Consider the following 72089-nt stretch of genomic DNA (forward strand, 5'->3'; position numbering starts at 1 on the left):
CAAATTGGCTTCAGAGAGAAATGTTCAGCATTAGTTAACATCTGTGATGCAGAGCATCAGAAAGAAATGAATCAATTTTTTTCCTGAAAATTATATCTTTGCAATTCAGAAATTTCAAGAGGAATCAAAGCAAAAACTGCTTCATCCAAAATACATTATGTGGTTATGGCAAAACAATTTGTATCTCTAACCATGAGAAAACACATCCTTTAAATACAATATGGGATTCTGCTTGATCCAATACCTCTTCTTAGGAAAGAACTTTGAGAGAAAAAACTTATTTATATATGTCTGTGGGCGTATGTATGTAGTTTTGACAGGAAATGGGCTATGTATCGTATCTATGATGAAACAGCTGTCATTTTTGTTTATGCTGCAGCAATTCGAATTACTGCATTTACTGAGAAAATTCCCTATCATGTTTCAGGCTGTCCCTGTAACAACTCTTAGCACTTTCCCACTTGTTTTAGTGAGTTACAAAGGAATGTGGCCAACGCTTACTTAGGATCACAACGTTCTTCAGATCTATTGACAATGTAAATACTTTACTGATATAGAAACCCCAATACTATCCATCAGTGAATTGCATCCAGTGAAAATGAAATTATGCTAGCAGAGCTCTGCTTGCTAATAAGATAATCCCACAAGTTACACGGTCCTACAAATAGAATAACTAGCTACTTCTACATTCTTTTTTCTAAGACACTAGCACTAATATCAGCATTAATCCAGGATTGCCTAATCTTAAAAGGCCTCACTCTAGCGCAAGAGACTCCTTTTTCTTGCTTCAGAAGCATGAAATATTTAAGGTTTCAGAGAATCATTGAGCTAAGGACATGAATGCTGTTGAGAAGAATTACACTGAAAAATAATGTGAAAAGGAAATGCAAGAAAGTGCATGCAGCAGACTGAGAAAGGGACCAGATTGCAGAGGAATATGTACTGGAGAGTAGGCAGAGAGAGAAAAAATAAAACATGTAAATTTGGATTGTGAAATAAGGAATAGCAAGGCAGCTGCTATCAAAGGGAAATCGTACTGTGACCAAAATCAGTTAAATACAATTAAGCATGGATTAAAATATTTAGTCTTTTCTAGCATTTATTCTCCTGTGTGAACAGTTGCTGGAGCACTAAAAATAGCACATACTTAATGTGACATATAATTAATGTTTATTATAAATAACTATAAATATTATATATATTATATATATAAATTATAAATAATGACACATAATTAATGTCTAAAATTAAAATTAATTGACCTTATAATAATGATGATGAAAATTAGTGACTATGAACTGTTTTTTCAGTGTTCAAAACCAGATATATTTTAATTCCCAAAAGGACTTGATATAACACACAGTCTAGTAAACAGACTTTAAGTACTCGAATCCTGTTTCTGGAAAAGAATGGCCACATACAAAGAAAATGGTATGACACTTTCGAATTCTGCTTGATGGAGAAGCCAGGTCCCTGTGGTCAGTGCTGTGTTCCTTCTAGATTACAGCTTCTGAAAGGAAGTCCTAGCTGAAGTAGGAGTTACAAATGGAAGCAAATGTAGGTCATAGCCATGACTCATATTTGTACTGCAAACTACGAAGATGCAAAGTAGATATCTTGTTGAGTAGATCTAAAGCCCAGTGCTGCAAAGATTGGGATTTCACATATTCCTGAGATGACTGTGAAAGAGGTGGACTGACTTCTGCTCTCATACCTGCAGACTTGTGTTGCTTCCTATACCCTGGTTAAGGCAGTCAGGTCTCTATACTGAGTGGGTTCCATACACCGAACCAGAAGAAAGCCCATCAAAAATTATCAGCTTTCACCTTGTAGCCATGTTACCGCTTAGACATGATGCAAAGGTAGCAGCAGAAACCTGCAGCAAGGATGTCCTGGGAAAAGTTGGACCATCCCAAACAGCAATGTGCAAAGCTGATGAGGAGTTTCACCCTTAACACAGAAATATATATATCACTGAAATAAGTTATGCACCATTTCTGTGTACAGCCTACACCTGAAAGGGGAAAAAAAAAAAAGGACTTTTCTGCAACATTTAGTTTTTAGCAAACAATACATCATAAGCAGTCATTGGGATTTTTTCCTGATTATTTTACTTTATAAGAGTGTAGAACAGACTTTTGTTTATTGTTGTGTTCTGTCAAAACACTGTTTTCTTGAAAAATGAAGCAAAAATAATTTTCTTCATAGATAATAACTGTAAGGTACCTATTACATGCAAGCCCATCAAAGTCTGTGTACTTCTCCTCCATCTTATTCCCCACTCTAACAGCAATATTGTGAGATAGTCCTAACCAGGTCAATCAACAAACATGTCCCTTTCTCAGAAGAAAACAGCTACCGCTCATTAATTAAAATAACATTTAAACAATTGATGTACTGCCATCTAGTGCTTCCTGAATGCACGACACGACAGAGAGACGGACTCGTTTAGGTAGTCCTGGGTATCCAGGATTGGCCTATTGCAAACCAGCAGTTAAAATCATCCATTTCCTCTAGTCATGCTCCTTTTGAGCTTGACTATGTCACTGTGAAAAGCGACATAGTATGCTAAAGTAATTTATCTGAATATTTACTGTTTCATATGCATATAAACAAGACAAGAGGAACAGTATTTGCAGAGTCTACATCACTTGAAGGGACATCCAGTGAAAATGAAAAATACTGAGAAAATGAAAATAGACTGGGAAAAAGCAAGTGGGATATACCCCACATATTGTACAGATTATTTTATTGTACAAAGAAGCAATGAAGTCAAAGACATTAAAATGTTAAAATGTTATATTTAGGGAAGCATAGCAATAACAATCACATAGGTCTAGTTACTGCCCATAATTTTGCAGAGAGGTTGTTCATAGAACATGAAAAGCATATCATGCTGGTGCTACAGAAATTGAGTTAATCTTCATTTGGAATAACCTTTTCTGTGTGTGTAAGAAAGACTAGAAGTATTGCAAACTCATTGTTTAATAAAATAGGTCAGGATCAGTACTTGTAGCTATGCAGAGTGTCTATTAAAACTGGAAAAAAAAGGAAAAGGAAATTTAAACCAAAGATAAAGGTGTGAAAAGGTTTAGTCTGAAAAATCTGGTACAAGCAGGTGCTTACATAATGAGTAGTTTATTATGGTGTTCCTAGAGTGGAATTTTAACTGGCATCAAGGAAAATCCCTTTCCACTATTTCTATGCAAAAGAACATTGATATCTGGACTAATATACTGAGGTTTAAAAAAAAGGTAATTTCAGAATTTAAAATATTCAGAAGAATATTTGTTGGAATGTTAATATTTAACCATACAGAGTAAAAAGTTAGTTTATGCAAACTAGTTCTTGACAAGTTCATTTTAAGATTTTCAGACAAACTATTCAGAAAACTGAGAGGGGAAAAAAATCAATTAATTTTTCCTTGAAATTTAATCTTCTGTCTCTATTTCAATTTTATCAGTAGTTTTCCCAAGATAATTATCTCAAACATTCCTCTTTTTTAGAAAATCACCCTAGAAAGTATGTAATCAAAACTCAAATACTTTCAGAAAAAGCTCTGCGTTTCCCTTTATATAGTTCAAATAAATGCTTGTCATATTGTGACAGCTTTACGACAGAATGTAAACACAAATGTGATTTTGAAAAATCAGAAGTGAAAAAAATTACTCTGAGAGGGAGTACTTTTCACCCTGCAAATTAGGCATTTGCTTAAGTGCTAAACCATTTAAAACATCTTTAGCACAAAGTAAGATACATTGTTACCCTTAATTCTAAACTTTTATACTTCTAGTGTATATTTTTAAAACTAGATATGAAATTGAAAAGTTGCATCCTTTCTTTAACCTCAATTTATTTACTTTTTAATATATCTAGGTAATCAGTAAAATTTTTTAAAGTAATCAAGAGCACACATTCTGTTTTTCACGTTTTTTCTCTTTGCTATTATTTTGCCCTTTGTCTCATCTGCATAAAGCAGTCCAAATTCTCTCTCTACAGCCATATTATCAGCCCTATATCTGGACTTCATTATGGACATGTAAGACATTTTGCCAAATGATTTGTACTAATAGATTAGCTGAAGTAACCCATGGCCACACTAAGCCTCCAGCATTCAAATTTGTATATTAACTGGTGAAAGACTGAAAGAGATTTTAGCAATACCAGTGTAATGCTCTTCTATTTTCAATAGCTTGCATTTAAAGGCCACAGAATTTTTAATGGGCATTTTACCTAGGAAGCAAAATCTGCATAGCGAGTGGCAGTTTTTGATGATTACCATGCATAAATAGTCACATGCTGCTCAACATAAAAAGTTGACACGTGATGTGAAAAATCTGAAACTATTCATGGAGTGAAAGGTTCCTTTGTATTAAACATATTCAGCAGTGAACTGTTTAACCTTTTAAACGTTAACCTTGTAAACTTTTTAACCTCCACAGGATTTTAAAAATTTACAGAAGCTTGAAATAAAATTAGTACTTCTGAAGTGTCTGTAATATGAGGCTAGAGCATAGACTGCACTTACTACACTATGGCTTTCAGGATTATTACAACCAATTCATGCAAATAAAATTTTCTACTGTTATTTTTACCTTTTCACTTCACATTTGTATTTTAAGTAATGCTAGGATCTGTCACAACCTCATATTCTCAGAGCAGAGACTGTATTCCTTACATAGAGCTGAATACAGTTTAAGTACTAATTGTACTTGTAGTATGAAAAAGAAACAGTAATTATAATTATATCTTATAGCTGAATGTGAAAAAGTTTGTGAGCCCAATCCTGTTTCCATTCATGCCAAATTTTAAATGAAACTGAGAGGAGGAAAAGTAGATATTACGCCTCTTTGTGAGGATACAGTTGTGATAGCTAGTCCCCAAATATTGTAATTATTACTGATATGGCAAAGGTAATGCCTAAGTACAGATTTACTCCTGTGTATCTAATGTCTAGATACACTCTACTCTATAGTAGAGCTTTCCTTAAGGGCAGCATAGCATTGTTGGGTCATACATCTTTTTATCTTACCCTTACCATATATACCTTCATCGTTACAGGAGTTGCAGTGGAAATAATTTAAGAACAGGCCATATCTGTTTAGACTTTGTCTGTTTTAGACTGCTCAGCATTAGATCATCCTTCAGGAGCCAGGCTTTCAAGTTTGTGTACACTAAAATGACAATGTCTGCAAAATTTAATGGAAGATGGAACAGGAATTGAGCAGAAGAGAATGTTACTTTATTAAAACCCACCTACATCACTAAAATCTCTCGCTATAAAATATACTGTGAATCTAGCATATATCAAAACCAAAACAAAGATTGAGTGATCCAGTAAGAACAAGAGTGGACTACTACTATAATGAATACATGCATGGTTTACATAAACCAGTTGAAACTGGCAATCACATACTTCTAAATATATTGACTGGTGTTATATGCAGTAAGTGTTTATGCACTTCAAATATTTAAACTTGTAATTTTTTCCCTAACTGCGCTCTTTAATAATCCATTGAGAACTCTTCATCTTCCATTCAGTAGAAACAAGGTTTACAATGATATATAATAAAATTATAGCTATTCAAATGAGTGCTAATAAATGTAAATTTACTGGGACTTCAGGATTTTAAAATTACCGTTAGAGGAACTTGTTCTTTTGATTTTATCTTAAACACTTGTCTAACGGCATGTCTCACACACACTGCATATACATATGCAAATTGTGGCCTTGCTTTACTGTCACTGAAAACTTTTGCCATCTGCTTGCTAATCAGAAGGATCTGTGTTCTTGTCAGAAATGAAAATAAAAAAGGAAGCACAATAAGGAGGAGGGAAAAGGAACATTTAGGCTGAGAAACTGGAAGAGAGCATGCTCTTATCACAGGAGCTGGACTTTTATCTGAGTCAAACCAGCAGGTTTAAGTCTTCTTTTTAATTTAAGATAGTTGTCCAGTTCATTAAATGTGTGTATCTGCATTAAACAAGAGCAAATGAATGCAAGTGATGAATGCAAATGCTCTGGGTGGGAGGTTTCAGCTGAGTATTTTTTTTCTAGAAAAAGATAGCCAGGAAAAGTCACAAAAACTGAGATAAAAAACTTGGAACTTCTCTGAAGAAGCTCATACCTCAAGAGCAGTTTTCACCCCTTGGCACTTCAAGATGTTTTCAAGAGAGACAGAGTCACTGCAACCGTTCAGGGTGACAGTCCTGGCTTCTCTTAAACAGTACACGTAGAACAATTACAATCTGGAGAGGATATCTTACTTGTCTTTCAGACCTCACAGCTTTGATCCTCTTCAGAGCCCTCACTAGCATTACCTGAAGGTTAAGGGATGTTCATATAGAACAAACAGAAGGTTAAGAAACATTAGCAGTTGAACAGAGCACTTAACAGATAATAAATATGATGCTTTGGAAATTGATACTGTGCACATGCTTGAACAGTGTGTCATTCTGATCCTTCTCATTTCAGAGACGTTATAGCTGAAAAATGTCAGAGAGGCTAACAAAAATTACCAAATAATAACTAAGCACAACTAAGTGGTTGAGAACTTTCCAGAATACACAGGCTGACAATATCAATAAGACAGAGATCCATAAGGGAGTGGTCTGGACACTGTGACTGGCCACAGTCTGTCTCAGTGTGATCACAAAGGCTTAGACAATGAAATCACCAAGCACACATTTTAAAGAAAACGTGTTTCTTCCCAAAATATACAACAGGGCCAGAAATATCTTAGCAAATTTATAAAGTGCCTCATGAATGCTAAAACTTTTCGTGATCTGAAGGGGCAACCAGATCCACTGGAAACAGTAACTAGCTGCATAGACTCCATCCTTTCCTAAAGAAGTCCCTGCAAGACCAATTGGAGGTGAGAAAATACCCTGCACTGTAGGCTGACACCAGCACTAGGCTGCCTTTACCCCACACTTTGGCCAGCCATCTGCTGCTGTGCTATTTTCCCCTCGCAGCGCTGCCTCCCGAGCCACCAGCCCGAAGCCTGCTGTAAGTGGTCTCCGTTTTGAATTCAGTCGCGGGCTGCGGAGAGAACTGCACCGAGCACGGCCACGGCACAGCGCGGTCCCCCAGGACAGGCTGGAGACATGGACCCGCGCACGGAGTCTGCGGGACGGGAGCTCCGCCTCAGCTCCAGACCCGGCCCCGGCCCCGGCCCCGGCCGAGGCGCCTCCACGGGCAGGGCCGCGGGCAGGGCCGCGCCCCGGGGCGGTGCTGGGGCGGCGCGGGCCCAATGGCGGCCGGGGGCGCTGCTGGCGGGGCGGGGCGGCGGCGCTGCCCGTGGCCAGCCCGTGGCGGCAGGGCCGCGCCAGGGGTACTCATTAAACGCCGCCGGGGCGGCTGTGGCGGGAGGCGGCGATGGCGCTGACGGCGGGGAGGCAGCGGCAGGACCTGGACAACGTGAGAGCGGCGGGCGGGAGCGGGGCCGTGGCCGCGGGGACCCCGCCCGGGTGAGCGGCCGGACTGCCGCTGAGGGCGGGCGCCGCCGGGCGAGCGCCTCGTGTTCCGTGCCGTCCCTTCCGCCTCTTCCTGGCTGTTTTCCGTCCCGGGCGCCCGAGGCCTTATCTTCTTCTTCCAGGGGGACCCGCCGGCTCCAGCGCCTCCCCAATGGCCCTCTCCGGAGCGGGGAGGCCGCCGCGGCCCCTCTCTCCCCGCGCTGCCCTTCCCCAGCCGGGATTGAAATGTCACCGAGGCATTTGGGCCTGGGCTTGTTTTTAATCGAGATTATTAGTGTCTAATCGGGGCTGCTCGTGTGGCTTCTTCAGGTTTTCTGGGTTATTTTTCCACAGGCGGGTCCTGTCTTTGCCATCTCTGGTTAGCACGGGGTTTTTGTGTTTGTTTGAATGTTTCTCCCAGCCCCAGCTGGAAGCCTGCGTGGGCGAGGCTTGCTGGCTACGGCTTGTTCGTGCTTGCTCTCCTCCTTCTGCTGGCGCTGGGCTGCTGTGGAAGCGGTCACATGCTGGAAGTGGATCAGGGAACCAAGAGGCTAAAGCTTTAACCTGTGCTCAGCAGCAGTGCCAAACAAATCTGGATTTAAGGCATTTTGGCTTTTGACAGCTGTGGTTATGGCTCATCTTAATGAAATTAAACCAGTGTTTGCTCCAGTTAGGACACTTACTGGATTTTTCTTATGTCAGATTGACTGCATGGGATCACCGTATCCCATGCTTTAATTCCCATCCTCTCCATGTTGTCTGTCATAAAATCTATCTGAAGTGATGATGTCACCTAGTGCTTCCTAATACTAGCTGTATTTTAGGATGCAAAGATGGACTGTAGCCAGTCTTGTGAGAAAGTAGAATGGTCAAAGTTCTGATAAGGCTTTGTCTGTGAGGGAGTGCCCTGATCTCTCATGGTATTGCAGAAATGGTGAATCATTTGTTCCCATGAGACAAAGGATATTTTCCTAAGGAGAATTGCTGTGTTTGTGGGAGATGTGAGCTGTTAACCTGTTATTGATTCTGTGATCATAGAATGGTTTGGGTTAAAAGTTCTTTAAAGATCTATTTCCAATCCCCCCACCATGGGCAGGAACACTTTCCATTAGACCAGCTTGCTCAAAACCCCACCCAGCCTGGCCTTGAACACTTCCAGGAATGGGACATCTGTAGCTTCATCGGGCAACCTGTTCCAGTGTCTCTTCACCCTCATAATAATGAATGTTTTACTGAGGTGTAATCTAAAGAATGCCTTGGCTGCTGGAGTGTTGGTCCTTGCTTTCAGAGCTTAAAGTTATACCTGGCCTGTGAAAACGGGCAAACAAGGGAGAGAAGGCATCTTTGCTCTCCAGGTTCTAAATTTTGTATCAGTGACATAAGAGGAGTGCCATTTATAAACATGTAGGTGTGCAGTAAAAGGTAGTCTTACCAGGCAGGTATTTCAGTAAGGATCATTTACAGTCAAAGACTGGGCTAATTAAAAGATGTCAAACAGCTGAGGTGGTCTGTTCACAGACCTTTTGTGCTAGTGTAGTGTTCACAGTTCTAAAATAAAACTGGTCGTTGACTGAAATAACCCTTGATGACTATTTCCTTTGCTGTAGGCCGTTGTCTGCAGGTGAAATAACACTGGGGAGACAATCTACATTGTCCTCATTGGCATGAAGTATAAACCTAGGTCTAATCCCTCTCTTCCTGTGCTAGTGTCTAGAATGGCATGCCTCATACGTCTTGAGTCTTATGCTGATTGCTCTCGTGGCAAAGAGGAGTCCTCAGTTTATAAAACAGTAAATAGCCCTGATATGTCTGAATAATCAGAAGTCTGGAGTGGGATGGAGTCTGCCCTTGTCTTCTTGTTTTGGGCTTTGGTTGGTATCACGAAGTCAAAACTTGAGTGGAAATCTTGAGCTGTTTTGTCTTCTGAGGCAAGGGATGTAACAGGATGCTAAGAGAGAAACTGTAGCAGTTTTGGCCATCATAGTGCCTGTGTATGTTCCACTTAATATGTATTGAATGACCTTGTCCTGGCCTGGAAGGAGCAGGGATGCATAACTGTGGGGCCAGTTCCTTGTCCAAGGCTTTTCCTTCCATCCACACTTAAGTTTTACCTCCTACTTAACAAAAGACACTACATTTGAGCTGAATGTGAAGTCAAAGACCTAATACTTGGTTCCAACGCAACAAGGGCAGGCTGCTTTCTCTCTAGTGTAGGCAGAGAATGTCTTGCTCAGTACTTGATAGCATCTTCTCTGTGAACTCTGCTTCTTTCCTGCCTGAGTTCCGCTCTAGTTACTGCTGCAGGTGTTTTGACTTGTCAGTAGTATCAGAGGCTGAATACTCAGAACTGTTACTGTTACACCGCAGCTTTGTTGTTGTCTCCAACTATAGTTGGACAAAAGAATAACCAAGAGTTTTGCAGTACCTGTATAAAGCATGAGAGAGATAATTTGTCACTTTTCCTCATAAATACACTGATGCTTCTGACATCTCTCAGGGTTGAAGCTCAGATACTTGTAATACATTTTAAAGACTGAAGTTCCTGAAGGCTCAGTGTGATACTGGGAAGTAGATTAGTGTTGGATTCCTCAGGGACTGGGTTCTTACATAAAGATGTGACGAGAATTTACCTAAAATTTAAGAGCTTTCTCAAGATATTAACCTAGTAGGGTCCTGGTTTAGGGCAAATTTGGATAGAAACGTCTGAATGGGGTCCCTTTAGGAAACAGATTCAAGCAGTCCCTTCTCCAACTGATTCGGGAAAATATTTCTTCAGAGAAGTGGAAAAAAAACCCTGTTTATTTAACAGGCAGAGCACTCCCTAGCACAAAAATGAACAGTACTAAACGACAAAACCTCTCACTGCTCTGAAGAGATGACAAATTCAGAAGAGTCCCTTTCATGGGTTGCAGCCTGGCTCACTCAGTCTGTTTTCAGTCCCTCCGGTGCTGGGAAATGTCGCGGCCCAGGCCAGGCCCCAGTAGACCACAGGTGTGGGCTCCCGGTGCTCCTCTGGGTTTTTAGTCCAGAGCAGGTTCAAACAATTCCAATAAAAAGGGAAGAAAATCCCCACAATCTAGGGAACTTCTCTGCCTCAGCTAGCCAAAAACTAACTAAGAGGAAAGGAGAGCTCTTTCCACTGTCCACTGCAGACAACACAGTGTCTTTTCTGTATGAAAGATGTGGGGGAGCAAGTGCAAAACTCTGCACCTCTTCTCTCCCCCTTCACTCCTGGAACCAGTCTTAAAGCTACAGAACTTAATATCCAACACAAACAGAACAGATGATTGGGAAAACAAATATCATCAAGTCACCCCAGGACATCCCCCCTCGAGTCTTGATTTGCTAACAGAAAATTCCTAAACCTTTGTACTTTTCTTTTAGAGCTTACCTGTTGCTATTTGCCTCTCCTTCTGTTCCAGGGTTCCTTGGAAATAACACAGAGTTTGGAAGATGATCCTCTGCTGGATGCACCACTCATTTCTTCTCATACATTGCATTCCCAGCTGAGGCCAAGATTTCATGCTATCCCAGCAGTTCTCCTTGCCAATTTCCTGTTGCTAATACATGTAAGTTTAAGAAGTATGATTTCCCTAAGAAAACTTGCTATCTCTCTTCTGACTCGTTCAGAATCCACTGTTCACACTACAGGATTCTGATGATATGACAGTGAATTGCATGCACTGGCTGCTCTTCTGAACCAGTGAGTCCCCTTTGCCAAAAAATTTTGATAGTGTATATGCTGTCAGATACTTGCTGCCTTCTCATTCTGGTTGTTGGCACTGTGATACGTCTTGTTAGATGGAAGAGCAAGCATTGTAAATAGTAGTTCTTCTATGCTGTTGGACATGTACCTTAAAAATAATATTATTGCCATAGAAGTGCTATACTAGTTTTAGAGGGCTGAGATAATTTTGATGCTGTGCCTTCTGACTTCAGAGAGCAGGTAACTAAACAAGTAAAGCTGGATGTGCTATGGGGCTGTTGCATGGTAGTAGACAGAGAGAGAAATTAATCCAGAAGTTACTTCCTGCTCTCACTTCTGGAAGTTAAGAGCAAAAAGCACAAATACTGAACAGTATCTAGGCATTTATGGGGGCTGGTAGACAGAAGCAGAGAGAGTCCTGCCTAGTAGTGAGTTTTTCCTTGATAAGCTGAATAGGCTTGTTGTTGCTTGTGAGTATGTGACAACCAGATATGAAGTAGGAAGGCTGAAGAGCTCCAAGCCTAAGATCTGTCTGAAATGGCACTTTCATGTCTTTTAGGGATGTGGGTTAGTGGTGGGCATGGTAGTGTTAAGTATAGGGTGGATTTGGTGATCTTAAGGGTCTTTTCCAACCTAGATTCTATGATTCTATAGTACCAGTGACACGAGCTGTTTTAGAGCTTCATTTGATCTCAAACAAAAAATGCAGTGCCCAGTGCTCTTTAAAACATGCTCTCTGCCAGGACTTTAAAAGCACATACCAGCCACTAAAGTCTCTATTTGAGCAGCTGCATAAATGTTCTTTAATGTACTTTAGCCGTCTAATTTTAGGAGTAGGTGTTTTGTGGGCCTTATAGTAGTATCAAGAAATGCCCCTCTGGCTGTCAAGTAGATTTAAGAAAGACCTCTGCTGTTCTGCTGAGTAGACTACCAAAATTCCCCATGGAAACCATGTATCCAGCCTTATTCCCTTCCGCTACCAGAAGAACTTTGCCATTCCCTTATAGAAGGCACTTGAAGTCTGCTATTGTAGTAGAGCAGTGACTACTTTTCTTGCCTTGGAGCTTTATCTACTACCATAACTGATGCAGCCAAATGTCAGTCACCCAGATCCTAGGAAACTGCTGCCTAGTCTCCTCCCACTTTTTCCTCTCTCCTGCAAATGGAGAAAAGTGTGGGTAGATGAAATGGCAAAACTTTTGTGGCATCTGTCAACACACGTTTTCACAGGTTAAGTCTCATTGCTACTGCTAAATCTGCTTCAGTGACCGCTTGGTCCTTGGAGCAAAATGGAGAAGTATCCTTTTCTATTGGCAAAACAGCATTATAGTTGCTACCTTGAGTGGAACTGTCTCTCTCACTGAGAAGATGAATGGGGAAAACAAGCTTATTGGATTTCCTTCCCCTGTGTTTCTGCAAATGTGCGTTAATCTTGTGGAATGTGGAGAGAGTCCAGGTTAGCTTCTGATGCATAGCCTGCCAAAGGGGTAAATATCCTGGAGAAGTTAAGCCATCATAGTATTGTGCAGTAAAGCTGTAATGCATCTCTAAAGCAATTTCCATGTAACTTGGAGTATATCTTCTCCACCTTCCTGTGCCAAGAAATGGAGTTAGGTAGCAAAATAGCTGCTGTGGTACAGCTGCCTAGTTACATACAGTTTTGGAAACTGGGTAGGATATGCTGGACTGTGGTGGGACTGGGTTTTGAGTGTCTTTTCTTTTGCCAAGCCTTGCTTTTCTGAAGGCTTCCCATCAGGAGGCTAGAGAGCAATGTGAAGAGTACAGGCTAGGAATAATTTCTTCATATTAATCCTGCCTTAATCCTCTCTGTGTGCACATACACAAAATTGAACTTAAATACTACTCTTTATAGGAATAACTTTTTTAATGCAAAAATATATGGGGGGGTGAAACACCTGTTATTGAACTGCCCAACAATGCAAGCAAAACTTGTTTAATAAATACCAATCTAAATGCCAGCTTCCTGTTTCCTCTTGCATACACTGCTTTTGTAGTTTAGTAGAGATGCAGTGCTAGATCATTCCTTCTTGCATCAGTTTAATATAGCCATTTTCTATACTGAAATGCATTTCTGACACCTGGAAGGAGTAGAACTAATTGTATGACTATTGTAAAATGGCAAACCAAGCAGTAAACAGATCAAATAAAATACTTGAATTATTCTTAGCTTTGTAAAAAAAGGAGGTGGTAATATAATGGATTAAACAAATTATAAACCTTCCTCTTATTTAACTACTTAATCTAGTTACTTAATATATCTCAAGATAATATGGTACCTAATTTGTATTTGAAGTAAGGGTTTTATGGATGGTTTAGGAGTGGGGTACACTCCTATTTTATTTTGGGTTTCTTTTCTTCAGCCTTCTATGTGTCCTCTATAATGTCTCTTTTTAGTATTGACAATTGTGTGAAAATTATTCCATTTTCTTGCTCCCTCCCCAGTTACCTAACTCTGGTCACAACCAGAGCAAGCTAAGGGTAGTTCATCAAGCTAAGGGTAGTTCATCAAGCTAAGGGTAGTTCATCTCAAAAAGTAATTAAGTGGTTCTGAAAAGTTAATTTCAATGAAGAGTATTGCTTGAGAAAGCACAAAATTAGGAAATAAAAGTTCAAGAGGGTGGAAAGGGGGTGGTGGGATCTTAAATACTCATAAACCTAAGTATGGAAATAAAGGCAGCAAATGAAAATTGGGTACTTTCCTCTGTCTTCAGTTCTGATGTGCTGTTTCTGCATGTTATGACATGCGGAACATCTGACATAATTTTTTTTTAAGCTAAGTGTATCAGAATTCATTTGTAGACTTGAGGCAAACTGATTTTTTTTTTTTTTAATTTTTTTCTATTTGTAGCTCTCCATTTATTTCTGTGTTGGTGGGAGTTGTTTTTCTTTACAGTTCTGTTTATAAAATATTCCTGTTCTGTAGAATGAACCAGGATGAGAAAGTATAATATTGTTCTTGTTCACGGAACAAGAACACAGTAAAGAAAATATTTTCTGTGACAAAACTCTATAGGTACTGAGTATATGTGTATACATATACTACAGGTAGTATGCATCCACAGTTTTGCTTTCAAGTTGGCCAAAAGATTGCTGATGGTCACTGCTGGTGCTGAAAATGAGTGACGAGTCTAGAAGACAGGAAAAGTTATGGCATAATGGCAGTAGTCTGAAAGGATACGTATATATACAATCGAACTGACAATCTGTATGGTTTTTCTGACATAAGTAAAAAGGTAAAATGGAAAAAAATCTCATGGTAAATACACTAAAGAATGCTTACCAATTGACAAAGATGCTTACCCAGTGTTAATAATTCACTTTAAGTTACTCTGATGATTCACTTTCCTAATGTCAACCTGGAGATGATCTTCAGTGGCTGTAGGAAAGCGTTGATTTTCACTTAGGAAATGTCAATTTAAGGAAACATAGACTGTAGCAATAAGATAAGAGCCTGTCCCACAGAGCAGCGTTAAATGGAATTGAATGAGTCTAAAAGATGTGATTTCTCTTTTATAGGAGCATAAATCAAGTTTTCCTTAAAGTAAAACTGCATAGTAAGGAAGGTCCAGAAATTAAATAAATTCACTATAAAGAGTTGAGGAACAGTGAAATTGATTTAGTAGAAATTCTGGGGAGGGCAACAATCGCTCGCTCTGTTCTGCTGGAAACTGGTTGCCCTCCTGGAAGTCAATCTTACTACTTAGCAATTTCAGTTATCCCTGTGTTCCCAGAGTGACATGTAGTGGTTGTAGCAAGTTTCTAATATGTTAGCTTAACTCTAATAAAATCAATTCAGAAAGTAATGCATAATGAATTAACTACATAATCCTGGTTTTGTGTTTTAAGGTGTTTTACATATGTATAGCTAAATGTTGACTCTAAAGATTTTTCTCTCTTCCTTTCTTTTCCAGGTTGCTTTTGTTGTTCTAGCATTTTTAGCAGCTATGTTTTGTTCTTACCCCAATCCAAACCAAGATAAGTGCCCTGGAAACTACACTCACCCACTTAAAGTGCAGACTGTCATAATAATTGCAAAAGTAGTTCTGTGGGTTCTGCATGTCTTTTTTGAAAGATATGTCCAGCACCACCACAACAGAGTCCGAAGAGGAGGTTACTTCTCCATATACCGATCAACAAGGCATCTGAAAAGGCTTCCACTGCTGATACACGCCACAGGTGAAGTGAACTTGGGGATTTTTTCCATCTAAACTTTAAACTGTGACACAATGAAAGATTGAACAGCTTATATATAATTGTGTATTATAAATTATGAACTTTTACAAACCTGCCTATGAGTGCTTACAAATTATATTTAGTCAGATGAACCTCTGTACTGTTCTTTCTGGTCTGCCAGATGCTGGTTGTAAAGAACTGTTTGTAGTGCAGAAACGCTCACTGTGAGGTTGAGTAAAACATTTAGTCTTCAGCCATGAAATACTCAGTCAGCAAGGTCTGTATTTGACTGCTAGTGACCTTGATTTGCATATTCATTTGTCTGGTTGGATATGTGGTAAGACTGCTTGTCCTTCCAGGAAGTGTGCTGCTCTTCTCTTTTCAAGCTCAGCAATCCACATAGGAACAGATTAATTGCTTGTTGCCCAACAGCTGTCTGAATTCAGTGAAATAACCAATTTTCTGACCTTCACTGAGGGAGGATCTGTAAAATTTAGCTCTATATCTGACTGCCTTTTTCTACTTTCTATGGACAAAAGGTGGTGTATAGGAGTGATTTAACTATATTTTTAATTTGCATCTCTGGCAAGTTTAGCTGTAAAGTGCTGGTGCAATTAACTGGTGAAGCTTCTCTACATATCACTTTCAAATCTGAAATCCATGTAACTTAAGGAGATTTTTCCCACAAATAGAAGTGGAAAAGGGCACACCGACTGCTTTTACAGTATTTTTGCTTCTTAGAATCCCGCCTCCCTCCTGAAGTAGTTTTTTTTTTCACCAGAATTAATAAGTGTAATGGTCCTGTTCTATATAAAAACTTGGCTGTCTTTCCACACAGTCCCTAGAAGAGCTAGTCAGCTTGATAAATGTGCAACACTTCACGTTCTTGCCACTAGATAGAGCTCTGAAGATGCAGAAGTGCTTGGAGTGCAGTGACTAAAGCAGGAGGCTTAATGATGTAAAAGGATTATTTCTGCCTCTTGCAGTGTAACTGGCAATACTTTGCCCTGCTTTCAGTCTTTGCTGGAGCCCACTTCTCCCCTGCTAGACAAACTCTGGGCATTTGTGAATGTTCAGATGCAATCAGGTGTGTGCTGTAGAATTTTGATAATCTGTTGTTCAGAAGCTAGTTCTTCCATTACTGCAAGCTTCCTGCCATGGTAATGACTGCTGATGCCACTTCCTTCACTTGACTGACACAGTAGGAAAGAGAACTGCACAGTTCCCTAGTTCTTTGTCCATACGTTGGTTATAACATTTTTACAGGAAGGAAGAGAACACTTCACACCCAGTATGAGAGAAGATTTTCAGGCCTGTAACTCAGTATTTTTTCTCCTTGACTAATTGTATTCATTTCAATTAAACTTTCAGTAATGTTCAAGTATTAAGATAATAGCTGGGCAAGTGGAAGCCTATGCAAGTAGGATTTGAAAGGAAGATGTTTAGAGTTTTTTTGCTCTGTTAGCCTCATTTAAATATATTTAAAATCCCTCATTTTCAGCTGACTTATATGATCTCTTAGGAATTGAAAGAATGGCTAAGATGGATAGCATCAACAAAGCCAGATACTGTTTAAGCCCATGTACCTATTTTAGGCTTTTCTAGTGTGTTTCTTCCACTCTTGTTTTTTAAGTCAGAAGACTCTATAAGAAAACTCATGATTGTCTACCGTTACAAGCATATGCTGAAATGAAACCAGCAGGTATAAGCTTGCACGTTAAGGAAATGAGCTGTAGGGGCAAGCATGATATGAAATGTAAAAGCATTACTGAAGTGTTGCAATCTAATGCAGATACTGGGGATGAGAAAGTGTTAATTTATTTTCAGTAGCTAATAAAATTAGTAAATCTGTAAAATATAACATTTGTTTTCTAGGTAATACAGCCCTGCTCTTGATTCTGTCAATGCAGCATTCCTTTCCCGATCACAGCAGAGTGTACCTGTATCTTATCCTAGGAGTTCTGAGCCTGGAGATGATTAGTTCACTGACATGTTTAGTGATTTACACAGGTAAGAGAGGCAAGCTTTGCCTTCTTGTGTGACATTCATTATAGCTGGTACTCAACTGTTTTATTTGCCCTCACAGGAGTTCACTTGGGGTACCCCAAGGCGTTTAACTACCATTATAAATTCAAAACAACCGTGCTTATAGAAGGAGAACTAAGGCAGATCCAAAACAAATTGGGAAAGGCTTGATTTGGTTCCAAGGGCTGCTAAATGAAAGCTCCGTGTTATCTTAAAGCTGTTAATCCAGTGAAGTGGCAGTAAATGCCTAATTGTTTCAAAAAGTGTTGTGAACAGGTTTGTCTGTTTATCAGTGTTTCTCGAATGCATGCACCACAAGCTGTGAAGCAGTAAGAGCTGGCTGGCTTTGTCAGAACTGCCTCTGGGATTTACATGTAGGGTTTGCATACCTGATTGTGCCTTATCCAGCCTCTTCCTCTTTCCCCCGTCCCACCCCAAAGGCTTCAGTTTATCTTTGACACTAAAATGGAAGATTCCTTCTAATGAATATATAAAAGATGCATGGGTTTTGGAAGCTGTGATCTTATCAAACCACAGTAGTGCTTTATAAAACTGAGGCTTTGCTTTTTGCTATCACTATTGGTTTGTAAGGTTGTCTGCTTTTAGGTTTGGTGTAACTTTTGAAGACTTGATAAAATACTTACAACTTTGCGAAACTATCTAAAATGTTGATTAATAAATGCTTAAAAGAAAACTTTGGTGTGTTCATAGTAATGCAATGGCACACAGAAATACTGCCAAGTTGTTGCTTGTTCATCTAGGAAATAAAACCTATTCTTGACTCTCCTGCAACAGCATCAAAAATGCACCAAGAAATAAGGTCCCAGCCCTAAACTAAGTCTATGTCTTACAAGTGTGCAGAAGCCTGAATGCTGCAGGCTTGTCAGGCTTTCCCCTCAGAGGCCCGGCATGGCTCAAGTAGACTGACTGTCCTCTGGAAGAAAAAAGGCAGTAATGAGGGAATGCAATCATGGCAGTCCTAGAAAACTATTCCAGGAATGCTGGAGATCATCCCTTCTTTGCATACGCATACTTACTTTCCTGGGAAACTCGGGAAATAAGAGATAAATTGTAAAACTTTAATAGAATGTCAGGGATTCCAGAGAAATGCTATTTCTAGCCCTGAGAGCTACATTGTGTGATGCTTACCTTGACCAAAAAGGTTAAGTGCAAGAAAGACGACCTGCATAGTAGTAAGGTCTGAGCCTGTACTTCTGTAAGAACTCTCAAATTATTTTTCTGCTTGTTTGTCACCAAAAGGGTATTGTTTCCTGACTTGTACTATGCCAGTTTCTGTGACCTTAAAATGTATTAACCAATGTATACAAGGAAATTGTGGGGTGCAGTGTTCTGCTTTTCAGCTCAAAGAGGCTTGAAGAAGGGTCCAGTGAATCCTGGAACAAAGGGGAAGAGTAAGCATTGCTAGGAAGGAGTAAAGGTAGCTGTTGGTAGAACACATTGCCTTACTCCTGAGCAGCCCCGAATCAACGTCAAATTTCTTCTCTAAAGCTTGGTGTGCAAAACTAGGGTTTAATTTTTATGTGACTTTATACCTGGTGCAAGATGAGGAAGACTTCCAGTCACTCTAGGTTGCTTTTTCCAGTGGGTAGTGTAAATTGTTTTCTTGTTTCTAATCCCAATGTTTGTTGAAGTAAGCTGAGAGACTGTTTACATGTCTGTCTTACCTGTAGTGGTGGGTTTTAAGGTTTTTCAACATTGTAGTATTAAATTAGGGCTGTACTGAGGCAAAACAAATGCATTTGGCCAATTTTGAAAATACCTTGAGAATCTGTAGTAATAATGACGTTCAGATGGTTTTTATCTCTCAGACAGAGCAGTGTGTGTGACTGAGTGGAATCATGAAGCTTCTTTAATGGAATGGTTTTAAGGGCAGCCCTCTTATGAGTTTTATAATTCCCGTCTTCAAGGCAAGCACTTAGCAAGTACTGCTAAGATAGTGTCATCTGAGCAACAATGGGGAGACAGGTAAATGTAGACTAAAAACTACTGGCCTTTTTTGTATTAGCATGTTATTCCTAATTTTGGAGAGAAGGCAGCACCAATTCACATATTGTTTCTTCACAGTGAAATAGTTATTTAACTATTAGAATGAGACACAAATGCTTGTCTGTAGAAGGTTTATGTACCTGACTTCTGTAAAATAATTCTGTCTCACAAATCAGGAATACCTGATTGTAATTCTAGATACTTCCTCTTGTTTATTGGAGCTGTTTATGAATTGTATGATAGACAGTGTCCTGTGAAGGACTACTGCCTTCCTTAAAATTATCTCCATGTAGCAGTGTGTGTATATAGCTGTAGGATGCAGAGGCAGAGATTCAGAAATCTGCAAGGAATTGCTGTGATTGACCTATAATAGACTCGACATATATAAATCCTTCAAGTGAGGTAAAAGTGCGTGGAATGAAGTATGATACAGACAGCTCTAAATGTCAGCTTACTATTCTAAGTTTTTTACTGCTAGAATTGGGAGTAAAGCTTTAAAAGACTTACTAAATATATGTATTTAATTACTTTCTCACATATTTCTAATATCACTTTTAGAATAAAAGACAAACATTCCCACAAACAACACATGTTGAGAATTCCACATCCATTCCTTTGTGGTTTTATTTGTAGAGAAATACCATCGTAGAAATAACTAACCTTTGAGCCTTACTCTTGTTAACCTCTGGAGAGTCTTGGCATTGTTTTAGCAGGGTGGCCTGTAATAAACCCCACCACAGTACTGACGTGTAAGGACACTCCTCTGTTGCACTAGTGTGGATTTCTCACAGAGCTGCACTGTAATGTTTTTTGTGGTATTAGATGTATTGTTTCACAAGCAGCCCTAACTGCAGAGTCCCGAATGCATACTCTGGATATTAAATATTTTCTCTGAATCAGGATCTGACATTGAATGGCTTTAAATATTTTCAGCTTCCTTTTTGAAATAATGCAGAGGGTGCCTACAACTTTTCCCACCCATCCCCATTCTACATCTGTTAAATTTAGCCTTAAACTTTATTCACAGGTGCCCAGGAATGACTTCTGGGTTTGATAGCCAAGACTGCTTGGTTCACAATGGCTTCCTGTAGCAAGTCTGCCCTAGTCTGAGCGGGCAAACAAGCTGCTGCTGCACTGCAGCTGGTCTAGTTAAACTAGTATTTATTGAAGAGCTTAAGCTAGAAGTTCTGAACCAGCTACCAGTACAAAACTTCTTACAATTTTTTTTATGGCATGTTGCTTAGTTTTGCCCAAACTTGCAGACTGAATCTTGGTACCCTTTAAAAAGTAACTAAGGTTTCACCCTCTCTTAGGTGGCAGATTAAACTTTGCAGGTGTTAAGCAGTATGTTCAAGCTTCCCTATGCAAGTCTTTTAAGCAGCAGGACTGAGCAGAATAGAAAAAGTGAACCAGCAAATAAATCAATTTGCCAAATTATCACTGACTTATAGTCAAAGCAATTACAGGAATGAGTAGAAATAAATTCTGCTTTTGCTTTCCCATTTCTCAGATTCTTTTATTTTCTTTCCATCTTCTAAGGCAATCTTAGGATCATCTGTTACAGATTTTTTTAACTTGGACTCTGGTGTTAAAGTTTTGTTGTTTTGGTTTTTTTTTTTCCCCACTCTCCAACTAATTTATAAAGCTTTCTTTCAGTGAAAATAAGCAACTTCAATCGTGCCAAGCCAAGACCTGATATAATTGAAGAAGAAAAGATGTATGCCTACCCTACTCACATTACCTCAGAAGTTGGATTCAGGTAAGAATTCTGTATTCATTTTTTGCCGTGTTCTGTATTCATTTTTTGCCATGGTCTGTAGGTAACACGAATGGCATTGCACAATTTCCTGCAGACCTCCGTGAAAACTCAAACCTGTCAGTTAAACCAGAGGTGGGAATAACAGCTCTGAAGGAACTATGCATAAGCCTCCCATTTTAGATGCACAGATGAGATGCAGAAGTCTTGTACTTTTTTCATAGTAAATGACAATTTACTATGATACAGAAATCCTCACACATAAGGATAGAGATGATTTGACCATTTATGGCTCGTGACAGGAATCTTTAATATAAATAAGTGTGCTTAATCTTAGTTAAGGCTTAGTTAGGCTTAGTTAATTTTATATGGGGTTTAAGGAAAACTGTTGTCTTACACTTTTACTTAAAATAGGCCTACAGAAGCCTAGCTGATTCAGACAGTTTTTTTCAGGGAAGGAAATATATTGTGGGCAGTTGATAGACAAAGAAGAAAACTTAGTAGCTCTGTTCTGTGCCAGCAGTTGGACATGAGATTCTAGCAATGGATTTGGAATGTGTTTTGAGTTTGGGAAGGAACTTTTAAGGTGTGGAGGGCACTTGAGGAGTAAGGAAGGTCTCAGTGAGAGTAGAAGCTGTCCAACAGTAACTTAAACTGTCCCAGGCACTGAGACTTATTTTTCGTTAGTTTTTTTTTGTGCCTGCCAGCTGCTCAAACATTTTCCAGTTGCTGAAATCTGTTTGGAATGACTTAATAAAAACTAGTAATTGAAAGTAACATGGTTTTCTCTATAAGAATTGGAGATTTTCTAATATAATGTGACTTGCTTCTATATATGCTGCCTTCATGAAAGGTTGACTAATGAGATGACTAATACTTTGGGACTTCCCCTGATATCACAAATGCAGCATGCACATGCTTTTATGAAACTTGGAAGTCGATGTCCAGGATACAGGAAGGATTTAGAGTTGTCTTGAATTTTGATACCATGGCTGACTTCCATTTTGATATAAAAACCATGGTTATTGCATGGTGGATCTCATTTTTTTTCTCATTCATCTTCTCCCCTGAGAAATTCTCAGATACCCAGGGAATGTGTCTGCAACAATGACCAGCTGAGGAAAAGACTGCTTATTTTTGATTAAAGAGTGCAAACTTCCTGTGAGAACTGATTGCAAAACCATTATTTTAATTTAGCTCTATACAACTCTGACTCTCTTTCCCTTGGGAGTTAACGTCTATTGAAAAGTGAATCCTGTCAGCCCTTCAGTTGACCTTGTTATAAGAATGTTTTTTGAATATCATGACCTCTGCAACCTAAGCTACTGATCAGGAGCCCTAAGTTGATAGTGCATGTTACTGGTTGAGACTGCAAGTTTTCTGTTTACAAAACTTGTGTTCTTTACTTTCCCCAGTTTAGCTGCAGTAGGTTTTTAATTGGAGCTAAGCTTTTTTCCACTCAATATCCTTCTCAGCACTTTCTAAGAACTATGGGAAGTGTTCCTCTACAAAATGCTGTAAAACTGAGGAACAACTTTCTTAGCGCTGAGATGCTCACGAGTATACTAAGAGGGCAGATTCCCAAGTCAGCTGAGGAGAAATACTATGTGAGGAAAGACTTACATATAGGAAATAGTAAGTAAGTAGACTACACTTGGGAATTGGGACTTCATCTTGCTGTATCTAAAAAAAATCTAAAAATTCCTAACTAGATTTGACAAAATTCTGTACTTTTTTTTTTCTCAATTAAGTGAGCTTTATTTAAATGTTGCAGTGTTACTATTGGAGTTAAAATGAGAAATATCTGAAAGCTGGATATATTTTAAGGGGGGAGGGTAGTTGTAAACAAGGTTGTAGATCTGAAATAGCACAACTTTTTGGTACTGATGCTGTCATGGTATGTGACAGATATTGCTGTATGTAGTAGCATATAATGAATGCTACTGCAGGTTAATCAAGAGATTTCTGTCTTAAACAGCTTATTATCTCCCACAGCTGCACAACAATATTACGCCTGCTCAAAACAAGCTTCCTAATGTGTGTGGGAAAGGTTCCATGGTTCTTACTACGATTTTACCATGTTGTCTGTCTTGGTTTCTTAAACAGTGAGATCCTCACTCTGTCTAGCAGGAAGTATCTAACTCAGTTGTGCATGCATGGCATGAGGTTCAGCCAAATTTTCTCTTCCTACCTTCTCATGCAAGACAGAGTTAGACATACAGGTGTTGTAGATTGCCTCTTCCCTCAAAAATTAGTTGATCCCAACAAAAGTGAAACTAAAGGAAGCAACTCTTTAAGTATGTATTAATTAGCTCTGACATTTCACATACTAGAAGGCTGCTGTCATTTACTGAAACCCGTATTTATTTTTATTACTTCAAGGGAAAATTCCAGTTTAGAAGAGATAGTTGAGAAGCAAGGAGATGTAATAGAGTATCTTCAACGACACAATGCACTGCTCAGCAAGAGACTGTTGGCATTAACATCTCAGCAAATCAAAACTTAACAGCATTTGGAAAACTGCTGCTGGAGCTCTGGAGGGGAACGAGAAGTAATGTAATATCCCGACTGATTTGTACAGATGTGACTCTTCAATCATCTTTCATGTTTTGAAATAGAAGTTAAGCTGGAAGGATAAGCTCTGCATACACTATAAAGCTATTACAGCTGGACACTCTGGCTCTCTTCAAATCATCAGTTTTGGAAGAAAGTTCTGCAGCTTCAAGGATTTTTAATGCCTCATAAATTAAAGTTGGACCTGAGTTAATGGTTTAACTTTGCCCAGTTGTTGCTATTATTTTATACTACTGTGTAACCTTTAAGCTTCAGGCTACCAAAGTATTTTATATTTCTGGAATACAAATTTGTTCTCTAGAAAAATCTGATTTTTCCAAGGGATGTATATGCTTTTTCTGTTGCTGAAACTGAGACTAGATGTGTTGTGTCACTGGTTCCCTTTACTCCCAGGTATAGAGGTGGTTTACTTCAGTAATCCAATACAGATAGTTGTTTTCTAGATGTCTCCTTTTCTCCTGTCAGGTAAGTGGAGAAATTTGGCATCTAACTTAAGATTATTGAAAAGTGGTGGGTGCCCTAAAACTGTAAATCTCACATAGAAGTTTGTGGTACAAAAACCATGCCATGATAAGCAATTGTTTGGAATTCTGGCTTTAAAACACTTAAAAGGGATCCTCAGGGCTGATGACTACCCTATTACTAGGAGTTTGTGTTAGTAACAAGACTCCTACTCTGCCAACTGAACTAACAAAGCAAAAATACTTGAGCATAAGCTTTTCCATTGATCTGGTAACTAACTTCTGTTGAATTCTTTTAAAGCTGCTGTCAAAAATGCCTGTTACATACTTGCTCTTCACTTTGGCCCTTCAAAAAAGTCAGCATCTTGATTCAAAAGCTGAAATGGTGTATGTGGGGAAGTGGAAACAGCAGAAGACAGCTCTTTTAGAAGTTGAAGAAACAAGAATTCTTGGGTTTTATTTATGGTGAATTAAGGCTGGTGAAAGAAACATTTTGTTCTGGGTACTATTTTGTCTACCAATGTAGACAAAATTATTTTAGAAGCCAATACCTCTGTGGGGATAGGGTAATCACTAATTAAAAGTGGGAAGAAGACTCTCAAGAGGAGTGGTCTTATAGATGAATATAAGAAAGGAAAATCATTTCATCCTACTTTGGTGTTAGGGCACAACTTTAGAAGTACCTAGACAGTTTAGTGTGCAACAAATATGGGGGTTGTCTCATTCCAAGGAAAGCAATAAATATTGGAGGTTTTGCTGCTATCCAACACTAGACTGTTCTCCTTAACTGTTGTTTCTTGAAAATGCAGTCAGAATTTTATAGTATACATGTAAGGAATAAAGTTATTTGTTTTTAGAACTCAGGTTTTGATGTGATTGTGTATGTCAGTTTATATCATTTCTATGAAAAGCAGTAAAATGTGACTGTGAAGTTCATGCACAATAAATGCAACCAAGGAAGAGTGTGAATTCAGTTATTTCCAAGCTCATCTGGTTCCAACAGGCAATCTCTGCAGATTTTTCTGTTATGTGGTTCTTACAGCAGTGTTGGCACTTAAAACTAGCCAAAACTAGCCAACCAAGGATAGCTATGCAGTTGTTTTCAAGCTTTAAATTTCTTTTTATTCCCATTTCTGGGTAATGTTTTTTTCCATCATGCTTCAGACTTCCCCTGCCACTTGTGTTCCTTTCCAGAACTGAGAAGGAAATTGCACGGTGTAGCAGAACAGCTTTCCTTTGTTTTGAGGTCATTACTCAAACCTTCCTCTTCTCTCTGACTGCTCAAGGTAAACCTTGGACTAACTCGTAGTGTTGCTTTCTGTGGAACAGGGTAGCTGGAAAGAAAAGCAAGTATGGCTTGCTGTGTGCACGTATGTGCTCTTTAAATGTTACCTTTCCTAAGTACACCAGTGATAACAAATGATAATCTAACAACCACCCACCCCTTGCCCCAGTTTATATCCTTATCATACTCCCAACTCTATCTTGTTTTCTTAGTATCTTTAAGCTGTTTCTTTGGGCTGGGTGGAGGCTTATCCCAAGCAAAAGCTGGCACTCTTTACTACTCACCCTGAGCACTTGAACCTCTGGCCGCGGTAGAGCTACAGGCAATTGTCACGTATGAGCTGCTGCTGCGAGTGGCATCCCCAAGCCCCCTGTCTGCAGCAGATGGGCCAAGGCCAGCCTTGCTTGGAGGCAGAAATACTCCCCAGCCCCCCGGTTCCCCTGTGCTGCCTGCCCCAGTGCATGGCGTGGTGTTGCTGGGTTCTGTGAGTCTGGGCACCTGCCTCCTCCTGGCCACCTTGCCCGTGGCCGAGCTCACTGGTCTGCAGGTGTCTGCAGAGCTGCTCAGGGAGCCTGCATGCAATCAGCCGCTTGAAAGGCTGCGTGGAAGGGGTGAATGGCTGCTGCTGTGCAAGGGAGCTGAGCCTTACATGTGACCTTGCTGTGTCTGAAATGCACAGTGCTAAATTGAACGAGTCCTAATTGTTCTGGTTCTGCTGCGTCCTGCTTATTGGACACCTCTCTGCTGCTGCAAGGTTGGGTGCTGGTGTGGCCAGTGCCATCCATCCCCAGTGTTGCAGCCTGGGTGCCTGTCCCTGCAGTGCCAGCACCTGCTCATGAGCTGGATTGTACTGTCTAAAGTAAAATCCATGGTGTGCTGTGCATGCAGTAAGCACTGGAGCATTGGGTCCAAGTTTCAGGGAGGGAAAAAGTACTGCTTTGTGAGCACAGGGGTTTGCACGTGCTCTGCTGCAAAGCTGTGCTTTGCTAACCACCAGCACAGCCCTACTCTGGTGAGGTGTGGCAAACCCACAAACCTCTTACTCTGAACAGCTGAAGTGATACTCTTTATGTAACTACAGCTGCTGAAATGAATCGATATTTGCAGGCCTTGGCCTGAGGCAGCAAGAAGATAATGAAAATGAAGGAATGCTTCCTAATACATGTTACAGCTCTACCTCAAAATAAAAATTAAAATAATGTGTTGTTATTTTATCCTCTTTTTTGTTATTCAGTGCTTACCCAGAAGCTTTTTATTTCTATGGAAAATCGATATGTGTTTTAGGTCTGAGAAAATAAGTATTTTGTACCACCTAAGGAATATATAGGGTTGCGTGGAAAATGTTCACATTGTGGGGTTTTAATAATTTTTAGATGAAATGTTGAACTCTGCTAAATATTCTGTACACATGGAAGAAAACATGTGATTGATCTCTTGTGAATGTACATCTCACAGGAGGGAAAGCTCTCAGTCAGTATTTCTGTTTTGTCTTTCCGAATTGCTTGTAATGGATATTCGATATAAACACTTCAGTATTTCACTGCGCCAGGGAAATCACGTATTGTAAAAGATTTTAACAGGATTTTCCTGCTTTGAAGTTCTACACTAACATGTAAGTAACTAACATGGAGTTAAGCAGGCTTGCTCTACTGGAAGTCATTCTTAATCGACAAAACAAGGTTGCAGCAAGGACCAGACTCAGGCCAACAGTCAGAACAGGTAACTCAAGACCTGGAAAAGCAGCTTCAGCCTTGGAATAAGTTAGGCTTTTAGGCTTTCTTTCTAAAAGCCATGTTGCCCTATTTGTGTTGGAGTGTTTCCTGCTTTACACAAATATTTTGCAGCTGATCAATAGCAAGAAAGAGAAAGGCCCGCAGAAGACCAAGCAGGGAGAGATTAATAGGCTAATTGTACTAATAGTCAAACATTTGAAACTTATTTGCCATACTAATGTTTCTCCTGATTTATGTAAATTTAAATCTTAGTGACCCTTAACAAAATCTGGCTTTGTGTAGACACTGAGATATTTATAGCATATGTATGTGGCATAAGGGAAATATTTCCAGTCTTTATTCTCCTATAATTTCCTTTTTTCCATACTGGAAAGGGAAGAGGTGAATTGTTTATTATCCTTTGGGAACATGCTAAACTGCTGTTTCTCACCAAAGCCTTGCATTTACCTCCGTTTCCTGCTGACCTGCTGTTACAGGACTTAATGAAATGTACTTTCAAATTAAGTTTTCATTTTTCCCATATTACAACTATGTACAAGACAAGGAGTTAATTCAATGTTTTAGAAACTCACATTTTGCCTTCCAGACTTTGAGGTCTTTATCTTGGGATCAAGTCATGGTAGATTACATCCATGCAAACATCAATTTCTGACTTTGAGTAGGAGCAATTTGTACTTGTGCAAGCTGCCTTTAAGTGTACCTTGTACATGCACAGGGAGAGCTCAGTGAGTTTGGCTGTTGCAGCACCGTGTCCAAATGCTTCACATACATAGATGGGATCACTCTGTTATCATGCAAAGCTGTTTTTACCACAAGCCTTATGTTATGCACATCTAATGGAAACAGCTTCATCAAAGTCAAATGCAAGTCTGACTTGAATCAGAATTTTGCATTTTTAGAAAGACAGAAAATGTCAGGAAAATTTTTCCATGATTAACTATCATTTATTTGTGTCAGAAATTGAGTAAAAAATTTTTAAACACTGGTTCTATGTGAATCCACAGGGAAAATAAGCAACTTCTCAATTTTCTTTAGATGCATTGCCTTTGACAGCTGAAGAATACAGACTTTGAGGAGTGTACAAAATTTATTTCGAATAAGATATTATTTGAAATGCATACTATCTTTTTACAAAATATACAATCAACCATCTAGCTGATAAACATATCTATCAAAATTCACAGTCAATGCCTTTTTCAAAGCAGATTTTATGGTATCAGAATGCCTTTAAAGAAATAATTTTGTAGACTGACAGCAGGCTTCCTAGGGTGCTGTTTTATTTTTACTTCTGTGAAGGCACGTGCATTTATAGCTTTCTGGTAGATACATTATGTATTTTTTACAATTTTATCAAAAGTTAATTGTATAACTGTGGTTATATAAAAGCTTCAATGCCACAATAGATCCATATAGTCATTCATAAGTCATAACTGTTAAATAGCTAGTCTTCACCTTTCTTGCTTGCCCACACTCTTTACCTGTACCTGTATAGCCAAAGATATATCTCAAAGCCAAGTTAAAGAAATAATTTTAAATATATATATATAAGTGGTAGAATACCTCTTTGGGAAACTGCTTTTTTTTTTTTTTCAAGACTCCAAAGGTTTACCTGCAGGACTGCTTATTGATTTTGATAAGTTTGACCATCTTTTTATGATGGTTTTACACAACTCCAGAACTAGGTCTGATGTTATACTTTTTTTCCCACACAGAGAAATTTGTAACTCCTGGTAAACTCTGCCAGTATTAATTCAAGTAAGGTTTCAGGTTCTTAGAGATAAGGGGTTACATATGCACACTGATTAGAAAGTTTCAACTATCTAATTTTTTTGATTGCTGTTCTTTCATTAATTAGAGACTATGTGTTGTAAGAAAAAAATTGTAATACCAGATTTAAACCACAACACTTCTGAACTTTGATTGTCTTTATATATTTTGTAAAAAATGCTGATATTTCAAGTCTAGTGCAATGATTTAAAAATCTGGGTATATTTTGTTTTCAGGTTGGTTTATTTATGCTAATGAAAGGGCTACCACATTTTCCTTTATATGTAGGTAGGTAATTTCTGCTGATATAAAAGGCAGATGTGATGCATGTATTTTTAAGAACAAAACTCAGACTAAAAGCTCAAGGTTTTCTTGACCTCCAGTGCAGAAAAGAACAACTTGTTTTCTGTTTGAGGTCTTCATTCATTGTAGTGCTATGTTCAAATATCCCATTCATTTAAATGACAGGAATAGAGTGCTATGCAACACTCGGGCTGACCAAACAAAGGTTTCTTTTCAATGGTCTATTTTTACGGTCTATTTATAATACTGCAGCAGATATTTTAGGAAAACTACTATTAAGCAAATAGCTCTATAGTACTGAATTTTCAAGCTAGTTTTAACTGTCTGGTTTGGCAGCCCAGTTTAAGAAAACAAATTATAGACTTCACAGTAACAGCTCATTAGACAGGAGGATGGGCTTGACCTTAAGGCCTGGCTTGAGAGATCTGAGTTATCAGTTTTGCATGACCCTTGGCTAATCTCTTATCTCTGTGTGCTTCAACTCTCTATCTACAGAATGAGGGATAACACTCTCTTTGCTTTCTTATATTGTAAACTCTTACTATGCTTACTATACGGGAAGCCAGTGGGACCACAAGTGTGGTGATGACTTTGGTACTATTACAGTAATGTTATTATTAAGGTAATTCCATAAAGATGTAATGTTAGATGTTAAAACATGTATATATTATTAATATATAAAAGTATAAACAAAAAAATAGACTTTCACAATTCCATGCTGGAGTCTGATACTATTTCATCCTAAACACTGCCCTATACACAGCCTGAACTGGGTAGTCAACAGCACTTTCAATTTCACTCAGTCTGAACATTATATATCATCAAGAGTGGCCTGGGACAAATCCTTCCTTCTCACTGCCACTGGAAATCTAGCTCAGATCAAAATCTACCTGATGTTTGATTTCATCTTTAACTTTCACTACTCATTGTGAGAGCCAAATAATTTGCAGGGAATGATACAACCACGTAAGTTCACCCATCACCACACTTCTTCCCCCCACCACTTCTTAGGATGTGAGACAGGGGCCTTTAGTCCAGGTCCAGTAGAATGTGACAGACAGGACTGCTGAAGATGGGAGTGTGGTGGCTATCAGGTCAGCTGTTGTTGATCTGGACTTCTGACAAACTTCTCTTATCAGTTTAACTGTTGCTCCTTTAAAACACTGAAAAGTCCTGTATGAAGTTTCTGGGTAAAAAAGAAAAGGAGAGAAATATTAATGAGAGATTTATTAGTCTAAATCAGTCTCATACAAAACAGAATACATTATTTATGAAACACATGAATGAAATTTGGAATATTATTTCTTAATTTGGAAATTTCAGCTACAATGTTGGAGAAAAAAAGACAAAAGCAAGAAGGCTGCTAATCTAAAATTTTCTGCCTTTTTTTGTCCCATGTTTTGTGTATGGAACTGATGAAAAGTCAAATTCAATTCTCATTTCAAATGCTGCAAGAGGCTGCTATGCTCATTTTAGTTTCCAACCACTAGTTGAAATTCAGGCTTAAGGGTGCATCCTGTTTCCATCTGCAAATGGCTTTATCCATATGTACAACTCCACTGAGACCAATAAGATACTCATGTGAGTCAAGTAACCCAGGCATGTAAATATTTGCTGAATTTGAGCTAAAACTGAAAGGCAATGTAAACGTAGGGGGTAAATCCTACTTAAGATAAAGGACAGCACCTACAATGACTGAAGTTAAGAAAGTTAGTTCAGGTGCCTGTCTCCCCTTACACCCTAGTAGTGAGTTCTAGACAACTTTATAAAGCAGAAGGATCTTTAGCTAAATGTCTACAAAATGTATTGAGAATTAGTAAGTACACTGTTTTGTTTGGTCGTTGCCTTTTGTTACAAGAAATCAGCTCCCCAAAGAAAAGGAGATAACACTGAAAATACCATTTATCTTGATAATCAGTGGAGAAAGGAATTCCAGTGTAAGTGCACATGTATAATGCAGCTACTGCAGTCGCAAGCAAAATGCATTCATTTTATGAGGCTTCAGAGCACATTACAGAAAACGTAGATGCTTTCTACACAATTTCCAGACATGGACGCTGAATGGGAGGTAAAGGAGTTAAATATACTCTTCTTAGGAACTGAAGCAAAACATTCAGAATTGATTCACAAAGCCACTGGGTCTAAATTCCTGTCCCTCTGTCCATTCAGTCTCTGCCTGCTGAGTGAATAGATCCAATTGCTTATCTTTTTAGGTTTATGCTTAAACTGATAATGGAATATCATTTAATCTGTCTCTTGTTTACATGTAGCAGTGAGGAGACATGGCATTCAATAGTAAAGCATTCTTCTGGCATGTCCCTCTTTCTACTTGCATCTCAATTCTGCCACTCAGTATGCAGCTCATCTGAGATTCAGTTTAAGATATGGCAATCTTTTTTTCAACCTCACAAACTTGCCAGTTACCATCCCATATGCACATTCCACATGTTTATAGGCTAGCACTATATAGTGGAATGGTACCCTTTTGCATGGCTGTTTTGAGAGTGATGTACTTTTCACCAAGGCAGTTTAAGCATTGACAAGATTCTTGATATAGGGTTTTTAAAAGTTCTACTTTAGTTTCCTTTTCACTGTTAACCACTTAATAAATCAAAACATCTTGGTTCCAGACTGCAGATTCTGCCACCATTTATTTAGGATGCTGTCATGCCTGGGGCTACAACATTAATTTTAATATATAATGAGTTTCAAAGATGCAAAACTACTAACTGCATGTTTTATTCATTCTTCAGTTGCAAAGAGCACCAGGTTTCCTTTTGATGCCTACCATATTAGCATATGCTACCTGCGTGCTTCTGCAGTCACTTAGTATTTGAATGTATCTGCCCTCATCAGCTATAAAGCATTAATGGTTTGCACTTCTATAGCCTTTCATCCAAGGAGCTGAAAGTCTTTTGCTGACAATGATTAAGAATTACAGTCCCCTTTGAAGTGGGTGAGTGCTGCTACCTTCGTGCTACGGGCGGGCAGAGAGAGGTGACTTCTCCCTGCGCCCAACACGAGGGAAGTGCCAGCGCCTGCAGCCCCGGAGCATGCTCTGCAAGCGCCGCTCTGTCCAGCCTTTGCACTGACGCTCTTTGCCCCGCAGCTTTGCCAACAGCCTCGGAGGGCAGCGTTCGGCCCGAGTAGCGGGCTCAGTTGTTTGTCACTGCCTCACCAAGGCATTTGGCGGCGGGGGTGGCCTGGAAGGGGGAGAAGGCGGCAGCGGCCGGCGGGACCCGCACCCCAGCTCCGGGACAGCGACCACCCCGCCGTGCGCAACTCCAAAGCCCTGCTTCCAAACCAACTGTTCCAAAGGCAGGTGTGAATTCCCAAAGGTGCTCCCTGCAGCCCGTGGGCCCGGCCCACACGCACGGATTTACCTGGCCACGCTCCCCGGGGCTCAGGGGAAGGGCACCCTGGAGTGGAGCGGCATGCAGCGCCGGTGGGAGCAGCCGTGCCGGTGGAGCTTCCTGCGCAGGGCCAGGTTGGCTGCGGAGAGAAGGAGGGAGGGAAGCGGGGTGAGAGAAGCGCCGGCAGTGCCTCTACCGGGACGGGCCGGCCCCGGCTCTCCCCGGAGCTCCGGTGCCCGTGGTCGTGCCCTCCCGTGCCGCCGGGACTTCCCGGTAGTAAGTCTGCAACAGTTGCCCGCCTTGGGTCCCTATTTATTCCTGTGCTCCCCCGCCTCCCCGAAGTTGCCAGACTCCTGGCATAGGCGAAGCATCCTCTCCTGCCAGTCGCTAGAAGTAGGGATGAAGCGCACAGATGGATGCGCCGGGTCCAGACCCGTCCCGGAGGGCACAAAGTGAGTGTTGGACGGGGTCAGACGAACACGCCGGAGGTGCCCACGGCAGGCACGACCCCCCGGCTCCCGCCCCGGCACAAGCATCGCGCTGAGGCATCGCCTACCTGGCCGCTGTCCGTAGGCTGGCAGGAGGCTCGCCAGGAGCACAGCCACGATCCAAAGCAGCAGCTGGAGTCTCATGTCTGCAGCCAAGGCGGAGGCGCGCTCTGGGTGTGTGTGTGTGTGTGCCGGCGAGGAAAGGCGCGCACAGCCGCCCGTGAGGGCCGTGAGGGGCCGGCAGCGCCCGCAGCCCCCTCACATGGGAGCCAGGCCCGGCCGCCTCCACCAGCGGGGTCAATGATCCGGCTGGGCCACGGCTCTGGGGCTGCGCTGCGCTCCGGGCCTCCCTCCCTTCCCTTCTCCCTTTCTCTCTTCTTCTGTCACTCCCCCTTATTTTCCATAAGCAAACAGCGCAGGAATGAAAAGCCCGTGTAAACAGCAGCTCCTGTCAATGCGTAGGGGCAAGGAGCCTCTCGAACAATGCGGCCACTCCACTTTAAATTCAACCCGGCCAGGAAAAAAACATATGTAAAACAAGCCCCGATGTTCCCTCCCCCATTTGCAACTGTTTAAACTTTGCATTGCCCATATTGGTCCCACATGCAGACACCAATGGCAGGGGCAGGAAATGCCCCCCCGACCTTTGTTCCCCCCCGAAAGCGGGGGCAGGGAAGCCCCCCAAGCATGGCCCTTGTCCCAGCTCAAATGCTTTCGCTCTTCTCTAAACTAGCCGCGAAGATGTGGCTATTCAAAGTGAAACTGGCAGTACTTAAGGCTAATGAGTGTCTTTTGTATCGCCAACTATTTTTAAAGGATCGGAATATTCAGGAATTAATTTGTGAGCTTTTTTTTACTGTGTAGAGTAAAATAGATACATCTGTTCCAGCCGTGCGAGTTTGAGGGCAGCAGTTTTGGAGGGGACAGCCATTTGCATAACCCACCTGTACATTGCATTATATTTATACTTGGTTATCATGAGAGCTCGCTTTAACAAACCACACTGAAACCAACTGGTGCAGATACCCAAACCTGAAGAGAAAAAAGGCAAAACCTGTTGAATTTGGGAGCAGCAGTGCTGGCTTTGAAATCCAGTGAATTACTGGCATCAGTTGAAATTCGACTGGTCATTTTCTTTTTTCCAACTTGCTGATTTCTTGTGATGAATTAGCACCTAGTTATTTGAAAAAAAAAATTAAAATTTGTTAATTTGGGGGGAAAATTTCTGTTCTTATAGATGTGAGAAAGAGTACATTTCTATATAAGTTAAGCACTACTACTATTATTGGGTAACTATTATTCAAAGTTGGATAAAGTTGTTATTTGCCTATTTCCTATTTGCATATTTCCTAGAAGAGTGGAATATATAGTTGGTTTGTTGGAGGGTTTTGGTTTGGTTTTTTTGTTTTGTTTTGTTTTGTTTTAATTCAGTTGCCCCTGTATCATTTTCCCTTATTGTGAGCTTTCCCATTATGTTTAAAAGCCTGTTTAACTCAATAGTGCACTCTAGTCCCTCCTAGTAAAGTTATACATCATTACTTGGTTACTTAATTTGTCTAGGTAGAGTATGCCTATAATTGCAGCTTGAATACATGGAGGAAATGTTTACTAAATGTTGTTTTAAAATGATACTAAGACTGCTGAGGAAGGTGTCTCAGACAAAACAGTAACAGAGGAAATCCTCTGCTGGTTGATCAGATTTGACTGTCATAACAAGGAGATGCATCCCAGTGCTCTTCTTTACAGCTTAGTGGTCATAAAGTTTTCTCCTTGTGATTTCTGGCCTTTAAAGTGAACTTTTTTTTGATATTGTTGCTACTAGCTCAGCCGAAATCAGGGTCCTGTGGTGGCAGTGACAGAATTTTCTTAAGGGGGTTATGAATTCAAATGCAAACGTGGTGGAGTAGAAGAGGATTGCTGTGGCCAGACCACTCAACGAGTTTGTAACAGAGCCAGGGTTACATCCTCAATATCCTAAATGTCATTCTGGGTCCACTAGGAAAAGTTTAGGGATGTGTTCTCTTGCTCACCATGAATGAGAACACACTGGCTCCCTCATTCATACAGCCCTGCAAATGACCATCACTTTCATTCAGCAGGTGAGGTTCAGGCTCATAACCTTAAGGTGGAAAGTAGGACAGACTTCAAAGTGATAGGGACTCTGCAAAAAGCTAAAAGGCAGAAAGAATGCATAGACCATCACCAGTCCCTCAGGCTACCTCGGCCTCTTCTGTACCTGAATGTGGTGAAGTTTACAGACATTCTGAAGTGACATTAAATTTAAGCGACTTGAGCAAGATGCAATAATTAAATGCAATATTTATTGGGTTTTTTTCCAGTTTAGTATACTTTAAGATGTTGATTCCACTGTTAACTCTGTGCCAAAGTTTACAAGTGTTTATTTGGCAAATAAAATCCAAGTCACTATAACATGAGCATGACAGAATTGTTATAATTTTCATGTAAGATACCGTAATAATTCTATGCTTCCCACTGAAGAAATTTCTAAAATGTAATACAGCCCCACTCTGGAGTTTGTAGTTCTTTTGCAGGCAGCTTTCCTTCAGGTACTTACTTTCATGTGGTATAGTGCTGCTTGAAATTAGGCAAATAACAACTTGGTAGAATGTAGTGATGTAATAGTTCTGCCTTTTTCACAGTGTTAGCTGGTGGGTTTTGTGCTGACTTAAGAGGAAAGGGAATGTAAAGTGAGTAGGAAAGCTGGAAGTCTGTAGATAATGCTTTATGAGCTAGAAGAATTGATTCTTTGAATCAAAAGCTTTCCTTCTCTTATAATTTAAAAGGAACATAATAAAGGAATTATGATTTCAGCATTTATTACCTATATCATTGCTACTTTTCCAACAGACATTGTCTTCCCTATTTCCTCCTTGATAGGATCAAATAATCAGATTATCAGTTTACATCCAGAAAGTGAAAAAAATAGTTAGCATATTGCAGAAATAATTTTGAAAGTGTTGAATAGAAACTGCCTTTCCTGAATATCAAGCATCAACTGTAAGTAACACACAACATTATCTTTTGCTTAACACATTTCAGTAAGTACTGTATCACTTCACTGGTTATTAATTGTTCTGGGTGATTTTCAGTAGACTGACTGCTGCAGTCTGATTTGGGGAAAAAAAATTGAAAACATGGTGCCATTTCCAATAATGAAATTGGAAGAAATAAGGGAAAAGTGGCTGAGGGAATTTCAAATCATTTTGTCACATATAGAAGAATAAAAATTATCTTGATAAGTGAAAGAACAAGTTGCTGGAAGAACAAAAGATGAAATAATGCGAGGAAGCAGTAAAATGCATAGTATTAAGAAATAGAATAAGGAGAGTTGGATGGTTATAACAGGAGAGAAAAATAATTGGGCACCTCCTAGTATGGAGTAAGAGATTAATTTGCATTCCCTATTGCTCTGCTAGTCAGAAATTGAGTACTGCCTTTGGTTTGGAGGCCAGCACATAATTATAAACTCTAGTGTTTATCATTAATATTTGAAAACCGCTTTCAAATGCTATCAGTATCAAATCTTAAATGAAGGTTCTAAAGTACAGGAATTAATTGTTATATATGGCAATGCTAGTTTTAATTCTGGTATCTCAGATGCCCCTTGGATAATAGCCCTTCCCCTCTTAGAAGCCTGTAAAAATACATAGAACATTGTGGATCTCTACTGCTTCATAAGAAATCATGCCGAATGCTCAGCAGTGATAGTAACTGATAATAAGTGAAAATTCTTGTTTCTTTTGACTTGAAAGTGTCAGATAAGATATAATACCAGAGTTTCTAGTCAGATTTTCTGACTTTGTTTTTTCGAAATTAATCCATCCTGCTGATCCAGAGGAATTATTTCACTAACCAGACAAGATCTGGGATAGAAATGTTTATGGGTCAAAAGAATTTTGTGAAGCACATCTTCGAGTCAAATTTCTAATGTCACTAGGGAAATTTCTCAGCTTTTCCTTGTTCCTTTCTATTGCATTGCAAGATGGTAAGTGGGCTGTGCAACAAACAAAATTAAAAAAAAAAGCAAGCAAAAAGATCATGTGAGTAACCTCTTAAAAGGAAGAAATTGGCCAAGAAACGCTCAAAGGGATACATTTTGAAATGTTGTTTAGGTGTCTGTGATTTTTTTTTTTCACCACAAATTTCACTGGGATTATTATCTCATGGTTTTATAGAGTCTGTATGCCTGCCATGAATATAAAGGATGTTTTTTCTTCAGCCCAGGGTACAGCACCAGATGCCAAATACAATGTTTGCCTTCTTCTTTGACTATAATAATCATGAAGACTACTTTTCTAGGCAAAACTCATTAGCTTGAAAATTATGATTTCAGAAGAAAATTATGTACTATGTCCTGATTTTTATCTGTGCTGGGAAATGAAAACCTACCCAGAAAAAAACTTCTATTCCTCCTATTGGCCATTTTACTTTTTTTCTGGAGGAAAAAAAGAAAATCCATTTCCCTGCCTATTAGTGCTCAGCTACCTTTCCTGCCTGGGGGGACACAGTGCTCCGGAAGAAAATGGTAGTCAGCAAGCAGAAGGAATGTGCACTAGTAACCTGACACTGGAGACAGATGTGCTCAAGGAAAGGAAATGGGGATGGCTCAGACCAGGCTAAACCTTGTATAATTTTTAAAAACATTTTCTATGTGTGTTGCAGAGATGCAAAACCTAGAAATTAAATTTTCTTTAATTTTTATCTGGGAAGAGAGTATTCTGTGTTCCTGCCATCATGTCCAGGTTCTTACTGCAGTACAAGTCATAATTACAATTATTAGAATAAAAATAGAAAGGTAAAACCTGCTGTGGTAGACTTAATGTCTTGGATTTCTGTGACCCTACAATCTGTACAGCTGATTTTTTAAAAGTACAATGAAATACCAGCCCTGCTCCTGAATAATCGTAAATTATGAAGTCCTTCCTAGACAAAACCAGTTTCATCATTTACTTATGGAACTGTATTGATGAATTTTCTTTTTTACTTAAGGAAAATACATTTACATGGGCTCCAAGGTGCACTTATTTTTCTGTTTCCTTCCATCCCTTAGAAGCAAATTTCATTCTAAGATTCATCAAGGAAATACATACACATATTTCTTCCTAATGGGAAAACAAAGAGGTGAACTCTGGAGCAGCAATGCCTGTGATCCCCACCAGTGCGACCGCATGTTCCATTTCAGGCAACTTATTTGGGGTCAGATTCTTCTCTGGCACTGGTCATAATTTTAGAGCTTTTTTAATTTAAGGAGTCATTTATATTGTCTTGAATAAATGGTATTCAAGAAAAGCCTTACAATTCTTGCAAAGCACAAGGCTCTATAATAAATTTTTATTTGCTGGTTAACTTTCAAATATATAACTCCCTTACATATCCAGACCCTTCATGGCCTAGGTTTCAACAGAGAAAGTATTTTTAAAAATATGTTTTTCACATTTAAAGAAAACTCTTATAAGTTATCACATAAATAAGGCAAACATATTTGTACCTTTCTGCTGCAGCTTTAACACACACATTTAGGAGAGAGGTGCTTACTGCAATATTTAACATTGAAGTTACTGTTTATATTTACTAGAGAAATTTCAGGAAAGAAATGCATTTGTATTTTTGTCCTAAACTCCAGGTTTTAGAGCTTCACATGCAGTCTGAAAATTTTTGGTCTTACCTAAAGCTATTCATTTAGTTGTACAAATTTCTGTAAGCTTTTCAGACAGAAAGCGTTAACTTCTTGGAGATAATTTTCTACATAACTGATCTTCTGTTTTGGATTTGGGCAGCCACTAGCCACAGTAAAATTTTAATGCAGGAGGTGTTAGGACAGGCTTGGCAAACCTCTGTAACGATTGGCTGAGTGATTACTTCAACAGGAATTTCAACTTAACCTCCAGCTCTTTGCATATTTATACTTTTGATTTCAGGCAGTAAATTTAGTTGCAGCTTCAGTAGATCCTTTTTGTTTGTTGCTTGCATGTTGCCATTAGGGATATGGTGTCTCATGAAGCAGCTCTGTAGCAAGAGTGAGCACAAGTGCCCATCAGGGAGTCTAGTGTGATGTAATGTTTTAGTATTCCAAATAGTTGTCACCATTAATGTTAACAATCTGCAAGCCTGGTCACCATCTTGCAACCAGGTGAAATGTGTAACCCTTTATGTAAGGGTTTTCTTACAAGAGTTTGAACCTGTATAGTACATTCCTGTGAACTATGTCTCCTGGCAAAAAGATTGCAGATCTGCCTTGCTCTTCATCAAGATCTGGGCTGTGATACTGCCTTTTCAATGTTTCCTATCTGAATTATTTCTTTATCTGCTGTGATCAGGAAGGTCAGCCTTGCTGTGGCCAGCACAGCTGGTGAGAGGTGCAAAAGAAGAGAGGGTAACTATGATTTCTCTGCTTTTCTGATCATCAGACAATCTGAAAAGAAGGACTTGCAAATTTACATTTGAATAAAATACATGAACACAAGAAAAAGAATGGAGGCAAGAAAGTCAAGCTTATATTTCTCATTGAATTCTTATGTTCCTTGTGTGGAAAAGGTTAATTAATGTTTTCTGGTTGCATTATATATAGTTTTTTTATTTGAAAATTTTTGTGTTGTTTACTCTTAGTTAGGATAACAGCACCTATGTGATAACTAGCCTTTTTGCTAGCTGTTCTAGATGTTGCATGCTTCTAACTAATAACAGATTTTTCAAGGTATAAGCTTTACATTGTAGACTTGTGGGATCTTTCTATGCCAGCACCCTTTTTTTCTTAATTACATATGCATGATTGTGTAACGTGCTGTCACAAATGTGTATAACAAAGTCTGCCAAACTGAAGAGATTGCCTTGGAGAAGCCCTCAGTGCTTTAACTGCTGCACGCTGGGCGACTGCTGTGCTCAATGCTTGCAGTACATCTCATACAATCTTACCATTTCTCCCCCTGTTTAAACTGCACTGATAGGAAAGGTTGGAAATTTTGAGGAAAAAAGCCCACTACGAGACAGAGCATTGTAATCTGTTGCACCCCTTCTAATCCAGTAAGGTGATTACGGGCTGTACAACACTTATAGCTACACCAAATAAGTTTATTTGTTTGTTTGTTTTTGTGGTTGTTTTGTTTTGTTTTTTGTTTTTTAGTAGAAAAGTTCTATATCAGTGGAAAGACCAAAGACTAAATTAGCAAGGATGATGTAGTGGAAATATTCACAAAGCCTGACAGTAGGGACAGGATACAGCAAAGGAATATCCTGCAGAAGCCGAAGCAGCAAAGCATTGGTCTTGCTTCTGCAATATATGTAGTAAATAATAATAATGTCCAAGATGAATAAAAGGTACAAAGCAGAGCTCAAAACTGGATTTTGTTGATCTAAATGTTCATCACAAGAATTATTCTGTTAAACCCTTGAAGAAAATCTTGAGCCTCCAGGCTCATCAAAGTTTGGAAATGGATACAGTACTCCCTCAAAAATAGTTGAATCCAGGAAACAAAACAGCAGCCCAAACCATCAGCCCTCAGACAAAATACATGCTTCATGGAAGAGAGGTTACGTTAGGTTATGTGCATAACTTAGCTGTTTTCAGGAAGTGCAGTTCATGAGATGTGTTGCATCACTGCCTTAGAAACCCTCAGTTGAAATTGGCAGTGTTTTTGTTTGCTTTTGAGGCTAGTAAATATATTTAGCTTGCAAATTTCTACAAAATAGTAGTAAATGTCTGTTACCAGAGACCCTGATGAACTTTCCTTTTGAAATGTGCTATTTAACAAAATATGTTTTTCTGTCTCTATTCAACTTAATTCTCATTGCATCATTTAAATCTATCTAAATAGATAGATAGATCTATCAAATAGTTCTATCTTATCTAAAAACAAAAAAAAATGTTATTCTAGATGCAGAGATTAATATGTTAATGTATCAAGTCTGCAAAATTTCATTCATTTTGAACAATTCTTCCATTAGGTAATAATTGCTACTTTTTTCTCCTCTTTTTTGTTTGTTTGGGTTTTGGTTTATTTTGGTTGGTTTGATGGGAGTTTGTTTGTTTGGGGAGTTTTATTGGTTTTGCCATTGTTTATTTGTTTGGTTTTGTAGTGACTATTTTTTGGTTTGGGTTTTTGTTTTGGTTGGTTGGGTTTTTTACTTTTTCTTTTTCTTTGAATGAGCCACTAAGGTGAGTAGTAGATTACTAGCATTGGGCTTACAGGATATAATTGGAACCAAAGTGATTTGTACCTTTGTAATTGAATAAATTGTCTAAATGGTTTTCTGGCATGATACATGCAGGTTGGAAAAATCACAGCATGAATGTCATGGTTCAAGTATATATTGTGATGCTGATAGGTAGTAAATCACAGTTTTTAATTTTCACAAAATATAATAGAAAACTTCCTTTGGCCAGTCCATAGTCCTTCCCAGCACAGCAGCATGTGGTAGCTGTGCAGTGTCCTGACTGTCAGAGCTGCATGGGGCTGCTTTAGCCGAAGTGGCCACCAATGTGTGCCACCACTGTTCTGGCATCTTTTCCGAGCTGTCTTCACTCTTGGGAAGGACCAGGATGGAGAATATCAGCTGAATGAATTGGTTTTGTGTCAGCAGTGTCTTGATTCTGCTGTCTTTCCTGAGAGACCCTTTGCTTTTCCACCTGTTGCGTGGTGGTTGTACAGTTTTCACCAGGTGTGGAAAGGGTATTGTGGCCTGAAGATTGGGAGAAGCTGAGAACAGGCTACAAGCTCCACAGCTTGTTCTGGCAGAGAGAAAATATCTTGTGGGCTGTAGCTTGGATAACTTGCAGGTGGCATTTCAACTGGAAATCTCAGTCTCTTACCACTGCAGGGGTTTACCCATAGCAGGTTTCAATGTGCCAGTTCAGGTAACCATAGCAGTGTAACAGTGAAATAACCATGCTCCTGAGTGTTTGCTCACGTCCTCTGATGAGTTTACAACTGTCTGTAGGGCTGTGCTGCCATGGTGACAGGGGCAGCCTTCCTGAGCTAACTGATTTAAGGCTATCATTCAACTGGTACTCATTTCAGCCTGAAACTCCAAAATTAAATGCCATGTACTTAGAGAAATGAAAAAATAAATAGTGTGAGGAGTATCTGTATTAAGGTATAAGTACATTCACTTGAAGGTCAGCAGCCTACATCTGCTGTCCATCACTGCCATGTAGCAAAATAAATAGACCATGGTCTACCCTTGTATGATACTTCACTTTTCTCTGTACCAACAACAGTTTCGTGGTTCTAAATACTTACAATACAGTGCTAGGCACATGAAAACTGTTTCAGAACTCAAACAGAAATTGACTGCAGTCACCTTTGGAAGGCACAAACACATTTGTTATTCTTTGTCCTGTTTTTCAAAGGATTAATGTGTATTTACTTGGACCTTTATCATGGTATAATCCCAGATGGCTACTAAGCCCCACACCACAGCTCCCTCACACTCCCATGGTGGAATAGGGGAGGGGATCAAAAGAGTAAAAGTGAGAGAATTCGTAGGTTGAGATAAAGACAGTTTAATAGGTAAAGCAAAAGCTGGGCATGCAAGCAAAGCAAAACAAGGAATTCATTCACCAATTCCCATGAACAGGCAGGTATTCAGTCACTCCCAGGAACGCTGAGTTCCATCACATGTAATGGTTACTTGGGAATGCAAATACCATTACTACAAGTGCCCCTGTCCTTCTTCTTCCCTCAGGTGTATATGTTGAGCATGATGCCATAAGGTCTGGAATATCCCTTCAGTCACTGGGGGTCAGCTGTCCTGGCTGTGTCCCCTCCCAGGCCCTTAAGCACCCCCAGCCTCCTCTCTGGTGGGGTGGGATGAGGAGCAGGAAGGGCCTTGGATCTGTGCAAGCCCTGCTCAGAAGTAACAAAACCATCCCTGAATTATCAACACGATGTTCAGCACAAATCCAAAACACAGCCCTATACCAGCTGGTGCGAAGAAAATTGACTCTACCCCAGCCTAAAACAGCCCGATCATTTATTTGAATCTCAACAGTAACAAATTTGGTTCACAGTTTTATAGATAAAGAAAGTACTGTATCATTTTCTCAATGTGTGTTAGTACTAATCCCAGGTAATGCTAAAATAAGGTAACCTTTAAGCTGCAGATATATTTTTCCTGTTAGGTTTGTATAAGAAAACCTGAGAAGAACCCAAATAAAAATTAAAGGTTTATTAAACTCGAAATTACACATAGATGACTTATAGTGTCATATTTATAGAACTGTGACAACACTTTTTATATAGAATTTTTGTAGAGATTTTAAATAGATCTCAGAGATTTACAGCTGTCTTCTTGAAATACATTATTTTCAGGGTTTGTTGCAGTTGTTACACATTAACTTATAGTGTGCTAACAGCTAAGTAAATGTTTGGCAACTGATCAGAAGCCCTAAATGAGGTCATAACATATGGAGAGGTGCTGAGAGGTTACAATTCCTGTGTGTCTCAATTAATATTGTAGCTAGTAAGCATTCTTTGCAGCTCATAGGCTCTGGTCCAGCAGTGTGCTGGCGTGGAAGTGTATATTTAAGCCAACAACCCAATAAGTAGCTCTGTCAACTCCACTAAGGGTGCTCATATGCTTAAAAATATGTTCAGGAATGAATACTTGTCTAGGTCAAGATATCTTGGAATAAATAAATATTTGTTGGGAAAGTTTCAGTACAACAAGCTGAAAAACTTGAAAAACATCTTTTTCCTGAATGCTAGTTTACAGTTCATCGATGCATATGAGAAGCAATAGATTTCCTTTATGAAAAGTGTTATTTTCTATCTGATTGCAGCTCATTTAAGCATAAACACATTTAATATACTTTTGCTTTTTCCTTGCCTAGAAGCTATCATTGTAGCTGACATGATGAAAGCAGAACTGTAGAAGTAATGATTTTAGGCTAATGGGCATATTCCTTATGATGTCAGGCTTTATTGAAAGGCAGCTATTCAGCCCAGTATTTCAGAGGGATTACTTTATGTTCCTTTCACATCATCTCTCACTGTTTTGATGCCATTTGGATCGATGGATTGACTGTGTTGCAGTGGCCGCTAACTGACATGATAAGTACAAATGCATAAAGAAGGAAGCACCTTCATTGATTTTTCCTATACAATACCTAGGTATTCTATAGGAAAATGTTGTCTTAAGTATTTCATTGTAAGTAGAGAATATCTCAGTCTTCACAGTTTGCACTGGAAAGCTGGTGACAAATTCTTAAGGCTGAGCAAACCTAAGAGAAATGAAAACGTGAGTTATTGGGACATTTGTATGAGCTGCCTCTCTGACTCTGTTGAAGAGGAAATCAAAAAATACTGTTAAAAACACAGAAAAGGAGAAGTATTTTCTTGAATTTTTGCTGACATACTATCAGTTTATTCAGAGTTTCATTATCTCTTCTGTTATCAATCAGGAAATCCTTTCTTTGCTTTTACTGCCCCTGAAAGGTAGTCTTATCAACCAGCCATTCTTCACATGTGGCTCCCCAAAGTTTCTTCCACTTCTGGTATCTCACAGAGCAATTAGCTCTGATAGAAGCATGCAGAGCCAGCCTGTGTTTAGCACTTGTACACACCACTGGATATTTTACTTGTGTGAAGACAGAAAAGATTAGTCTTGACTCACTGAGACTGATTAAAATAGTGGTCTGATTTTCAGTTTGTTCAGGATCCCACTTACTGAAAATATAATCATTATATCATTATAGGATTGATAAGAAGGCACCTTGCCTTCAGAGAGGTCAGAACCATGTTTAATAACTATCAGTTTTATTGTAGTGGTATACCAATGGTATTATTAGTTACAGAAAACCTACTTACCTGAAGTTACACATCTTGAACTGTAATGATTTTGAGAATGTGGTTCAGTTTTTGTTGGATTTTGAGTTTGGTTTGGAGTTTCTTTCCAGTGGTGGTGATTTTCTAGAGGTGGTGTCTTTTTAGTGAAGGAAAAAAATTGTCTTAAACATAGAGTACTTTTTGAGTCCCTGTTTCCATAGATCTTATTCCAACTGAGATTTTTGTCTTGCCATGAAGATCCAGAATATGTTTTGAGGGGTTTTTTGCATTGTTGTTTTTTTAAAACCAAACTTAAGAAAACTTCCATTAACTTAAAAGTGATTTTTTTCCAACAACATAATTTAAATGAAAATCTCAGTAACCTTTATTCATAGCTAATTTCCCCCAGGATTAATACATAGATATCATCCCATACTAAATAGCAATCATGAGCAGTGTAGACTTGAAGGATGAAGATGAAGCAAAATCCTCATAATAATTTTGTCAGGGGCTTTAATGTAATGCTCATATTTTTTACTTGCTTTTAGCTCCCTTGTTCTTATAGAAAGGCCAGCAAAAATAGAAAATCAATCAAATGTGAGATACATCTTATACTCATTGACTGCATTAAGAGTGTCCCTTTACCTGAAGGAATATGTGCTATTGTGATTTTACCAATAAATATGTATTTTACTTTACACTTGAAAATTGCAAAAGTACCTTATTTCTGTAAGAGGGCATAGGTGTGCACTCTTTAACTTGGCGTAAGAACCAGCTTGTTACAGATTTCAAACAAACAGCAAAGCTCCTATTCTTTTCTTGATTTTTTCCCCCACTCTCCTTGGTGTCCTCCTTGTCTATCCATAAGCCCAGTGGGTATATTCAGATAGCATAACAAGTTCGCTTCTGTTTTCAGTTTATCCTGTAGATGTTTCCAGGTGATGAAAGGAGACCTTTTGAAAACTGCATGTTCCTTTCTTTTTTGTGAAGTGATGAAAAGCACACCATGATGCTGACAGAGACTGCTTTTGTCTCGTTGACATGGACGCATAATTTATACAGCCTTATAAATCTTGGCTTTATGGGACCATGTGTCTTATAAATGAGATGAAGGGTGTCCCTTTCACAATGAGTTTGTTAAAGCTGAGAGCAGGGTTCTCTCCCTCTAACCTCTTGGCCACCCCTTGGTAAAATAGCATAGGTTTAGAGTTAATTGGCTAATTGCAAGTACAGCAAACATCTTCATTTTCAAAGTCGGTGCAAGCTGACACCTGTATTGTCCTGTATTTTAAAAAAAGGTGGTATTTCAGAGAAAAGAAATGGGGAGGGAAAGGTTGGTAGTGTAACTTACACAGGAAAGTGTAATATGTTCAACAGAGCAAGCTTTGAAAGGCCTTCTCTGTGTTCATATCTGTTATCATAGTAATAGATTATTATGGGTGTAGTAGATATGAGACAATTACATTCCTTCTAAATTATTTAAGAACTTTTTAGAAATGTTTCTATTTCTTGGTAATTTTAAAGTTTTTATAAAAGGTAGCTTAGATCCTAGTATTTTGGAATTATTCTTCCCAAAACTAGCTATAATATTTTAATTTTTATTTTATTCAGACCAATTTAGATCAATTTAACAAACATTCTCTATGGAGACAAAATCTATCCAAATGATAACATATTTTCCCCTTCTATTTTTATGGAAAACTGAAAGAACTGAGGTATCCATTGTTTTAGTATTTCAGTCTTTTTTTCCTTTTGTCCAGAATTATCTCTGACAAAATTGGGGGTCCCAGCATAGATCCCAGCATAGCATATTGAGGAGAATGTCCCAGTTACTGAAAGACAACTGTTTTCAATTAAAAATGTATACATTTATTTTTTGTTCAAAAAGATTTAACATTAATATGTTAAATTCCTCTTTGAACACCTATGAACTAAAAAACATAGTAAAAGACCTTTCCAATACTCTTTACTAAATCATCAAAAAACTGCTAGAGGTGAGCTACCTCCAAGAAAGTAAACATAAGTGAATATTTGATGTCCTATGTAATAGAAAGTTAGAAAGAAACAAAAACATTAAACATAGGTTTTCTATTGAGAAAAAAGTACTCCAAACCTAAGTAGTCAAATTCTAATTATGTATTGATGTTAAGATTCACTGGGAAAAAGACACCTTTGATTCCTTCTTCTCTATTACTTTTTAAAAATAAAGTACTGCTTCAATTGGTTTTAACTGCTCACACAGAGCTAGAAAATATGTTCATTTGCTGTGATCCTTGTTTATATGCAGGAATTGTGCTGATTTAATTAATTTGGATTCTGCTATAAATTGTCACTGCTTCTTTTTATAACAATAACAGATGATTTAATGTTTTCTCATAACATCTTAATGCCAATTAGCTACTAAATTTTTACTGCAATTCCATTTTTTTGCATTAGACTAGGCTTTGATTTTTTTTGGTCGTAGTTGTTGGTCCTTGGCTACACAAAACCAAAAGCTTTCATTTTTAGGTGTAACAAATTCTGTAAGAACTCTATCTCTTGACAGCATTGGTCCATCTACTCCTGTGCTCATTAGAAGTTTGTCCTGAATCTGGAAGACGAATAAGTAGGAAAGGAGCGATTGATGAAAAAGATGTAAAGATTTGTGTATGTAAAAAGTGCAGTACCTGAAAATATTCAGTGCACATCAGGGGCATACTTGCTCTGGTGTAGCAGTTATGCAAGCTGGGGCAAAGACAGCTGAGGAGGTTTTTATACTGTGATAAAACCTCATTCAGATCAAGAGCTCCCATCAAGGTCAAAATTTCTGATGTTTAGCAGCCTAGTACCTCTTCAGCTTAATATTTTATGACTGGCTATTGAAATATGGCTCCTAACTCCTCCAGTGAGATGCAGTGCTGATCTGTAAGTAAATGAGATTACAGAGAGGCAGCTGTAATAAGGACTAATGCGGCTGCATACAGCCAAGCACACGGGTGCCTGCCTGGTCCTTCACGCAGTTCCTCTGAGGCTGCTTGCACCTCCAGCTAGAAGTGCCCTCAGGGAAAGAGCTAAGGGAGTTCAAACTTCTCTGGCTTCCAGACGAGTGCATTCTCTTTGAATAGATAAGGTCTCTTCCTAATCTGTCCTCGCTATCTCTAATTCATGTCTCTCCTGTTACAGATTTTTCACAAAGTACTCTTTGCTGCCTCCTTCGTTTTCCTTTTTTGCTTGCTCTTTCTGAACTGCTCCAGATAGCAGTAAGATAACAATAAAATGTAGGCATTGGTAAATTTTTACAGCATCTGCTGAATAGCCTTCTAAACAGCTCCTGCAAAGTGGTTTCTAAGTACTTAAGATATTAAAAATTAGGGGGAAAGCTACTCTGTAATGCAGCCCTGCCAATATTGCCACCATCCTTGACAATATGTGAAATGCTGTCTTCGAAATCATTTTTCAAGTAGGGTAGGAATTGGTGGCTGTGTCGTGAACTTTTCTATATGTGTCTGATTGGATATTTTAAAATTTGGATTTTCAGTCTAAGCATTTTTTTGATGGTGGCTGGAAGATAAGAAAAAAATAATTGTTAGAACAAATTATGTTTAAAATTTTCTAGACTTTTAGTTACCCAGACAAGAATACAATAGTTCTGCATTCTGTCTTTTCTGTATTTTATCTGACTGGAGATAGGGCTGAAATGTTCTGGATGCTTTTATTCCTACTCCACACAACTGGTACGTATTGGAGAATACAGATTAATATAGAGATACATGAGTCTGTTGGTAAAAAAAAATTGAGATGGGAGTTGTCGTCATGCAAATGGATAGAAAAACTAAATTTCTCCCACCAAGTAGTTTTGAATATATTTCATATACGCTTGAGAAGTTAAAGAAATAGTGACACATGAGGGGAAAAAAACACATTTGTAATGCCAGTCTGAAAAACATTGTACATTAGTATAATGACTGGATATTTTAAGGAGATGAAAAATGTTAAAATTCATAGCCAGAAGGGCAGAGTGGAAGTAAAACTGTTATTTCACAATAATCTGTGATCATTTGTTCACGAATAACTGGACATAACTGGAGTTACAGTCCAGCAGTTGTTGTCTTTAACACAGAAAACAGGGGCTTTTTCAGCTTGTGGTATGCAAACAAATGAAAGGACGTTTGAAATACTCTAAAACAAAGGACAAAACAAGTCAATAAGCTGTATTAGGATCCTTTGAGAAGGACTTACCCTAGAGAGTCACTTAGAGGTCCCCAGCCATGTAAAAAAAATCCAATCAAAAAAACTAAGCTGTGAAGGGGTATTACTAGTGAGAAAATAAAGTCACCCTATAATGTGTAGAAGTCTACAATTTCAAGTCTATGTACACCAGCACACCAAAATAAGCTAGAGAGTCATGGGCAGAATTCTGGTTTATCCCTGTTTTGGTTATTGCTTCATCATGAGTTGTTACATTCTCTCGTCATTGAGGTGACTGAAGGCATTGAAGCAAAACACTATAACCTAATTCTTTTTTGCTGTTCCTGGAGCACTGTGATTGTCTTAGATTCCCCTTTAAAATATTGTTAAAATTGCCATAAGCAATGCATGTGTATACTTTGTGAGTATACAATGTCTTTATCCTGGAATTCTTGGTCTGTTACAACGAGAAGTTGGCAGTTCAACATATTAAAAAGTCTGATGTCTTTAAAAGCAACTTTTAAAAGCTCATTAGGTTCACAATCAATGACTCTTTGAACTGAATGCAAATGGAAGAGGTTTAAAATAACCTGTTCCTAACAAACAGAAGAAGAACTTGGTTAAAAGTAAAATGCATACACTTTCAAAAGTATCTCAGTAAGTGTTTGAGGTACTGAACTTCATTTTGTCACTCCAGGCAGTCTGTATAACATCACTTTTTGGTAACGGCCACTGCATTAAATTTTTTTTTATGTAATTGCATATTCTCTCTTTTGCAACCTACTGAATATTTTTGGTTGATTGTGTTTGTTGGTGGTTTATAGGGTTGTTTTTCTCTTTTAACGTTCAGCATAGACAACGGGTTCAGACAAAAGAATAGCAGATGCAAGTCATGGCACTTCAAAGAGTCTAAAGGTAGGAAAACAATTTCAACCAAGAAAGTTTACCACTGAAAATCTAAGACTTTTGGAAATCACCACAATTTCAATTTAGAGGTGCAATATTGTCATTGCCAAAGGAAGCGTCCAGCTTGAGCTGAGCTATGGCTGCTCTCAGCCTCCTTTCAGTGAGCTGTTCTTGCTTAGTGACACATCTATGGCATATATGCAAGGGCCGGTTGCTGAAGAGAGATCAGTTTAAGCACTTGCTTAACATCTGTCCTGTGTGAGGACTTTGAATCTGGGTCTGCATTTACTGATCTGGCTTTTTTGGCAAGGTTTTGGCCAGTCCTAATTCCCTCCAGTGGCAAAGTTAAGGAGGCATTATATGAACTTGTCAAAATCAAATAGGTAACACAGGTTCTTGTGGAAGACCTCTTAAGGGCTGTGCACCTTCCAGGTGGTCACTCTCCTGCTTGGGGAATAGGGTTCTGTGAAGAGAAACAGTGACAGAGGAGCTTAAATTGGAAAAGTTGTATCACAGATTGCACGGCCTTAACTCCTGTTCAGTACATTTGTTATCTAGAGCCAGTGAAGCTAAGCAAATAAACACTAATGCTTTAGTGGGACCACCTGTCACCAAAAGCTACCTTCCTAAAATAGTACTGCTTTTTAGATAGCCACCTGAACAAAACCAAATACTTTAAGAGCAAACCACACACGAATATTAATTGCTCACAGCAGGAGGCATCGACAACTACTTTCCATACAACGGGGCATTGATAAAGACACATAATGTGAGAAAAGTGGTTGAGAATTGCCATTTATATTCCCCCTGCACTTTTTATGTCCTTTCCCACTTACAAAATCAGTAAAAGACAGTTGGGAAGAGGAAGAGAAGTGTAAGGAAGAGATTTTTTTGAATGCAAAAGACAAAGTAATAAAGAGGTAACTAAACCACACAAAGGCATTTCTTTTTTGCCAAAAGAAAGGGAAATAAATAAATAAATGATAAAGAAATTTCGTTAATTTGGTGACTATTAAGAATGCGAGGATGTTTTATTTTCTTCAAACATGGAACTTCTTGCACTATGAATGAGCAGCAGTGGATGCTGATGTTTATGCCAGCTTTTCCTGAGCATGCAGAATGTGTCCATAAATTGCTTTTCAGGAGGGATATAATATCTTCTTCTGCCTAAATTTCTCTTTCTTTTTATAATGATTTTTTCCCCTCTGCTAGAATTTCTTCCTCCATGTTTTCTAGTACTGCTGAGTGTGTGTTCTTGGACTTGTTTGGCTTTGTTCATGTGACAAAAAAGGAAGCTATTGTACTTGCCAGTTGTGCCTTCTGGCAGTGTTGGCAAGGAAATGTTATGTCTGTCTGAAACTCGCTTATGAAAAGCAAACCAAAGTGGCACAAAATTTTTCTGCTACATGTATTTAAGGGCAACCATTTAGTCAAGGATGGTAGTACAAAATACATCACTGAAGCCTTTAACAAATAAAAAATTCTAAGAACCTAGAAATACAGACTAAGAGCCAAGTTGGAAGGAAAAAGTCTTAAATATTCAAGAGCCATTTAAATGATGTAATTTGAAAGGTAGTTATTTTACTAAACAGTTAGAATAACCTAAATATAACGGCTCCTTATTTAGTACAATATCAGGAGTAACTGATTAAAGGGATACAATTGAGTAAAACCTGTTCAAAATCTATTTCTTTCCTGCTTTTCTACTTTTTTCTTCATTGCACATTTTTCTTCCTTTCCTAATCTATCTATCCATAATTCTTTTTAGATTTTTCTTTTACTCTTACCCTTCCTCTGTTTTCCTCATTTTATGTCCATAACTCTCATCCTCCTTCCAGACCCCATTCTTTTAGTGGTGCCCTTGTTTTCTTACCATTTTCTGTAACCAGTTCCAATGTGCCAAGGCCACAGAAACTACAGTGTTAGCAGCTTATGTCATCTCCAGTGATTCAGCTTCAGGTTTTTAGAGAAGTAAACCCCAGTCTGTAACTCTGAGTCAGTTTTGGGCATGTGGCTATGCAGAGGTTGGTTCTTCATTTTGCGTTCATTTTTTAAGTTCAAGTGTTATCATTCAAAGATAAGCAGTGTTATATTTGTCAAGTAGGAGGGGAGCTTAAAGAATGTCAAGGAAGAGCCAGCTTTGGATTTTTTGTTTTGAACTCAAGTCGTCTTTGACATTTTGCTTTCAAATTTACAACTAAAAAGTGCTCAAACATAAAAATTAGCTTAAATCAAATAAATGCTGACTGAAAGCTAGTTACTTAAATTTCAACGAATTTTCTTCTAAACCATAAATTAATAAGATGTAATTTATTACAGTTAGAAACATTTTAATAAATACAGTAGTTGCAACATCTAAAAAATTAGAAAATAAGAAAGATCCCAAGTACATTATAGAATGAGATAGGAAAATCCCAGACAGAATATATGTGCTTTATTTTTCTTTACACAATACTAAAACTTATGATTTTTTCCTTATACAAAAATACATAAATTAATTTTCTTTCACGACCAGTTTGGATCTTCGAAGGATAAGATTATCTTACCCTTTCCTATCATTCAAGCTATTCAACTAGTGTTAACTCAGGGATCTGAATGCTTTTCTGAGGCAGGGGTAGGGAAAAAAGGGAAAAAAATGCTGTTAAAAGAGGGAAGTATTTTCCCGCAGAAAGTTAGAGATTCATAGGTGATCACAGAGCCTGTGAGTGGGATTGAGATGGGTAGCTTTGACTTCTACAAGTACAAATGTAGCTCACTGAAGACTTCAGGCCTGAAAAGGAATTTCTGCATATGCATGCATAAGTGGTTCACCAGATTACAATGTCAATAGAGGTGTTCTTAAACAGGTGGTAATGGGCAATTTTAAGAGGAGCTAGATGGTCTAGCATGGTAAATGTGTAGTATAGAAAAAAGCATGGGTATTTGCTGTAGAGAAATCTTTCTTTCAAATACTATGTTTAAGCAGAAATTCTAAGATGCAAAATTATAAATCTTGCATACAATAATTTAAAGAATGGCAAGAAAATCCATGCTTTTTATTTAAGAGTTCTAAAAAAGTACATTTGCAAGACTGGAGTAGTAATTAAAGGCTGATACAATTGTATAAAGTGTCATTTTGGCAAAGTAAATATTTTATATTAAATATATAACAAAGATGAAAACACTGCAGTTTTTCAAATAAGCTCTGGGAATAGTGAAAATTTTAGTAAATTATAAATAAGATTCATCCTTGTTGATTGGAAGAGGAGGAGGAACAAAGAGTGGAAAGGAAGAGGAGGAGACAAATTACGGGGTGCCCAAAAGCACCTACCATACCTACCCCTACCCATATCATGACCCTTAATACCTTTGTAAATATGTTTTTGTTACCTTCATGTTCCTTGCAAGCAGACCCCAACATGCTGTGCTGTGCCATTAAAGTTGTACTTTCATCTCCATGGGCCTGGAGCAACAACATCACAGAATTTATTATATCTGTATCTTTGTCCCTCAGGTCTGCTAATCTTCCTCAACAGGGCTGTAAATAGCATCACTCAGATTCCCTTTCAAATAAAAAACTCAATGAAAAAGAAAGAGGGAAGATCTGCAAATAACTCCTCCCAAGGCCATGACCTCCTCCATCTATCACAACCAGAGCAGGTCGATAAGGAGGTTTGATATGAAAGCATCCCTTCTGAGTGACCACATGTTAAATCAACCTGCAGATGAAGCTTTGACAAGTGCTGATAGGAAGTGCTGGCAGAGGCCATGTGAGAACTGTGTGCTACTTATCCACTGTTTTCCTGCTTCCAAGGAGAAAGCGGAAAAGATTAAAATCTTCCATTTCTGTAAGAAGTTCTTTACTCCTCTCTCACTAAGGTCTGTGCAGATCTTCTGAAGCCATATTTCACTCCAAATCTTTTGCTTGAGAAAAGAGAGACTCAGGGGCATACAGCTAACATCTGAAGAGCTTTGTTTTCATCAATTATAATTTCTGTTATTACTTTGGGCTTGCATCCAAGTGTAAATTGCTAACATTTTATGCAGTTTCCACATTAACAGATAGTTAAATGTTACATGTAAGAAATCAAAGATAAAATTATTAAATTCTTAAGAGCTTTTCTTTGATGTACAGTACAAAATTTTCTACGCTATTTTTTTTCTGCTGTATTGAACCAATATGACCTTTACTACAGCCATCATCTCATTATTGGAATGAGCAAACACGGGTAGTAATAAAGGAAATTCCTTATCAACAAACCCTGCCACCAAGAAAAAAATGTCATGTTTTACATCTGTTTCACTCAGTTGAAGAGATCATACCTTGCAATCTGATATATTATGTCTTTTTAGAAAACATTTTTGAAGAAGGTTATGGGTAGATTAAGAAAAAAATAGAAAATATACATCAAAGAGTAATCTTAAAGTTTATATCTGCAGTAGTAGGTAAATGGAATATGTTCCAAATGGAATATGCAAATAGAGTTTTAAGCTTCCAGCATGACTCCTTCCAGGACTAATTTGAATTCAACGCTTTAGAGTCAGAATATGTGAAGCAGAGTAAAATGTCAAATTTTAGGGCTGAGTACTTTGCCTGAATTCTAACAAAGCAAGTCAGAATATTAAACTTCAAGTTTTTGTGCCGCAACACTATTATGTGCATTCATAAAATCACATCCTGTCCAGGTGCTTGCTCAATTTGGACCTGGAGTGTACTTTTAAAGTGGATATCCCAGTCATTCCCAAGTACTGTACTGTAGTGTCATGAAACAATATCAGAAATTGCTAACTGGATTCTTTTTTACCTAATTGTAAATTGAAGATGAGTACAATAGATGCAGTCCAACTATTAAGGCGTGTTCAATCTACAGAAGCTGATTATCAACAAGTCTGAGTAAACACACCTGAAACACACGGAGTTTGGATGTTGCATTCTTGGTGCCAACAGGTTTGCTCTACAAGTCTTCTCCTGTGGGGCTGCACTACTTGCTTCTGCAGATATAACTTCAGTTTTCTGAGTTAGAACTTTGTCTTTTTGCAGCCAGCCTGCAGGCTGTGGGATTGAAGGATAAAAGTGGGCATACTCCCTTATAGTCCATGGCAGGTCAAAAGTGAGCCTCAAAGAAAATTAGAAAATAACAAGGATCCCAGGTACATTATAGAATGAGATAGGAAAATCCCAGACAGAATATATGTGCTTTTTTTTCTTTACACAATACTCATTTTGTGATTGGTCTGTCTTGAACAACCTCAAAAAATTGTACAGATTATAAAGTTTGAGGTAATGGCCCGTATGTGCACATGTGCATATATTGCATGGCTTTAATACCTGTACTTTGAGTGTTACTAGGAAAGGAATGAGAATCCTTGAATCTTGAATTCTTTAATTTAAAAAATAGGTGAATGCTATTTTTAGCACTTGTATATGAACTTTTAAAAGAATATGTAACCATATAGTCCCATGGATTTTATATCTGCCAGTTACCTTTTAATAAATACAAGATTTACATGTAAAGTATAAAATGGAGAAAAAGGCTACAGTGTGTAGCTAAATCCTCCAAATAACTCACTCAGACCAACATACAAGGTTTGGTTCTTAGCTGAATTAGTGATACTGTTTATGTCTTTATATTATCTTTTTTCTTCTTTTGTGGCTTTTCCTTCTGTGTTCAATTACAACGTCATCTTTGAAGACATTATTGCTGGAATTAATTACTTTGCCATATACCAGAGCAGTGGCATCCTGAATTTGTTACATCAAAGGATATTGGCTGAGAAGACAAATAATTAAATGACCCATAACACAGGTAAATGATGCTCCTGGGATCAAAGGGATCCCCTAGGAATACTGTGTGCTGCTCAGTTCAGCCAGTCATGGAAAATGTTGTTGCAAGGGCTGTAGAGAGGTAGCTTTTGTCAGCCCTTCAAAGTAAGGGGTTTCCAAACACGATCTTCCTGTTTGTTTTCCTTGTTTGCCAATTGTTCAGAAAATACAAAGATGAATGTAAGGGCAAATACCAATTCATATGACATGGGTACTTTAGTACTTGGCAGCCAAGCTTCTGAGCCACTTCCAGTGAAAGGGAAGACAGTCAACAGTAGTCTGTCATGGAAATGAGTGGAGATGGCTGACAAAGAATTTGCTGTTGCAAAAGGCATTACCTTCAAATCTTAAATTAAAACAAGCCCATTCTTTTTAGTCCTATAAGTTCTATACTTCTGCAATGATAATCTGGAATGATCAATTCTTTATACAATTTCATGTAAAATAGATGTTCACACAACTTTTTCTTTTTCTTTCTTAGTGTTTTATTACTACCTCATTACCTCATTTTTATTACCTCTAAGCTCATGGCTTAGATCCACACTTTTGGTGAGGTACTTTCCATTGCTTTCTAAAACTAACTTACTAAACTAATGCTACTCTTCTGTTTCTCACTGTTAATAACCTACTAGAACTTAATAAGGGGGACAACAGTCAGAAGGAACTAGACTTCTCTGTCAGTGCAGAAATAGTACACTTTATGAGTACAACTGAGAAGCAGTAACCACTAAATCTTAGAACAAGAATATAATTACTTCACCTCTATGGTGTCTCTTGAAAAGGATTGCTTGCCCTATGGGGAAGTCACTCTAATGGGAATTTTTAATAAAATATTAATTTACTTCAGCCCTGAGAATGTGGCCATTAAGCTGAACAAGTCACTTCCTAAATTATGGGTCCTCTTCCTTAACTTGTGCCATGAGCAGGAATGGGCTGGTAAGTCTAAGTTGTTCCCTAACTGGATTCAACTGTAACAATTTTCTGACTTCCACAAAATCAGATTCTCATTATAAGAAAGACTTACCTTAAGCCAGGATCTTTCCTTGGGTCCACTACAGCTGGAAAACTTTGCTATGCGTCACAGAATAATGGTTTTAACATGGCAGGAGAAGGAAAAAGAAGGAGGAAGGAAGAGCAGAAATTGCATCCAGGGAAGTTTACAGTTTCAGTGTGGTAGGTGACGTATTTTCATTTTGTTTTTACAGAACAAAGTGAAGCATATTTAGAACAATACCTTCAAATTGTGTATAGTGACAGAAGACAGCACAGAATTTTAATCTGGCAAAGTACAACTGCATTTTCCTAGTAAAACATCTGCCTCTTTACTGTGTATGCATAGCTGCTTCCTGTTTCTTAATGTTAGACAAGTAATTAGGTGAGGATTCTATGACACATTCAATGTTGCAATGTTTATACCTACAAATCATTAAAATTAGGTTTGTTGTGAGTGGGCAATAATGTAAGAAGTGATTTTATCTCCATATTTGGGATTTGCCAATATGTCTGTGAAAGACTCATCTTTGCCTGTATAAGAAGGCTGAGTTGATATACTATGAAAAGATTTTTAAGTAATACTGCTCCTGTGTGGACAATCTTATTTCAAAGTAATTTCTGCACAGTTCATCTTAAATGGGTTTGCAATTAGAGTCTTAACTCATCTGATCAGATCGTGAGGATCTCCTCACGTGGAGAGAAATTTCTTTGTAGTATTTAATCCTAGTTTTTGTCTTAAGAGAGTCTCTGAAAATCATCTCCACCTAATGGCACCTTCTGTTTGCAATAGCAGTTTAGTAATAAGAAGAGCAGAGTATTTTTTCACACTTATAACTCTTTTCATTGTATCCATGTCCCATTATACTGCCCCCTTTCAAAGTGGGATTTTACATCTCCTTAAAGTCATGACTCACTTAGCATGTAAAATAGGAACACAGGCCACTGAAAACATGGATAGAGATTTAACAAAAAAAATTTAATACTATAATTTAATTAGCATACATGACATGTTCTAATACATTTACTGTACTGGACAGTTGGTCCTGTACATGTTTTATTAGTTAAAAGAAAGTTCTCTTTAGTTTTGCCAGAATGTATGCAAAAACTTAGACTGTCATTCCCAAGAAGGACTGGACATTCATGCTTCCAAGCCATGATTCTGAGTTAAGCGCCCTCTTATCTTTGTGTCAACACTGAAGTTTTTTCCTGATGTATCTCCCTACAAGCGTGAGTTGTTTTGAATGAGAACATTGGATGAGAAACAATGGTTTCTTTTTAATCAAAATGACAAATTTGTAGATTAAATGTCATCAAAACAGTAATTAGAAGAAATAATTAAACCCCAAAGAAACTAGGTTTACAAAGAAATACACTTTATTGTTGCTCTTAAATAAAAAAAATTAGAATATGTTTGTTAGGTTCATTCATCCTAAAATGACTTGTAATCAGCTCATGACAAGTGCTTATTAGAGCACTTTCTCTTAGAAAGTTTTGTTTACATAGAGATCTTCTTTTAAATATGTTTATATGACACCTTAATGAAGATAAAAACAATCATTTCTTCTGTTACGTTTTATGTCCATACTTACTGAAGTCATTTTGGGTTGAGGAAATTATTAAAAGAAAGGGCCTGTAGAACAATTCGCCTGGTCTGTGGGTGGTTTATTCACTATGTTGTTTATGTTCTCTAAATACATATTTGCAAAAATAATTTGGTGTTTACACAAGGCAGACGCTATTTGCAGCAAACACTATTTAATTATTTTAAAATTTTACTACTTTTTAAACTTCATATTTTATTCTTTCACAGTTAAACATTTTTTCAATACCAGTAACATTTAATGAGCTCTAGGAAAGCTAAATCAAAAACCAACCAAACAAAATAACAAAGACGAACTTTTCTTAATAATCATGTGTATGCTAGTAGAGACAGTTTCAGGGGTTTTTGTTACCAAGACACTTAACATAGTGCGAAGCACTTATTTTTTATTTTATAATTGTGAAAACTTGGCTAGAATAAAGAGGTTTATTATTTCAACTGCTATTTAGGCTATGGAAAAAGAATTAAAATACAAAGCTCTATGAGCTACTTCCCTTGAAAGGCAATGACTCCCAGTGAGGTCCTGCACATGCCACAGGCATTTCCATGTGCAAGAGTGAAGTGTAGTCTTGTTTCTGAATGGTGGTTTTCTTCCAGTTCAGAGTTAAAGAGGCACCAGCTGCTGAGATGTCTTTGCTTAATATAAAACCAGGAATAATGTATTTTACTATGGGAGGCTTTAAAAAGGGCTATGCTGGACAAGGATTGTCTACTATTACCAAAAAGCAAATGTAACTTGAATATCAGTTTTGATAGTGAATTGATTTGTTTTGGGAAAATCATTTTTGTGCTAGCACTGTATACACATCACACCTTGGCTGATGAATAATATCTTAACAAAATACATGTATTCTTCCAGCAAATGGCTCTAGCATTTACTTGGTCAGGGATTAATATGCAGATTGATTATTTTTTAAATTAGTGGTTAATATCAGAAGGCATTCTCTTTCCTGAAGAACACTGAGACTATGAAAGTAGTGCTTCATAATTAGGCTGTTCAGCTATTGCCATCTGAATTTTTGTGATACAACAGGGTCAATGTCGTGATATTTTTATTCAGGTCACTGTGGTGAGGAAAAAAATTACTTCTATTACTTCTATAATATGTGCATATTATACCTTGTAGCCCAGCCCAGAGTTCTTCCAGTCATATCCTAGTATGCAAGAGGGAGTTTTCTACAATTAGTCTGTGAGCTACTTTGTCCTTCCCTTTGCTTCTTTTTGCTTGTGGAGAGAAGCAGCAGTATGGGTGTAGCACTGGTTGAGACCTAAGGGAATGAATAGGATACAAAAACTGCAGAAGTGCTTTGTCCATAAGGCAAGAAGGATCAGTTCCAACCTCAGCCTTAGAAGTTCAGCTGATCTTCTGGACTTCAGGGAGGAAGAGGTATTGCTTCATTAGTTGTATCTGCTCTGTGGAGAAGCTGAAGACTTCCATACAAAGGCTGAGTGAGGCACTCTGCAAAAGCAGTAAATCAACCTGATTTTTGTAAAGCACACTATTTCTAAATGTTTGAAATCAAAGGCAATGCTTAGATATAGATGCCATGGTACTGGAGAAATAAAAAAAAAACACATTTGCCTGGTATTTTTCAGTCAGCCTCAACAGCATATTAATGCTAATGCAAACTAACTAACTATTATAATAATATTGTTTTATTGTAAAAAAAAAATCTTCCAATTCTGATATTCTGTTGACTGAGCAGGTAAAAAGTAAATACACTGCTGTTAAATATTTATGAAAAGTGGTGAAGAAACAAAAAGTAACTTCTGAATGTAAAGTTTCTCCTTACAGAATTTAGAGCAGATGTGCTCTGTAAAATAAGCCCTGGTACTTTTATGAAGGCCATGAAGTGGGGCTATAAAAAGGTGCTGAAGCAGCTTCATGGGTCGTGGTTCATTAACTCTAATTGTCACGTCTGGATTCCGTCTGATGGATGACCAGGTCCTTCCTTTCTCACATCTGTTTTCTCACTGTCTTCAGGTGACCAGCTTCCAGGGATACCTCTTTCAGAAGTGTTTCCAACAGTGGACTTGGGTAATATTCTAAACCACTTCAGTCACATTTGAATGCTTCTTTTTCTTGTTGGATGTGCTCCTTTTCTTGTATTCTTCCTGTGTGTAGCTTTTCTCTGGAGAGAATAAAGCCATCATTAATGAAAAGCATTTTATATTTTGTGGGATTATGCTACAGAAAGGTTTTCCTAATTGACAAGACTTATTTTTGAAGATCACAAAATTTTCACACACATTAAAAATGGAAATTGTAAAAAGCCTTATCAAGCACCATGTGCCTTCTGATTTCAGGCTTGCTATAAGGGAGTGAAGAAGCAATGTTTTACAAACTGCCCTTGTAAGACAACCACATAATTTATAGTATGGGGCCATCTGTGTGTTTCCCAAGTTCTTGTTTTTTTATTAGAATTAGCTCTGAGCCAAAAGCAGAACATTAACTCTAAGGGAGAGGGAAAGATGTGAAATAAGGAAAGAATGTTCCTCCCTTTATTTCAGGCTATTTGTGAACTGAAAGTTGTGTCATGATTGTTTGGAAGAGGAAGGAAAATCAGTTAACTGAGTTAATGAAATTAACTGAAGTAATTAATGATTTCAGACCAATGTCAAATAGCATTTCTCTTTTCAGCAGTGAATATATTTCATATATACATAGAACTATTGTATATAGAATTATGTACATAGAACTGTTTTCCCCACTAAAAATTGTAAAAAAAATTTCACAACTTGGAATTTTTTTGGCAAATCTAGTTCCAAAGCATAACCAAAACCTCATGCCATGGTAACTGAAAGAATAATCTTTCATTATTATGGGAGATTACAATTTGATTGGTTTTCAGTGTGTTTTAAGAACTTTTCTTTAAAATCAGTAAATAAATAATGATGTGGTTTTAAGGAATAATTTCATTAGCATAATTTGTAGAAGGGAATTTTCTGAAATCAAGAAAAATAAGATCTGTAAATCTGAACACATTTTCTGAGTTTACAAAATCGAAGTTTAACATTCCATTAAAGTTGTACTTTCTTGGCTGTTAATATTGTCATAAATACTCAAACCATCTTTAGTTTTATATCCCTGATATACGGTGCCAGAAAAAGAAAATGAATAAACTCTAAGCATGAGAAACAATTGCAACACTTCATATATGAACTTTTAAATGTATCAGATTGTTTATACATGTAGCTAAAGTATTGAAAAGAATTCTTACAAATCCACTTTACAATTAATAGCACACCAATAACTTTCTAGAATTTACCAATATTAATATTTGTAAGTGTATTGATTTTTTTCTTTTTTTTTTAATGTATATTCAATTTTTGTTAATGATATTTTCCCTCAAAATGCCACCATCCTAGGGTATGTCTAACAGAATTGTCTCATACTGATTTCTCAAAATCCTTTCAGTATTTATATTTCTTTTAAAGTATTTCCTGTATTTTAAAATATGAAGAAACATCACAGATAAACTGACAATCCAACTTCTCACTTCTGTTAACTTGTTAAAAGTTCACTTTAGTTATCAAGAAATGCACTTGCTGTCTATGTAATTTATCAGTGTTACCACAGTCTTATTCACTTTTTAGGGGTGTATTACCTGAGCAGAATTTTAATGTTTTTAGCTACAATCCTAAAACAATACAATGTACATAACAAAATAAAACCGGCCTCGCTAATGTTTCAGTGTGTCTTGTGGCTTTTATTAAAAGAATCTTCCTATTTTCTAAAACAGTCTGGTTAAATTCTACAGCATAAAGTCACTACTTCGTTCTGACCCCTATATATTTATTTAGTTATTTACAGCCTCCACTTTTTCATTATTTATTACAAGTTGGGATCAAACTAATCCTGGTTCAGCTACAGCATGCTAAGCTCATTAATTTTTAAGTCTGCAGTTTTCTCCGAAGTGTCCATGTGCCAGAGGGCATTAAACAGAGATGAAAGCTGGTGGCTTATTCAACAGCATCTCTGGTCTTTAGTTTCACAAACTTTTGTATTTTTATTGCCTGAAAATTGATTTTTTTTCTCCTGTATTTCGTCTCTAGGTTAGGTGCTCACTGACTGTTTTCACACTGCAATATTTAAACTTCAGCCTGTTGTGGGCTTTTGAATTTTCTTTAATAACAGAAGGAAATGAGAGGTGCTTAAATGTACACATAAACCATTTTTATGCAGAGGTCTCATTTCTTCAATCTCCAGTGTTAACTTACTTCTTGGGTTTCCACATTTCCTTTGGGAAGGTCTACTACTTTGCTTCACTTTACTGTTTCATATGCATCCCAGTCTATGTTTTCAGATGTTTGACCTTTATTAGCTGTATAAAAAAGAATATAGTTTCTGCTTTGATAGCATTCAAATCCTGAAATTTGTCATTAGGGAGTTACTCCATTTCCAGCTCTTTTCTTTTGGACCACCTCTAGTGGTTTAAAATTGCAGTCTTTGCATAAGTTTAACATACTTTCACTCTGATATGTGATCTATACAATCTGCCATCAAAGAAAACAAAGCCAATACATATATTTGACCTGTTGCATAAATTTCCAGCAAGGAACAATTTTGTATTTCCTGAGAAGACTGCTGGTGTCTTTAGATATTGTGAAGTTTAGTTTGAATTTCTTTTCTTTTTTTTTGTTATTGTCTCCATCTACTCCTCTGTACTTTCTCCATAACTGATAGGTCCTGAAGTCCAGGCATCTGTGTTCCTGCCTTTAAAATACATACTTTTGTTTTCACAGCCTTCCAAAGAACAGTTATTCAATACTTTAAATATTTGTCTTACCTGTTCTTTAATTATGTTCTCCTATATTTGAACTGTTACTAGATGGAGATCTTTGCTCTGGCCTTCGTAACTGGCTCTTTAGAATTGGCTCAGGCTCTTTAGAATTGTTCTCTCTGTATGGGCTCAAGAGTCTCATTGGTCTCATTTAGGCTATGGCCTGAGCCAAGCACAGCAAAACAAGCTCCAGATGAGCCATCCTAACTGTCCATGTAGAAGAGGAGTGCTTGGAATAACCTAATCACTACTAATTTCTAATGCCTTTGTTATTAAGTGTCTCACAATGTTTCCATTTCTAATATATATTTTTTATAAGAAGAGGTCACTGAAAAACAGCTATGCTTTCAGCTTAAATTTGATTTTGCCTTCTTACTTTTAATTCTGCCTCACTGTGGGCTAGTATTTTCTCTTTCTCCTTCACCTCTCGATCCTTGGGGTAGCTTCCACTGAAATCACAATAGCACTCCCTTAGTGTTATCGTTGATTTGGGTTTTTTTAGAACTCTGTCAGCTTCCCTCAGGTTGAAAAGTTTTCTTGAGGTTCTGGAAGTCAGGAGCATCCTTTTACATGGAGCAGAGAGTACAGAAATATTTAACTTAGAGGTTAGTAGATTCCTCCCTGCTTTTCAGTGAAAGTTGCATGAAATTCAACCATAATGAGGAAATATATTGCTTTATATTTAAAAATATTTTTCTATTTTGAAAAACATGTTTTATAAGTAATTTTTTCTACCTAACCTTAGGTATCAGTCTTAGTAATGAAATAATCTAGAGAGGGTGAGATTTTACTTTTAAGCAATGCAACAAAGCTTATCTTTGTTAAACCCAGTCTGAGGACAGAATCATCGCTTTTTTGCAAAAATCTCCCCCCTCTCCCTTTCTTCCCACTGCATCAGCCACAAACAAAATGTCTATCAAATTCAAGGCTGTATAGTGAAGAATACAAAAACCAAAGAAAAAAAAATTATTTTGGGGATTGATTGCAAGATTCCAGCCAGGTCAGGCAAAAGCCTGGCTAAGGTCACTTATCCATGTTTCTACAGTTGCTGCTCTGCTTCACAGGTGCAGTCAAGCAGCAGCCTGAGAGAGCTGTGTGGGGTCAGTGGAGACAGGGGCAGAGTCAGAGCTCAGAGAAATAGAGAACAGCACATGGGAGTCAAGCAGAAGCATGAACTAATTTCAAATTTCACTCACATTGCCAATGTTTCTAGCTACAAGATGAGTCTCAGTGCATGCTCACACATGTAGATTTGCCATATTTTAAGAATGTTCTAGGGCACAAAGCCAGGAGAAATCCCTGGGATTGGTGAGCCCTTTCTTTCTATATTTTAGATATGAATTCTCCCACAGACAGAGAACTTGTAAAACATAGTCCTCAAAAAGTATTTTCTAGACACCGCTCACATAGATGGGATGTAAGAGTATCATATTTTTAAGGGGAAAATAGAGAACAGGAGCTGGTGGAGTAATCTTATTTATTGCTTTCTTTGAACCCGAACTGTTATTTTTTTAATCTGGGAAGGACGACTTAACCTCTCTAGCACTTGCTTTGTTATATATATATCAGCAACATTTACCTCCCAGGGAAAGAAAAACTGTTGTCTACTTCTGAGTTTACTAAGAATGTCATCCAATCCATGAGTGTTACCCAGCATTTCAAAAGCAATCCTATGACAGCAATAAGGACTGAATTTAGTCCTAAAATAATATATGCTAGTTCCCTGGGGATTCCTGGGAAAGTCTTACTGTTCAACTCCAACTCCCACATTATTAGTTTGAAAACACAGGGCTGTTTTTTTTCTTTCTTTTTTATCCTCCCCTGTAGGGCTTTTCAAAGGTGACTTATTTACCCTAAGTTTTGCCACTGAAGGGTGTTATTGAACTTTATATGTTGGGAGGCAAAGGAGTGACAGGAAGGCACTCTGGTAATGTTTTTGTATGTGGGAAGATTTGCTGTAGCCTATGAGGTTTCTCAAAAAGTTTTCTCAAAAAAACAACAAAAACCAAGACAATAAAACTATCTTGCTCATAAGGACCTAGACTCCTTGAATTTGGTATTTGATGTTGATACTACTGTCTTTGAAAACCTCAGTTTCATTCTGATCAGCACATGGTATCTCATGGTCCACTCATCATGCCTTTTCTGAGTTGAAATAATGAATTCAATCTACACTTGATGGAGCAGTAGCAGATGATGTTTATGAATGAAAGCATCTCCCTGGTCCTTACACTGAGTGAAAGGGAGGCAGGGAGGAAAAACACTTGTTGCTATGGGGTTTTCTTCTTGCCAGCCAAATTATAGAATTTTCACTTTCATCCACCTCTTCTTTTTCTGTCCTCTATACTATTTTCACACTCCTAGCAACTAAAATATAAAAATTATAAAATACCTTCAGACAAAGGAATAGCTATAATTATTTCAGATTAAATACATTCTTTTATTTTATTATTCAGCAATTACCTGCAAGTTTTCACCTCTAAGACCATGCCTGTGTTGCCACACAGATGGTTGTGCTTCAGCATTTCCCGAAGCTCCATCCAGCCAAGGTGCTAAATCTCTACAACATGGGTAGTCCTATACATACTCTGATTTTTTTATCAGAGTAAAATGCCCTACATTTTCATTATGCAGTGATAGTCTGGTTTTAATAGTACATCTGCAAATTCTGCTGTAAGCTATACACTTTTCCCCAAATCTCTGTGACCCTTAAGAGAAATTTTATACGTGCAAATACATCTAGTACAGAGAAGAATATGAAATATAAAAATTGTCCTACAACAGCAGGTTAAATTCTCTATAATTTTTAAATACTTCATTTTAAATAATGAAATTTGGAACAGAATTCATTTCACTTTCATTGTTTTCACAGAGTTAAATATTTGGATTGCTTAAATTTTGAGAAGTTCCTCCTCTTGCATTGGTCTTCTATTAGGTGTAACATTGGTCTTAAGTACACGTTTGCTATATTGGGTTTAGGGCTACAAGTTGTTTTTTTGAGCGTGAATCACATACAGTTTTATTACAGTTTGTAAAAGGGACATTCAGATCAACACAAGTTATCTCTCAACTTGAGAAATTGTAAAATGCATCCCAGGCTTTTTAAAACTACTTCAGAGAGAAATCCATAAGGAATTTCTAAATTATAAAGCAAGAAATGAGGAAAAGCTGGAATGTACCTACATCCTTATATATATGTCTAAGGATGTCACAGCCACTTCCTTGTGCTCTGATAATATTCTTAAGTGAGACATGCTGTGATTGTGGTCAGACATAAACATGGTTCTGAATGGATTCTGATTCTGGAGCCCAAGTGAGTCTTTCCCACTGTAAACCTCATCTCTAAGTATTGCAAGCAGTAAAAGGAACATATGGCACATACTGAGGGGTCTTAAATGTTGTGGTGATTTCATTCAATTTAAAAACCATGATTAAAATATCTGCTATGACACCCAAGTAATACTTTTGGGGTCCATAATGCAGTGTAAAAAGCAGCAGAATTTAAAGCAATTATTGAAAAACACCTTTCTTTTTTTACTACATTATCAAACACAATGGTAAGGAGCTCACAATGATGGTTGATTTTAAAAGAAGGAATATATATTCCAAATTCTCTTAATTTCATCAGAATAACTGGAATTTTACTGTAATGTCACTTAAGTAGGTAGGATACTTCTGAATATAGTACAAGTAAATTTTGACCTCTTATTATATATACACAAAGTATTTTAAAGAGTTTTCACACAGGGCAAGATCAAACATTAATGACAGAAGGAACATAGAGTGTTAAAAGGAAGCACTGATTGTAGCAAAGCCTGAAATATACTAATTACATTGTTCTAAGCAGTGACACAATCTTTAATAAGATATGAAAGCAGCCTGAGAATAGTTAGGCAGCAGAGAAAAAAATCATTAAGTGACTGTGTAATCTCACAGTCTTTAATATTTTTAATTATGCCAACCCATGGGGTGAACAAAAAGCCTCAAACTAAAGAGCCTAAACCTGACTATTTTGCTGCTTTAGAGTTTGAAAATACTGACCTCTAGAGCAGAATGCATCAAGTGTGTGAATTATGCTATTGCCCCTTCACATGGAATGAAACTGATACTAAATTATCAAATCATTGCAGGTCAGTAAGGATTGTCCCCAAGATGGTGAAAAGTGTCCCTTTGTGACTAAGGGAAGGTTAAACATTTATTCGCCAGGTTTCCTCCTGCAGATCTAACACTGTTGTTATGTGCTTTAATTTTCCCTAATAAGAACAGGTGCATAGCCAAGGCTCTTCATTCCTGAAATTGCACTTTGTAGCTAACATACAGGTGAGGATTGATTCAGCTGGGATGAAAATATACAGAAACATTTATCGTGTCGAACAAAGTCTTTTATTCAAATTATTCAGGAACTTCTAATCAGTTTTTGTAATCAGTTACAAAAAATTGCGTTACATGATTACATATTTCTTTTTTTATGGTATTTTGTTCTCCAGTGTAATCATATTTATTGACTACTAGGAAACAAATGTTACTCTCTTTCTTTCTTGCAGTACTCTTGAATTGGCCTATACCCATTTCATTCTGTGAAATAGTAGCTGATGTATAACATTTATTGTTCCCTTTGGTTTGATTTTGAAAATTTTAGCTGATGTAATTTTTCTAGACATAATCTGTTCTTTGTAAACGTGTGATCATTAACATTGCTTGAGCCTTTATTTTTATAAGAAAAAGAAATAGAAGGGGCTTTGTCTGCAGATTTGAAGTATGACTCCATGCCTCAAAAGGTTTACCAGCAATTTGTAATCAAAAGAAAATATCTCTAGAGAAATCATGGAAATATTAAACTTTCCTCATATACAACATACTAAAAGTGTTAGAAGTCTCTTAAACATCAGAGGATGCAAGTTCTTGAGTGCACTTACTGTTTGTATTTATCACTGCTTAGTATGTCAGTACTCAAGTAATGACAAATGAAGTCTTCAAAGTGATCAGCTCAGACACTTCAGTTTTTAGGGTCAATATTCTTAAACATGGAAAAATTTAAGACAGTAAATTTTTAAATACTAGTTTAGTGTAAGCAATCCTTCCTTTATTTCCACTATATGTATAGTTGGTTTTTTTTCCCTGTAGAAAAGAATATAGATTAGGAGAAATAAATGTTCTGGGTATCTTCCTTGCTGTCTTACCATTTGGATAATGCTGTGTAAGTGGAGCAAAACAGTAAATTTCTTCCACTGAAATTCAATTTAGTGCATATGAAATCAAGTTTCCCTGAGGCAAAAATCTGCTAAGTAAATTCCCTTGCGTGCACCTGTGTTTGGAATAGCTTGTCATACAATGGAGATGTGAATGGCAATTTTAATCATCAGAATTGAGATTTCAATTCTAGCAGACACTGCTGAAAGCAAAGCTTTGAGGGATTCATGTGTTGTTTCTGGTCTTTGTAAGATAATTCTTCCCCAAGTAGCAGAGCTAGTGGCTAATGGTGACTAGACATCTCCCTCCAGTGGGAGATTTATTGTATAGACTCTGCTTGGAACTGTTCTAATGACTGTCTGTTCTTGGCAGCACATACATCACAAGTTCTTAAAATCTCAAAATCTCACTCTCTTTTACCTTTTTACAATAAATCTGTCATCTTTTCTATTTCTTAGAACAAAACCCTATGAAGCACATTGCACTTTGCCTTAAGGAGCTATTGTTTGGTTCCTGACAGGGATACTGCTCAAACAGTGAAAAGAGTTAAAGTCAAGGCTTACGTGCTACACATAAGAAAGAATCCTAGAAAATCAGAAGACTGCTTCCTCATAGTTATTCCTTATATAAAAGAGCTACAGTGGCACTAGGGCATGAAAAGGATGTTTCATGGAAGTTGTGACAGTGGGTTTAACCTCTTCTAAAAGGGTAGCAGGAAGCACATGCTACAGCCTCCTTCAGAACATCACACCACTACAGATTTCCAAACTTTTGCTCTAATCCATGTCCTGCAGTTTGTGCCAGACACTATCCTGTTGGCATCTAACTGTAAAGAACAAAATGTAATGCCAGCAAAAAAGGCTTTATAACGCAGGCAATGAGTATATTCTTGATTTTACATTTAGGTTTTCTGTAGGCTCCTGTACTTATGCATAATCATACATGCCTTATTTTAAATTTAGCTTTCTGAGCTAAGTTTCCTTATGACAAATCTAGTGAAACATTTCTGCATTTTTCAGTAGTGTCCTTCTACTTGTTCGGTGTCCATCCTCAAATATATCAGTTGTCATGGTATCAGGAGTTTCTCTTACTTCCACTGCAATTAATTAATAAATGCTCTCAGATTTCTTATTTTCCTTCCCTGAACAAGGGAACATTATTCCAGATACAGATACAGGTAGATACAGACTTTTGAAGGATGACATTCTTTACATTTGCATGACTTATTGCATTTGCTCAAAGGTAGAATAATCTTACAGAACATGCCTTCATTTTTCGGATGGAGAAAAACATTTACCTTTTAATAGAAGGTAAACATACTTCTCCTCACTTCCTAATTACTCTATTTGATATGTCTAGTTTGCCACACTTGGCCATGCACACTCCTCTCTCCCCGTCCCTGTCCTCGACTGAAATGGCAAATCTGAGCAATGTTTTTCGAGCAGGAAGAGCTGCTTTGCACTGTATCCTCTGCTATACAGTACCATGATAAAATACTGTAATATGCCGTGAGATTGTTTTTTAGAACAATTTCCCTCAAAACTTGCCTTAGAAGCTTGAGAAATGCAATTTCTCATTTCCTTAATCTAAATAAATATGTGAAAAATACACACTGTGTTCTGTGTTGTGGGAAAAGCAAATGATGTGCAAACTTCCTGTCCACAAGAGAAAATAAAACAGGCACAGTCCTATTCCCACAAAAAAGTACAACTATCTCCTCTTAAGTAACTGAATGGAAACAACTGGAATACAAATCAGAATCCCCCTGTAGCCCTCCTTTTCTGTTCAGATAACATGCAAGAGGAAAATCACAGGATACTTCTTCCTGCTGTGAGTAGAACTTACTGGCCCAGTGCAGTACGAGTGTGCTGTAAGACCAATAAATGACAGCACCTCACTTAAACATTTCACCTAGATTTTCTAACCAGACATCTGCCAACGTCAGTGCAAAGAGGGTATATGGTTTCATTCTCCTGTTGCCACTGTAACTTAGGCAGCAGGCTTTTTATAGACTCCCTGCTTGCTGGTCTTTCCTCTAAATGCAGATTTAAAAAAAAAAACAGTGTAGGAGAAAGGCATAAACATGGTACAAAGCTCTGTTATTGCAGAAGGATATTTCCTGAATTCAGGGGCTATTTAACTAGAATAGTAAGCATAATTTGTTCTCACCAAATTTCTGTCCAAAATGATTGCATTGTTCTTTGAATATAGTTCTAATTCGAAATGTGAGAACTAGGCCTGCTGAGGGCACTCCAAGGTTTTTGAGATATTTGGCACCGATGAACTTTTAAATCAAGATTCTGCTCTCATATAGTGCTCAGCAGATTTAGCTTTCTCTTTGCAAACTGAAAGTGTGGTTGTGGTGTTATAAACAGGACAAGTGAGTTCTCATGCAATTTTTGATACTAAGGAGATGCTGTCAGAAATAGTCACCCTACAACTCTGTTGTGAGCTATTGTGGAAGCTGAGGGCAAGGAAGGGGACCTGACCTTGTCTTTGCACAATGACAGGCATAAGTTTAAAATCAATATGATTCTATTAAATTCCCTTTTTGATCTCATAAGACATATCTCAGGTATAGACTGGTGGAACAGGGTCTCATTTCCAAGTTCCTGCTTACGCAAAATGTGTTGGTTGCCTTAGAGCACATGCTTCCCCCTCCTCCCCTGAGCGTGAGGAGCGGCTGCTCCTGCCGTGCCAGTACCGCAGACTTCTCCCAGGAAAAACCGCGTGTTTCCACGCTGTCTGAATGAGGTCAGTTCTCATGGCAACCACACTTTAGCCACACAAATGCGCATTGTTTTCGGGCACTTTGCCCTTCTGTCTAGAAATGATGTAAAATCTGAGAAGACCAAGAAAGAAACCTAATTGACATGCGAGTGGCAAGCGCTGAGACACTTCCTTACCTTTCATGGTGTTATCTATTGTTTCACAAATCATTAGGCAGGCCAGAGTTTTAAAACATGAGACAAATATTAAGAGCACTCCATTAGGGTTGCTCTTAAAATGTCCGTAAAATAAACATCTTATTTTAGACAGAAGTCAAGGTAACACAGGATTAGTTTCTGTTAGATGTGGCAGAAACCAACAGCTGTATTGCTGTGTGCCTCAGGAGTTTATTTCAGTCTCTTTCTCCCTACCTCCTTTCCTCCCCTCCTTCTCCAGTTTGAGGAAGCTTAGCAGGGGTAGGGCGATCTCATGGGAGGCTGGGAAGAAGAGAGGAACTCTTACTGTAGGGATGGCCAGAGCTCCCTGCTCCCCCTCCCCTGCAGCAGCCTGGATGATACTCCTGCCGGCAAGCGATTAGATGGCATGAGGGTGGCTGTGACAGCGCTACTGTAACACGGGAATTCTCTGCCGGTGGCGTAAGGTTTTGTTAAATCTCCTTTGTAGAACTAGCAGGGGATCTGGTTGGGGTTTTTTCCAGACTTCGCAAAATATTTTGAATGGGAGAAAGACACGCCCCCCCCCCCCCCCCCCCCCGCCCCGTGCTTTTAATGGCATTTTCACTCCTAAAAGGCAGCAAATTCTTGGCTTTAGTCTGACGAAAACAAACATGTACCTTGATTACAAGAACATCCTCAGCTTTGCTAGCCTAAGCACTTTATAACTCCTCAGACCACGAAGGAGAACTGCTGCCAGGAGAAAATCCTCCCGTACTGAGAGCAGAGGTTGCTCACAGCGCTGATCTCAGCTGTGTGACACAGCTCCGTCCGAGGCGGCAGATCCAGCTCTAAAAGGTCTCGTTCTCACACT

The 72089-nt window shown here is 38.1% G+C and overlaps 2 protein-coding genes across 2 annotated transcripts; one reads left to right on the forward strand and one right to left on the reverse strand.

Annotated features, from left to right (window-relative positions):
* Positions 1-7273: 7273 nt before the first annotated feature.
* On the forward strand, positions 7274-25138 carry TMEM192 (transmembrane protein 192). The gene is made up of 6 exons (XM_014878562.2): positions 7274-7420; positions 10878-11024; positions 15094-15358; positions 17231-17365; positions 21044-21146; positions 23526-25138. Exons 1-6 carry the CDS (start codon positions 7379-7381, stop codon positions 23647-23649), a joined length of 816 nt encoding a protein of 271 aa, XP_014734048.1. The 5' UTR covers positions 7274-7378; the 3' UTR covers positions 23650-25138.
* Positions 25139-30314: 5176 nt separating this feature from the next.
* APELA (apelin receptor early endogenous ligand) lies at positions 30315-33292 on the reverse strand. Its single transcript, XM_014878571.2, has 3 exons — positions 33176-33292; positions 32650-32758; positions 30315-30452 (listed from the first exon to the last, which is right to left on the reverse strand). The coding sequence occupies exons 1-2, from the start codon at positions 33249-33251 to the stop codon at positions 32670-32672; spliced, it is 165 nt and encodes a 54-aa protein (XP_014734057.1). The 5' UTR covers positions 33252-33292; the 3' UTR covers positions 30315-30452; positions 32650-32669.
* Between the last annotated feature and the right edge of the window lie 38797 nt (positions 33293-72089).

The sequence above is a fragment of the Sturnus vulgaris genome, chromosome 4 (assembly GCF_052056855.1).
Source record: "Sturnus vulgaris isolate bStuVul1 chromosome 4, bStuVul1.hap1, whole genome shotgun sequence".
Classification (NCBI taxonomy): Eukaryota; Metazoa; Chordata; class Aves; order Passeriformes; family Sturnidae; genus Sturnus; species Sturnus vulgaris.

What these genes read in the sequence shown, in the direction of transcription:
- TMEM192 (XM_014878562.2), top strand. Translation starts at nt 7,379, where the DNA reads ATGGCGCTGACGGCGGGGAGGCAGCGGCAGGACCTGGACAAC. An exon ending in AGCGGCAGGACCTGGACAAC is followed by an intron (nt 7,421 to 10,877) that starts GTGAGAGCGGCG and finishes CTTCTGTTCCAG; the next exon opens with GGTTCCTTGGAAATAACACA. An exon ending in ATGTTTAGTGATTTACACAG is followed by an intron (nt 17,366 to 21,043) that starts GTAAGAGAGGCA and finishes GCTTTCTTTCAG; the next exon opens with TGAAAATAAGCAACTTCAAT.
- APELA (XM_014878571.2), bottom strand. Translation starts at nt 33,251, where the DNA reads ATGAGACTCCAGCTGCTGCTTTGGATCGTGGCTGTGCTCCTGGCGAGC. An exon ending in AGCCTACGGACAGCGGCCAG is followed by an intron (nt 32,759 to 33,175) that starts GTAGGCGATGCC and finishes TTCTCTCCGCAG; the next exon opens with CCAACCTGGCCCTGCGCAGG.